A 72,089-nucleotide genomic window follows, 5' to 3' on the forward strand; every position below is an offset into this window, starting at 1 on the left:
TGATGACCTTGCACACCAAACAAATGAGAGAAGCACCAAACTCACAAAAAGATAAGATCAAATTCAAATGTGAAAAATATGTCAAAAAAACAGAAAATGCCAAAAATACAGAAACTCAAATGGGGCAAAAACCTTTTCTGTGATACCAAAGATTCTTTTTATAATCCATTTATATTTCAAATCTTTACATTCAATACGGTATAAAGTAGCAAAAATATTTTGTACCATTTTGTGTCTCTATACTATACCTTCCAACCATAAAATATTAATTGAGAATTATTGTACTGTTTGGAGTGGTATCCCAACACTAGGTATCATGTCACTTATCCTGGTATAGTTTCATAGCGTAAAATTGTAGTATCATCACAATCCTGAGCCTTACCATTACAACTCAAAATTTATGTGATGGGTTAGTCAGGACTAAGTAATAGATCACCCTCTTGCCCCATTGATTACACTTCATTGTTGTGGTGGACCAATGGATGAATGACACAGGGTGTTATTGTGCCAGTCAGGCTTTGGCCAATATTCAATGTTATCGAATATTGCGATATTTTGCGAATATATTAATATAATATATAATATATTCATATTATTTCCCGCGATAACAGATATATGGGTTCCCTTTTCCACAATCAGCCCGTTTTTCTTGAAATAGCAGGAATGAGCAAATTATACCAATGCTTGAATAGTAAGATCAAATTTCTAGGCTGTTAATAATAACAATTATTATTATAGCCTCAAAATTTGATGTAGCTTGAAGAAATAAAATAAAATAAATAAAAAAACAAAAAAAAAACCACCCCACGATAATATTGTATATCGCGATATTCTGGTGGGACAGTATTGTGATATTAAATTTGGGATATCGCCCAAGCCTAGTGCCAGTTAGTAAGAACCACTGGAGACCCAAGTCCAAGTCCAAGTCAAGGAAGCAGCTCAGAATCAGATGGCACTTCAAACTGGAAAGGTGTAGCAGTCACCTTCCACAGCTCCTGGAGAAATAAACAAGGAGGTAAGAAAATATATTAATGAAGACTGCAGTGCAGGTGTTGGGGAACTGGGTTAGATGTTGAAGTGCAGTCAGAATCGCCTACATTTTCCATGGTGTGGTTGGAGCTAAGATCATGTTAAAATATTATACAATAGAAAGTATATATGCAGGAAGAAAACAAAATACACCCGTCTTATCGGCCTAAACCACAAAGTGGGCTGCAACAGAGAAGAGCGTCCTCCTCCTTCCTCTCTAATTGAGAACCTGTAGATTAACCCTGTTTTCCCAACTTAATATATAGAGGATGTGCAGTCACATGATGCGGAATCTTTTTACCCTGCCATATTGGATGACACAAAAGCCAATGCTCTCTGTAGCTTTGAATTAGAACTGTGGTGATTTTTTGTGGATTTTTTGCGGTCTGTGTCCTGCCTGAACTAACACAATGCTCCATTATTGTGAAAAACAATTTCAAAAAGTAAGAATAAAATAAATGCTTTCTAAGAATAAAATAAAGCCACAGCTTGAAAACCTTATGAATGTTAGTATTGCGTGTTGCCAAAGCAATAGTGATCAAAACTAAGTGAGTGAATTAACATATTTTAAACTATACAGTACAGTTGGGTACAAATCAATCAAGTGAAATTTAAATGTTCTTCTTTTTGGCCATTCAGCACAGCTCGCAATTAGGTTTCAGATTTCCTAACCTGTCCCTTGTTGAAAAAAGTTTATATGCCTTCCCTCTAGTTTGCTGCAGTACAGAGTTGTGTGTAAAAGCAATACTTTAGCTCCATCTAGTGGATACAGGCAGAGGACTGTAGAAAACAACTATTAAAGTCACACTGAAATGAAAAATACATTTTTAGCTCATTATCATACCATACACCTATTTGACAATTTATGCCAAAAAATGCCAAAAAATGTATTTTGTTTTATTTTTATATCAAAATCTCAATACTTTTACTACCTGGAAAATGGAAAATCATCAGGTACATAAAAATTCCAACCATCACAGATAACTGCGTTTCTCTCCCTAACTGATATCCCATTGGTTTACACGTTTGAACGATCCCTCCCTGTGTTATGTCCCGTCCCAATATCCCTTTTCAACAGGAAATACATCACATTAAGGAAGCGAAATGCTCTCAAAATGTGGATTCATTGTGACTTCAAGTCTCAGCTGATGATTGACTGCAGTGATGATGTGCACATTCTATACTGTATATTGTGGAAAAATGAAGAAAGAAAAAATGAAGAAAGAAAAAAAGTGAGACATTTTCACAAAAAACAACTCAAAATTCACATCCAATGAATGACTGTGTGTGTGTGTGTGTGTGTGTGTGTGTGTGTGGGGGGGGGGTTAAGATTAGAAGTAGAATTAGGTTTAGGTTAGGGTAAGGGTTAAGGTTAGTTTTGGGCTGGAGAATGAATGTAGCACACACAAGGATAGAAATACGAGGATGTGTGTCTGTGTGAGTGTCTCCCTCACCAGTTGCTCTACGCGTTCGTACTGCAGGCGCTGCGGGAAAGTGGCGGGGAGCTGCTCCACTCTGAAGCGACAGCGTCCGTCCACCAGGTCCTGCAGCTGGGACAGACAGCGGCGGAAATGGTCGTAGGCCTCACAGGAGACGTCCATGTGTCGCAGGGTGAAGTTCATCCTAGTGAGACATCCAGGACATCCATCACAGCAAGAAACCTGATTATTGCTTGAGCTTGTAATAGTACAGTATGTAAATGGTTTGACTTTGAAACTTGTTTTTCCTTGGCTAGCAGGCGTTATGAGAACGTATGTCTAACACAGGGTATATGCACGTTTCAGAAAGCCAAATTTAAAACGTTGACCAACTTTTTAATGCTACCTGGAACTACCGATTTCTGAACATAGCTAAGGAAAGTTCTCAAACTATAAATGGACAGAACAAGAAAAAGGGCAAGATGAGTAGTAGTAGATGTAGTCCAACTGTGTTTAGTAAAGCAGATAGAATGCATATTATTATATGTTATTATCAGTGTTGGGGGTAAAGCGTTACAAAGTAACGCATTACAGTAATCAGATTACTTTTTTTGAGTAACTTAACGCGTTAGTTTTTCAATTTATGTAATCAGTTATTAGTAACTTTCTTAAAGTTACATTTCGCTACTTTTATTTTTCTTTCAAATGGTTAAATGTTTAGTTAGTGCAAATTAAAAAAAATTAAGGTAGGCTATTATATGCTACATATGTTATTAAAAGCAGACTGTGCAGCAGGCTGGCAGTGCAGTGGAGGCTTCTAGGTTACGACCCGCTTTCAGAATGAACACAACAATAAACTGCAGAACTTGGAAATATTCACATTACTTTGAACTGATCAAAGAGAAGGATAAGAACATCATTGCTAACTGTAAGTTTAGCTTTCACTATCTAACCTGAAGATTTGAATTTAAAGCGCTTGTGAGCGCAGTCTGCCGTTTATTTTGAGAGCAGACTGGATCAGTTGAGGCTCCGTTGATCACCGGGTGAAGTTAATTTGAAGTTTGATATTCACCGGTTGATGCGCCTTTTAACGTCAATAACTCCGTGACGATAGCATATTTTTTCTCAAATTAGGCTTTTTTATAGATAGAAACACGGAGCCAATGTTTCACAGTGTTGATCAAGTCAAAATCACCTATGGTTGTGATGCAGTGACGGCAGAAAGGCGTCCAGTCGGTCCAAGCCCCCACTGAGTATTTACTGTGGAACCAGGTAACTGAAAGCTGCCTTGATGTTTTCTTTAGACAACAGTAGTTTGTTACTTCAGGCTGTGTCCCAGACGTGATGATTAGTGATGATTTCTGTACAATAAGAGTGATGACATCAGCAGAAGACGTATTTTAAAGGCATGATTTTACGTGGGTAACGTGAAAGTACTCTAACGCGTTACTTTTAATAAAGACTAACTTAGTAACGTAACTAGTTAGGCTACTGTTTAGGGCAAGTAACAAAGTAAAGTAACTAGTTAGTTCCAAAAATAACTTTACCCAACACTGGTCATTATGCATACTAACCCTGTTCTGTATGAATCTGACTGCTTTCAGACTGAAAGCAGCACTGGAAGTCCATTAATTTCCTATAGAGCAGGGAAACTTGGCCAATCATGTGCGGACGATCCACAAATTCCAGCCGTTCAAAGCTGCCCAGTTCTCTACAACTTTTATTTGAAAGACGACAGGAACAATCGTCTCAAAAACGATGCTCGGAGAACGGTTGCATCCATTGTTGGGGTCAATGGTGAGCTTGAAATTAATTTTACTTTTCTGTTTATTATCAATTAATGCTACCTAATTAGCACTTGCCAGCAAGCTATGTTGACTTGGTAAAACAGTTAAGTAATGTTATGAAAGATACATGATTTGCCTGTTCAAAACTTTGTATGTCTTGTCTAGCTGCAGGCGTCATCCACAATCAGTCAAAATAAAGTCATTAAAGCCATTAAACTTTCATTAGAGATCTCATAGTTTTGCTGAAAAACTGTAGTTTCCAATGTCAATGCTGAAGCCTACAGTACCTGCTATGTGATGCTTTTCTCCTTACCTTTTCTCTATAGAGAGGTAGGTAACGCAGGGCTGAGAGAAGTTGCTGCTGAGTCGATACAGAGTTCGGAAAAGCCCATCTGTCAGATCATCGTCATAACAAACTGGCGGCAGACAGATAGAAATCAAATTATCAATCTGTTCTGCTTGTTTGTTAGTCTGTGTGTGTGTGTGTGTGTGTGTGTGTGTGTGTGTGCTAAAGTTGCAAGTGTTTTCACATTCAAATAATAAAAGAATAGGAAATATTCTACATTATCAATATATATGATATTGTACAGCTATTCTACAGTGACTTGGCATTATTATGGGTAGAGGTTCAATTCCTGCTGGAGCCACTCATAAAAGTGTATGTACTCACACCATAGTGTAGGGCACTTTGGACTTAAAGTAATAATCGGTGGCATTTTCATATAAATAAATGTCTGTTTTGCTACTCTCTGGGAAGTGCAGTAAAAAAAAAACACCACAGCAATGAGCGCTTCACACCAAAGATGGAGACAAAATTAAAAAAGCACAGATCCCCCGTCAATTTGATGTGTTATTTTAAGTTTTGCAAACTTAATTTCCGGCAGTGAGGCTTCTGTTCCAACACAGTAACCTACTGTCAGCGGCAATGATGAAGCTAGTGTTGTCATGCAGATCCGCCACTTCCTTCTCCGTCCAGCTAAATTCCACATCAGCATCTGCAAAAAATGGACAAACGGAAAGGAGGAGATAGAGGTCGATAGAGGCCATAGATTAGTTACTTAAACACAGTATTGCATACAGTAGAAACCACTGAATTCAGTATTTTAATGGTGTGACTAGTTTTAGGACAGACAGTAGCATGTTGGTTTCAGTGAGTGAAAAAGGAAAATAGTGTGCTGTGCATATGTGTGTGTGAGTGTGTACCTGTACAAAGGTCATGTTGGAGCCAGTCCAGCTGTCTCACTCTCACCTCACCATCTGATGGAGAGACAGACAATATTAGGCCAGATGAACCACCATGTGCTTTGCTTGGGTTTTGAGCTTCCCACATTGACGTCATTTGGCTCTCCTGAGCCATCCAACACTGCAGCTCACTCTCATCGTGCATTCACACTGCGAGCAACAAGATCACCAAGTTAAAGGATAACGCTGATGTTTTTTTAATGCATTTCTTACCATCAACAAATCCTATGAAAATAACAAAATCAGCAATGATTTTGTTTTGCTAAGAAGTCTCGTCCATGTAACCGATGCCCAGTAAAGGCATGTCCCAGCAGCCATAGAACTGCATTGTATTAAAAAAATGATTAAAAACACATCACAGAGCCATGCCGTTGCTCTGGCAGTATATTTCATCATTGTGGTGCCAGCCAACTTTTTCCTCAAACAACTTAATAAGCCGGCTGTAAACACGTTTTCCATCTCAGGAAAGTAGTTCCGTAGCACCGAAAATAGTCCCCGTCGTAATGAAGAATTTGTTCCCATTTGAATTTGATTTGGTAATAACTACAATAGCCTGACTTTTCATGGTAACAGTTAGCGATTTTTAAAATGTAAACTATGTCTTTGTGAGCTGCATTTAAAGGTTTTTAGCTTACAATTGGAACCAATGACTTCCGGGTTGAAGGCTAAAAAGGGAACGTGGGAAGTCGGAAAGTAATGGGAGTAGAGCAAACACATTGTTGATTTTGTTATTTTCATAGGATTTGTTGACAGTAAGAAATGCATTTAAAAACACCAGCGTTATCCTTTAACTGGAAGCCCATTCATTTCCTATAGAGCTGAGCGACTGGTGCAACTCCACCAACGTGTGAACGGTCAACAACACTGTCGCTGCGGATGAACTTTTCATGGTCATCGGCCGTCAAACGGCCAATCAGATTTCTGCATTTCCTAACCAATGTGATTTTGTTTCATGAACAATAGCTCCGTCTGGCAAATGTAAAATGGACAAGAAGTTGATTGCTGCCATTCAAAGTTTGAATGGCAGCAATCAACTTCTTGTCCATTTTACATTTGCCATATATATATATATATATATATATATATATATATATATATATGATAAGTCATTTGAGTTTTTCTGTTTCTTTTCAGTTAATCCTACTTCATTAGGGTTTGCTAGCTACATTAACTCATCAAGACAATGTCATGTTAACTTAGCTTTAACTTAGCTTTTAATTAACATTGCCTTTTACCCTTTACTTTATTCTGCTGTTTTATTGTCTGTTTGTCATTTTATAAGTTAGTCATTTTAATGTTATTTTAATGCAATGTAATGGTTTTAACCCATTCACTGTTTTCATTTATTTTCAATTTTTTCAGTTTTAATCAATGCATTTTATGTAACGCACTTTGAGTTACATTCTATGTATGAATGGTGCTATGAAAAATATATAAAACTGAAACTTAACTTAAACTAATGCTATGAAAGGCAATACCAAAGCAGCAAAAAATACATGATTTGCCTATTCAAAAGTTTGTAGCGACCCATCAACCAAGTTGCTTGCAGTGTGAACAGAGTCAGTGTTGACAGTGAACATCCTTTTACACTGGCTTTATTCAAGTCTAAATAGCAATGTGGCAACGTTATCTCACCTGCAGGCTCCAGCAGACATCTATTTAATGTGATGTTTCTCTGGCACATGCTTAGAAGGTCCTCCCCCACATCTGCAACACAAAAATCACCCACACCCAGAAACATTGATATTTCTACATGGAATGTCTGTTGGTTGGCTTGACTTTTAAAATTGTTCCAGTTTTTGACCTTTCCCTTCCTGAGATTAATATCTATCCAAATCCCCTGCAAAGGGCAGAACTGTAGCACAATTATTTGTTAGGTGCTCTGAATTTAGAATGGGGATTCTATACGGCTCCTCACTGCTACACTGTGGAAAGCACATTTTCACATTTTGTTTTAAAGCTTTAACTCCCTACAGGGACATATTGTTTCATAAAGTGCATCATTTCCTCCTTAACTTCACTACTGACTGTAGACGGTCAATAGTGAAGACTGCTACTATTTTCTGTAAGAGAGAAGAATTGAAATTTAATTATCACCGCCCACTACATTCAGCCACTCCTGCTTTATACACAGAGAAAGTGAGAAAGGAAGTGTGAAAATTCCTGGATCAGGCTAATTGTCACTCTAACACCCTTCAACGAGTGGGTCTGTGTTGAGTCACTACTGGGCGCACTGGGGCCCATTGAACCCAATTAAGTGTATTTTTTTTAAACGCAAATTGGAAATCTTTATGGGCTGAACAAGAACAAAGAGATAGGAAATAAGATTTTCTGTCTGTGAAGCATCCATCGAAATCTCAAGGGAATTTTCTGCAAACTTTTTGAAATGTTGCAAAAAATAAAATGTTTCCATGATGGCTTCTTGAATGTCAAACAAATAAATAAATAACGCATCCACCAGAAAAATGGAAAGGGTCTTGCAAGAAAAGGATTTTGTATTAGGCAAGTTTTTGCAGTTTAGTGTCAGCTAATGTTGGCCATATTTGATGGTTTCATCCCAACATCCATAACATATGGCTCGCACAAATTCACACATACATACTAACACCTGAGACCAACAGCAGATGACAATCATTTATCATAGTTTAAAAAAGGCATGTGTTATTTCAACAACAACAGTAAAGACAGTAGTGGACTGATAATCAAATATATATGAGCTTCTGTGGTGATATGATGCAAATTAGACTAATTACAGTGTATTTCCACTGTGTATTTTTATGACATCAGCCTGGGTTTTTCCTTCAATTTAAATTTTGCTCACTCGCTTATACCATACTAAGTTACAAGAGAGCATTTTGACACTGTTGAGCATATGTTTTACATTTTGCTGTTTATCCTCAACTAATTGTATGCTAGTTAAGCATCCAGGAAGTTTACATGGTACCACTTTATGTAGAGCAGTGTAGCAGGCAGCCAATCAGGACCCTCTTCGATACAGAGCCATTGTTTTAGTTTGATTTGATTGGCTCACAGTGAGAGAGCGTGTATGGTGGCCAGCAGGCACAAAGTTTGAGAACAGGCAAAGACAAGCTTTGTCTAGTGAATGTTTAGCCTTGCAGGTGTTTGTCCTTGTGCATATAAGCCTTGTTTTAAAGTAACTCTCTTAGAGAACTGCACCATTCCTTCTGCTGTGCACTTCTCTCCATGCTGCATGTATCATTAAAGAGAACACTGAATTGGATGATGGCGAAATAGTCATTATTTCAATAGTCACCACCATATAACAGAAACATGTGCTGACCCAGACATAATCAGCCAGGGTGTCAGACCTCTAGACGCAGACACCTGAGCACTGCCTCACATTCACCCACTCACACTTCACACATTCAATCATGTTCTCACTTTCTCTTTCTCACACACAAACCGCTATGAAGGCCATCCTACACACACCATGTTATTTACACTTTATTTACACTTGAATGCATTTTTCCTACCTCCCAGGCGGCCATTAGCCTCGACTCATTTCAGTATGGTACTTGAACCTTGCTTGAGATAGGTAATCTATCACAGTTAAAATCCCGCCCAGGTTTATTTTTGTCAGTTAGTAGTTTAGTTCAATGCCCACACTGACTTGTAAATTCTACATGTGCATGCACATGCTGGTGGGAAGCTCCGACATGCAGGACTTCAAAGCCAGCTGCCAAACAGCATTGCTTTCACGCGCTATGGTTGGAAAATCAAACACAGAAGACAAATGATAAGCAAACATGAGCATAGTGATAAGGATGATGTGGATGTGGCTTCTTCTTGCTTTAAATAAGATAGTCTGGAGATTAGTTTTTCCAATTTATCAATAGCACGTGAATGCACCATTCCTCTCTGTCGTAGTCAAAAACCCACGCAACAGATTGTACGTCACCACCAGAAAATAGTCCTGAAGAAAAGATTGTTTTATGAACTAAATTCAAATGTCTTATAAACCCGGGCACGAATGTTAGCTGGAGCAGCAGAGATTTTTAAGATAGGTTTATCACCTGAACGTTTGAATTGGAAAAAAAAAAAAAAAAAGTATGGTATACTTTGAAAAATGGCTGGTAGTAATGTAAGATATGTGCACAGTGTAGTAGATGGGCTAAAACATGCAACACACCGTTATGGTCCTGTAAAAGTTGTTTTTGTATTATATCTGTATTTGTTATTTGTATTCATATTTGTATTCGGATAACTCCAGAAGTGGGTGGAGCTTCAAGCAGAAGTGGGTATGATTTAGACTGAAACCCTTGTAATCATTGCCATTGCTATTGTTGAGATATAAAGCAATAAACTCTTGACAATGACATCAAATATAATGAAGAACAGCATCCTAGATGTTATGCAACCATAAACATAGCACAGCCATAAACGACCATAGTCATAAACAATTAACAGGTGCTGTGTATTGGTGCTGAGCTGCTTTCAATGCAGTAATGCCAGTGTTCCAGAACTAACAGCAGTACTTCCAGGTTATGTTGTGGCAGCATTTATTGAGTGTAGACTTAGTTCATCACCAGAGAGATCCCCTGGACTCCATCTCCTTTAATTAAGTTTGCCTCCATCTCAGAGCCTCTGTAGGCAAGGCACATACACAGTTACACCAACTATGTAGCTAGAGACCACTAGAGACTTAATCAAATGTGCTCTACTTTCTGTTGATACGGTATATAGCTATATGAATCTGTCACACTTATAGTGATGAGCCTGTAATTTCTTGTCACACTAAAACAGAGTTTACATATGGAATTCTTTTGATCTTTGGATACTTCAGTCAATATATATTTCCCAAAAACAAAAGAGCCAAGACTAACACTTTCTGGAGGTTCTCCACTGACAATAAAACACAACTGTAAGGCGATTTTATTAGAATATGGGAAGATTTCTTGTTCAAAACTGTTAACACTGCCATAAAATAAAGCCCACTTGAGTGAAAAAGCTTGTGAAAGTCCCATTCATTATCAGCGGATCTTGTTTGGATTCTTGCTTTGGTAAACTGTTCATGTTCATAAATATTAGTTATGTGCCCAGAAACACAGGAATAACAAATGAGTATACTGTTTTAGGGTGAGATTTTACCTTTAAATATTGACTGACTGCATGTGTAGCAAGTGAGTACAACAAGACAGTGCAACTGGGGGCACCAATTATTTAATAAGGACTAAATGTTGGCTTATTGAAGGTTGCATCTCAATAAAACTCTCAAGGTGACCATCCCCTTCTATCAATCCTTTTCTCCAACCACAATCATTACGGTTAATAATTATATCTGACCCCTCCATGTCTGTATCAAGGATGTGATTGGCACAACACAAAAGACAGGGGGAAAAAGTAAATAAATGAATGAATAAACAAATGAAAATCTTATGTTATTGGTATGTGAACAAGTGGCTTGGAGTAACCTCCACACAGCCCGGGAGGCATTATTAAATAACATGCCAAGTGAGCAGACTGAGCACCTTAAAAGAGGGAGCCTACAAAGTGCCACAGACTACCACACAGACCCATAAAGAACCATATTAAATTTTAAATACCAGATTAGTCAAATATCACTGAGCAAAATGCCCTATAAAAAGAGAGAGAGAATCCAGTACAGTGTTTCCCACAGAATTTTGGCAAACTATGCCAAACGGTGCCCCACCACGTAGATCCCCCCTTAACAGTTAATTAGGAGGGTAGATCCATTATGAATTTTGTCCTTTTGCAAGCAATGCAGTCATGACTACGTATTATAAATACAAACAAGCCTATGTTATTGATTAATGCATATATTTATGTTATGGAGTTATATTTTTCATAAAAATGAGCTCTTGCTCTATTATTGCCGTGCTACCTCTGATGTTGGTTGTTTCTCATCATCTCCTGATTTGTTTAAGTAAAGGGTGTAAACATACAGCAAAAAATAGGGTGACTACAGCTGACTACAGGATAGTGTTACATTACTTCTGACTACAGGTTAGTGTTATATGATTTCTGATTGGCTAAGCTGACTACAGGCTAGTGTTACATTACTTCTGATTGGCTGAGCTGACTACAGCTGAATATTACAGGCTAGTGTTACATGAATTCTGACTGGTGGAGCTGACCACCGGCTAGTGATACATTACTTCTAACTTGCTGAGCTGACTACAGGCTAGTGTTACACTAGTTCTGATTTGCTGAAATGACAAAAGACTCTTGGGACTTTAAGTCCTAGTGTTGCGGGAGGATCAAGCTACAGTACAATTGCAAGAACACAGAAATAGTGACGGAAATTGGCTACAGGCTGAGCTTTAGGAACAAATAACAGATAATTTTAACTTAATAATAATTTTGTTGTAAGTGAAAAATGATAGTCTTTTGAATGATGATCTAACCAAACTGCCAGTCTAAAATGACTGGCATGTGCAAGCTACCAAGGCTGTTAAATGGTATTTCCTACCACAGACCTTGATTTGTTTTTTTCCCAGTATTCTCACTAGTGTAATTCAGATTAAGGTATACTATTAGCTGACCCTAAATAACTTGTTACGAGATCAAATTTCTATTCGACGGCATCATACCTGTGCAGTAGACTGTTTTGGCTACGATCGCCATGACAATGCTGGCCAAGCCTGTTCCTGCCCCCAGCTCCAGCACTGTCGCTCCTCTGAACATGATTTGCTGAGAGAGGATGTAGTCAGCGAGTAGGAACGCTCCTCGCCACACCTGATGAGAGGAAGACAGACGCGATGCCATCTAAACATCAACCTATGCTTTAAGTGCTTTTATCTATTATTGGGTAGGAAACGACAAAAACAGGATATAAAACAGAAAGAGCGCGAGAACAAGAGACAGAGAGAAAGAGAGAGATAAGATATCAACATGAGCCATTGACTGACCTGTTTGCCGACATCCTCCAGGGGTGTGGCCATGGTGTGCTCTGTGAATAGGTGGGATACAAACGTTAAATACACTAATACATTAACACACTCAAACACGCAAACTCACTCATAGGCTTGGGCGATATCCATAATTTAATATCGTAATACTGTCCGGCCAAGATATCGCAATATACAATATTATTGCGGGGTTTTTTTGTTTTGTTTTGTATTTTTGTACCTTTTTTTTTGGGGGGGGGGGGGGGGGGGTATTAAATATTGCGGGAAATATCGCGATATTCACGAACTATTGCGATATTTCCCGCAATATTGAATAGCATGATTGAGCATGATTTTTTTAACCGATCCGTATAATGACATCATGAAAACATATGCCAAACACAGACAACAGTCAAGTTGAAACTCATCAACTGGGACAGCGGCATAGTTGCTAAACACCACAGATATCCCAAATATCCAATATCCCTCTAAACACAATTCAGGTCGTTCAAATTTTCTATTTTGTCCACCCCCTGTATTACATTTTGTTGAAAATATTTCACACAAATTAAAATTTGCATTTGTGCATCTCTTGAGCAATCAGTTATCGGTATTTACCATTGAAGCGCACCTCTTTCTGTCAGTATTTCAAATTACATTTTCACATTCCTGTTTTTACTTTTGCATAGTGTTCAGGAGAGCAAAGATAACATAAAAGCTTCTTACCGATCCTTATAATATCTTTGAAGCGCTGATTGTCTTCATTCTCCACCTCCTCCTCTTCCTCTTCTTGTACAGTCGTGGACTGGCTGAGGATGATGGGACAGACCTTGTCTCGGTCGCTAACCTCAGGGGGACTCGTCTTTGGTCTGGGGAATCACAACAATTGTTAGAAATAAGTGGAAAATATTAGTAGATAAAATTCCAACATTTTCCAACATCAACCAAAGCTGTCCTATACATTTTCCTTTGCACAACCTACTTTCTAATGCACAAAAGGTTGAACAAAAGTTTGGACACACCTGATTGAATGTACACATTTTTCATTGACTGCGTTTACACGGACTTGAGTATCCCGGTTATGATCGGGTTTTTGAAGTATCCCGTTTTTGTGTTTGCGCATGTAAACATCATATCCCGATTTCAGAAACCTGGATAAGCCCTTATCCCGGTTTTGAGAAGCCCGATTATGCTAGCTGGAGTACTCCGAAAGAAACCGGGATACTATTGCATGTATACATCTTATCCCAGTTTCTGACCGCTGCCGACTACCTGCGCAGGCGCGGCTTCAGCCAAGTGACGTAGGGAGAAAAACACAAACAATGGCGGCAACGAGAGTGTCTCACTTCTGGAGCGATGAGGAAACAGAGTTTTGTCTTTCGGTGATGAAAGAATTAAATATACTTGGCAGTTTAGATGGGAGAAAGCATCGAAATGCTGACCTATTCAAGTCTGTAGTATACAGACTACAGGACGCCGGTTTCCCAACACGTACAGTGGAGCCAGTCAGCTCACGGTGGAAAATACTAAAGAAGCATTACTACGTGGCCAAACATCAAAACAAAACAGTCAAATTAATTTAAGTTTAACAGTTACAGAGGAATATCAGATTAACGATTTCAAAATTGCCGGTTTGTGTTGTAAACATCACAGGCGCCTGCGCAAATAGCATGCAGTAATCAGTAACCGGGATACTAGTATTTATCATGTATACGGGGATATGAAAAACCAGATTTCTCTGTGTTCCATGTAAACGCCATATCCCGAATATGATCAAAGCCGGGATAAGCCTCATAACCGGGATACTCAAGTCCATGTAAACGCAGTCATTATCTTGAAGCCGTTTTGATCTAAAGGCTTCTGCTTAAATACTTGAAATCCGTTTCTTAGACAAATATAAATCATGAAGTTGATGCCTACATATGAATTTCTTTCCAAAGCCTTTACCTTTCCACCTTTCTATCGAGGCAAAGGGTATGTTATTTCATAGTTTTGATGTCTTCACTATTATTCTAAAATGTGAAAAATGTGTGAAAAATGTGGTGTGTCCAACTTTTGACTGGTAGTGTACATCATTGTATGCCAGCAGTATGTAATGTATAGTTAGTTATATTTTCACAATAATACAACTTTAACTTCATTTTATTAATTGTATACTGCTCAATAAAGAATAGAGTTGATTTGTACAAAATTATTATTACCAAACCATGTTGAAGTTTCATAGCACCCAGGTATAACAGAGTGCTGCCAATTCTGACATTTGCTCTTGAAGACAATGGCACTGCGGTAAAAACATGTAAATGGCATATTTAACTGTTGACTGAAAGAGAGAGATAAGTGTTTTCCATACCGACGTGTCACCTCAAGGTCTCCGTCCTCATCCAGGACTGGATCCACACCTCCTTCTCCTCCTTCCTCGGCCTGTGCGTCCTCCTCATTTCCCTTTTGGTCTTCCTCCTCTTCTAAACCTTTCCCTGCAGCGTTGCCATCTTGCCTCTCACCGTCCCACAAGATCTTGAATTTGGAGATGAAGACTGGAGGGACAGATACACATAGCTAGATATAAGTGAAGGGAAAAGACCCTCCAACCAACTCAAAACTTTTGGAGTTTCATTCCAGCATTACGTACAAATTTTGGTGACATCCAGTTTAATTGCTTAACACCTTGAAGTTGTCACAATTGTTTGGGACAAACTGAGGCTCTGCTAAAACACTGTAATGCACTTAATTGAGACCAATTCACAGCATATGATCCTATAATGAAACGTAGACGCTTATTGGACAAACGATAGGCAACAAATATGCTATCTAGTGTTTTTATGACACAGAATATTATTATTATTAGAGAGCTTTCTAATTGATGTGGAGTAGGCCTGGAAATTAACAAGTGTAAAGGCATTTATGCTTTATTTCACTACTTTGGTCGCAGGCTCTTATCCACCGTAAACACTTGTCCAGCTCCGTCTTGGGTTTCGGGAAATTTATAAAGCGAACACCCGCCATATACGGTTGGTCCATATAGCTACTGTCACTCCATACATACCCCCACATTTACCCCCACTACATACCCCATAACAGCAGTGTTTTATGTACACCTGATTCACAAATCAAAACACAGATCCGTGTTAAATTCAATTCAATTCAATGCACTGCTACACGGTTATCGGTTAAATAACCCCACTTAGGGTAAATACCACAAGGTAATAATGTTACCTACTGTTAATGTTTGTAGGGCAGCAGAGGACGTGGCATCAGGTTACTGTTTACAAATCCCATTACTAATACAGGCGAGTTTGGAGCAAATGGTGCAATGTTAAGTTTCACTTCCGTTTTCACACCGGGAGACTCTGTTGAACTGAGTACAATGCTGCTGGTCAAGCGCATCTCCAAAAGACAAACATGACGTGATGTGACATCAGGCGCATTAGAGATCGATTTAATTTGTCTACATTGACCAACTTTTGATTTTGTGCTTATGTATTGGAAACACTGCATCTCTTAGTCAAAGCCGCCCTCTAGAGGTCATCTTACGAAGTGACAGCTGACTGACTGACTGACCTGAATTTGCCTTTTGATGGGTGTTGTCTATCACTCTGTTACAACACAGGGTGACACATAGCTCCAGCAAGCTTGCCAATATGCAATCATACAGTGTTGTTCTCAAACAAAATCAATTCCATAACCAGACATGGTTCAAATTGCAGTTGGAAATAATTCTGTTTAAAGCTTCAGACAAGCAGACAGGTGTGGTTCAATGCATCAGGACAAGTCAGATACTGCAGTGTTCAGTATATTGTCAGGCAAGTACGTTGTCCAATATGTAGCAAACCCCACCCATGTGACACCCAAGCAGGCTAAAACAAACCATAATAGATATTTGCCAATACTATTTCGCTCATTCTGAGCAGTTGCTGTGTATCCCTACAATGAACTGTTGATGAACCAAAGACCTTTTATCTGTTGGTGAACAACAACACTTGCTTTTTTTTTTTATTCTCAGGGTGAGGCTGTTTCCTAGATCTTAACGGACCCTGATGACACAACTGCCCCGACTAGAGAAGAGAAGGGTGTGGCAGTCCATCCCTAAGTCTGTCAGGACAATCTCACTTCCTCTTCCTTTCTCTTCTGACTGACTTGCTCAATAGTAAGAGAGCCCTAGCACTTGTTAGGACAAGTGTCCATGACTGCGTTTACATGGACTTGAGTATCCCGGTTATGAGGCTTATCCCGGTTTTGATCATATTCGGGATATGGCGTTTACATGGAACACAGAGAAATCTGGTTTTTCATATCCCCGTATACATGATAAATACTAGTATCCCGGTTACTGATTACTGCATGCTATTTGCGCAGGCGCCTGTGATGTTTACAACACAAACCGGCAATTTTGAAATCGTTAATCTGATATTCCTCTGTAACTGTTAAACTTAAATTAATTTGACTGTTTTGTTTTGATGTTTGGCCACGTAGTAATGCTTCTTTAGTATTTTCCACCGTGAGCTGACTGGCTCCACTGTACGTGTTGGGAAACCGGCGTCCTGTAGTCTGTATACTACAGACTTGAATAGGTCAGCATTTCGATGCTTTCTCCCATCTAAACTGCCAAGTATATTTAATTCTTTCATCACCGAAAGACAAAACTCCGTTTCCTCATCGCTCCAGAAGTGAGACACTCTCGTTGCCGCCATTGTTTGTGTTTTTCTCCCTACGTCACTTGGCTGAAGCCGCGCCTGCGCAGGTAGTCGGCAGCGGTCAGAAACCGGGATAAGATGTATACATGCAACAGTATCCCGGTTTCTTTCAGAGTACTCCAGCTAGCATAATCGGGTTTCTCAAAACCGGGATAAGGGCTTATCCAGGTTTCTGAAATCGGGATATTATGTTCACATGTGCAAACACAAAAACGGGATACTTCAAAAACCCGATCATAACCGGGATACTCAAGTCCATGTAAACGCAGTCAATAAGGCTTTCTGTAGATTGTTGTACTATAACAAGGTATTTTATTAAGAGATAACACACTTAATTTGAAATGCAGTAATAATTTCAAAAAAATGTTGAGAGGATGTCTCTGTAAAAACAAAGTAATTCAATTAGACTTATTATATTTGCAAACCATTGCTCTGACATTGTGTTCCTGGTTCTAGGCTCCTGTGATTTTTCTCAACAATATCAACTCGTCTTTTCAAGGGGCTTGTATTTAAGCTTCCTTAACTGGTATCTCATTTTGTTTCTCTGTGAGCCTTTTATAGTATTATTTTTAATTGAATGGAACTCACTTTTTTTCTTGGCCAGCATGCCCACTGGAAAAAATAGTAATAAAATTGTCTCTTCTGCTTTGTCTCTTCTAGTCTCCTAACAGCTATGGGCTAGCAAACTAACATTACACTATTCAGTTCAATGCAATGCAGTTAAATTCAAATTTGTCAGATGCATAAAAACAGGTATAAAAAAACATAAAGGATGGATACTCCTCAGCAGTAAATGATTTTCTTAACACTGGCCCAATTTGTCACTGAAAAAACACAGCACAATACAAAGTGAAGAGAGATTCACTTAAGTGTCACACTCACATCTTATAGAGTTACTTTTCTATTTAATTTTTCACTTAATTTTTAAAGTAAAAAAAGTTTTGAAAGCAAACAATTTTGAAACTAAATTAGTGTGAAAGAGAAAAAATTGTTTTCACTTTTGGATACTTCTCCTTTGGTCTCTATGGTCTTTTCCGCAGCCATGGTATTAAACTTCAGTGTTACACGGATCACACTCAAATTTACATACATGTCATAAAACTTCTTGCGACTAAATGCCAATAAAACTGAGATGCTAGTTGTTGGCCCAAAAACCAGAGTTCCACAGTTAAAAATCTTGCCGTTACATTCGACCCAGCTCTCTCATTTGACTCTCATATTAAGGATATCACAAAGATAGCATTTTCCCACCTTCGCAATATCTCAAAAATCTGGTCCTTGCTAAATATGGCGGATGCTGAAACCCTAATACACGCTTTTGTTTCATCAAGACTCGATTACTGTAAGGTCTTATTTTCCGGCCTACCTAACTGCAGTATTAAAAGCCTGCAACTTGTGCAAAATGCTGCCGTCAGAATATTAACCAGAACTAGAAAATTTGATCACATTACTCCCATCCTGACCTCCCTTCATTGGCTCCCAATTCAAGCCAAGTCTGACTACTTTGTGCTTCTGTTAGCATATAAATCGTTACTGTTCGTTGCTGTTTTGTCCTCGTATTTTACTTTTTATATTTCTCTTTCTTTGCTGATATGGACCTATGTGTCTGAAATAAAGTTAAATTGTTACATGGGCTTGCACCGTCATGTCGTGTGTGCAGCTGCTTTTCTCTCCTCTCTCTCAGACTCCGGTGCAGTGTTTCTACCTGGCAATGAACGGGTGCTGCCCTGGCTCTGATGGTCGTCGGTGGCTACACTGTTGCCAACGGAGCAGAAAAGTGTTGCCCAGGTGGTCGCTGACGGTTCATGTCCTCGTCACGCTGGCTGCACCAAGTGATAAAGTCAGCTTGTCATAGCATTGCATTTGTCTCATTTTTATTTTATTTGCCATATACTCGTTCTTCTAATTCATCAAGTAAACAATAATAACGTAAATATAACGACCCTACACTACCTTGATTTGGTTGCGCTTCACCGCGTCATCAGAGCGTGGAAAAAAGTTGAAGCCAGCTGAACTTCAGTTTGTAGCTGCGCTCGTCCGACGCGCTGCTACATTTTACACTATGGCATTTGTAGCGTTGTGTCACCGCTTCCATTGAAAACGAATGACTTCCTGTTGCTTTGTAGCCCGTAGTCTGAACGCACCATAAGTCCCTTCCCTGATGCAGCTCCCACCTGGATGTGTATTACGACTGCAGCTCTTGTTTCTGTGGATCTAGCGCTGATCTTGGCCCCTTCTCACCGCCGCATGCTGCCTCTCTCTGCCCAGCTCTGTCTTCTTTTCTGTTTTTCTCTCTTTCTCATGATCCTATCATTGTTTTGCCCGGCACGCTCAGCCGTCCCGCTGGGGGATCCCTCTGTGCCTCGGTTTCTTCCATTCTTTTTCCCACCAAGGTTTTTTCATGGGAGTTTTTCCTTGTATGCACTGATGGTCTAAGGCTGGTGGTGCCGGGTATGTAGATTACGTAGGCTGTTATGTCTTGCTATAATCTGTTTTTGTGTGTCTTGCTCTTCCTGATGTTCGTCCTATATCATTCTGTTCTATGGTTGATTGTTGATCAGTTAGATCTAGTTAGGCTCATTCTCTGTACAGTCCTTTGAGACATGCTTGTGATGAAGGGCTATATAAATAAGCGAACTTGAATTTGAACTTTGACAGCATGCTGATATCTGTTCTTTGTAAACAGCATGTTCAGCATTTCTATGTTGACATCGGAACTTACTCATATTTCTGAACCACTGATTGTGAAAGTGCCATTGCTGACCTTTTTGTATAATTATTGTATCATCCTGACCTCAAACACACCATGGAGCAGTGGTGTTCACCCATGTGCCATCATGACCCAAGAGGAAGCAGGTGTTTATTCCAACCAAACATACCAGTTGATTTCACTAATGAGTTTCTCCTCTCTGGTTGAAGGTGTGTTAATCAGTGGTATCAGCAGGTGTTTGGTTGCATTTCCTTGGGTCATGGTACATGGTACGACCACTGCCGTCTGCCGTGGAGGATTGAAGCAAAGATTCAGTCTTTTACCCAGGAAGGACAATTGGAGAGGAGCCTCTCATTCTCGCCTGTGCACTTCTGTCAGCATTACAACAATAATCTCAACACAAATTACGCACCGTTGGTGTTGAGATCAATCTTCGCCTCGCGGCAGGGACGGGCATCATCATCATCATGTGCCATGGAGAGCTTTTCATTCCAACCAAACACTACAGCAGCTGTTTTCATTGATTAGCGCACCTTGAGGGGGGAAATAATAAGTGAAATCCACTGCTATATTGTTTGGTTGGAACAAAAACCTGCGTGGCACATGGTTGCCCGTTCCTGCTCTTTATAAATTCTACCTTTTCAGGGATAAATTCAACATACAAATAGCACTTTTAGGTTGTCTTTAGGTGCTAGGACGCACACTCTTGTCCATGGACACTGATGGCGGCCGAAATGGCTATAAGCTCCTCACAGCAGATGGCAGGAGGTTTCAATATTCAGGTAAAATGAGAGCTTCATTCCATAAAATCGCCATCACACATTTATTAAAGTTAAACTCACTGTGGAAATGTCTAAGTTGTTTGCCAATTGAAGACTTTCAGAATAGCCCTTCAAAATAGCAACAAAATCATGTATACCTCTGAAATAACAATTAATTAATCATTTCAGGTAATGTTTTTTCTCGAAATTAGTATTCTATATAGTATTTTGTAATGAAATCGTTCAATATCCTAGTTCCTCACATTCACCCTCATGCTGACAAAACACATAACCACAAGTTCCTCAGATCACTTCATAATTTTTAACATTTCTACTCTGCCTCTTGTGATTCAGTTTATGAGTTGAGAAAGAACCCTCTCAGGGCTGCTGCAGTCTGTCTCGGGCTGCTGTGTGTTGTCCTGCTGGCTGGGATCATAGGCCAGGGAGTCCACTGTGAGTCTACCTTTCTATTATCTTTGTCAAATGTTCTAGTGTTGTTTAGAAGTTACTTGAGATGAGATCATTGGTGAGATTCATTGATCCAGGACATTGTTCATCGATATTTCACCTCTTCTGCATATCGCAAAGTAGAGAGAGACCAACAGAGCAGCTACGATGCCATGACTAAAGAGAAAGACAACATACAGGAGAACCTGAAGACCACACTTAAAGACAAAAGGGAACTACAAGTCACCCAAACCCGGCTACAGAACAATAACAATTACTTCACTAGACAGAGAGACCAATTACGGACCAATAACAATATTCTGACAAAAGAAAGAAACAATCTTAAAATAAGTGAAAGCCAGTTACGGACCAGCAGCAATGCTTTAACGAAAGAGAGAGACCAGCTAAAAAAAAGTCAAGGCCAATTGCAGACTAATAACAATGCCTTGACTAAAGCCAAAGACTTGTTAAAAACAAATTACAATTCAGTGGTCAAACGGTCAAATGAGTTACAGACCAATTACAACTCACTGACCAAAGACAAGGACAATTTACACAACAGATACAACAACCTGACCAGATCAAGAGAGCAGTTGCAGATGAGTTACAACTCCTTGATTAAGGAGGTAGAGCAGTTACAGATCAGTCACAACTCCTCCACCAGTGAGAAAGACAAGTTACAGAGCAGGCACAACAACCTTACTAAAGAGACAGATAATTTACAGGCCAGATATTACATGCTTGTAAAAGAGACAGACAAGTTGCAGGCTAATTACACTGCTTTGATTCAAGAACGAGACCGGGTGCAGAACAGTTACGACAACGTAACTGCGGAGAGAGACGAGTTAAAGATGAGATACGACAACCTGACTGCAGAGAGAGACCAGTTACAGAGGGAATTTGAGAGGCTGAATGCAACGACTAGAGGTAAGCAAAAGGAAACAGAAATAAAAGAATGAATTCAGCATACTTTCATTCTGTCAAATGGTTCCTTGTCTGGGGAAAAAGCATGGTTTGGATCTGTGTAATCAACAAACAGTTAAAGAATGCCAATAGTGTAGATGTGTCCTTTTGTAATAGTTGAGAGCTCTGCTTTCAAAATTAGGGGTCCTTGATATGAAAAAGGTTGAGAATCACTGTCTAGACCAGTGATTCTCAACCTTTTTCATATCAAGGACCCCTAATTTTGTCCACATTAGAGCCACGGACCCCCATTTGATGAGAGTTTGTCCCAAATCTGAGCATATTTTTATTGCTAGATATGATTTCGTCCAGAATTCCATGACTGTCTGTATTGTAGGTAGAGAGATAACAGTGAAACTATGATCAAAACAGTCATTCTTCTACATTCTCTAATTGTGTTAACGTCTTGTAAATGAAATAATGCTGAAGTTTAAAGGTCCCATATTATGCTCTTTTTAGCTGTTTAAAACATTTCTCAGTGGTCTTTAAAACAAGGTTACGAATTCTGTTGCAAAAAAACACACAAATCCAGGCTCTGTGGAACCTCTCCATCCTCTCAGTTTCTCCCCTCATTAACTATGCGCTGTTCTGAGTGGGCGGGGCTGCTATGATAATGAGGCGCTGCTCTGATTGGCCGCCTGATCGGCTGGGTGAGGGGGGAGGGTGCAGACGCCGAAAAAACCCAAAACCAGCATGGCAGCTCCTTGTAGAAGAAAACTCCGTGACACAACATGTAAAACCGTACATGTTTGAGAAGGAATCTGTCAACTGAACAAGAGGAGGCAACTGCCGAAGTTTTACAGACACGGTTACAGCAGGATGTCTCTGAACGGTAGGTTGAAATTTCACTGTTTTTGTACTTTCTTACCGTGCGTGTGTATGTGGTTGCGTCGGCTATGTTGTCTTTCTGGATAGCCATAGCGGACAAATTTATATCCCATAAAAAGGATATCTAACGTTACCTGCCGGAGTGTCTCGCACGGTAACTGTACCGTATGGTTTGTTTGATTCATTTTGAGCCTGACGTTCACCGGTGCCAGTGGTTTGAGGCTGTCTAGTCAACACAGTAGGTGTCGGTAGCTTTTAGCTGGCTACTTGGATAGCTGCTGTAATGTTATTCCATGAAGTGTCTTACAATTGCCGTTGTACTGGCTAGCGATAGGAAAAAAATCCACACCAGACATTATGTAGTTATTACGTAAACATATGGTTATGTCCCACGCTATCTACCATTTGGACATATGACTGTCGTAATTTATGCCAGTGTTATTCATCTATAACGCTAGCTCAACAGTTTTAGAACTGTAGCTGAAATATTCAAACATTGCATCTCATGGAGGCCTGCTGGTCATTCCCCCTGTACATAACATCTTACCTCTTTTAGAGTTGACACCTTTATTGTTTATGTCGTATGTTACATTAGTTTGTACAGTACTCACATTTACTCTGCATTGTCTGTGCTAAATGATAAACATATAATATAAACGTCATTGTCAGTGTAATGTTATGAAGCTAGCAAAATTCAATAAGTTACCCTTTCTCATTCCTTAGGTTACCAGAAGAATGAATCGGCTTCAGGATCCACCTACATGCATGTTGATCATCCTGGTCTGGAGCCTGTATGTTTGAATGTGTTCTCACTACAGAATGCAATGAACATTTATAAAGCAGAGGTATAGAACAATAAGTTTCTTTTATGCATTCTGTGCATGAATTGATTTGCCAAATAATATGGCCAACATGTAACTTTGGATAATACTGTACATGACAATAAATTTGAGTAAAATATCTGTGTTGTTCTACTTTATTACACATCCATGTAGAGAAACAACTGTAGCACACCTAAAAGTCTTTTAGTGACAGGGGCATCGGACAAAAGTTACTGAAAAAGTAATATAATCCCACACACACTGTCTACACTTGCATGTAAGTGTAGACAGTGTGTGTGGGGTTATATATTTTTTTCCCTTTACACACCCATGTAAATTAAACGTGAAACCAAAAAGTAACCACAACACTTGACTGTTCATACAGAACAAAATTATTTTATTATAGAAAAGGCATAAAAAAGGCACATGTAAAAACATAACACTGCTGCAGGACCATAATGGGGTGCTGTTATGTTACAAAATCTACATCAGTGAGTGTACACGGGAGTGTTCCACTGTAGCAGTTACTGCAGTGTAGTAAAGTAGTGCAGTATCAATCACAAAAATGATTTATAATTTGATGTTTTTAGTTATCTGTTATGTATTCGTGGAAAACACCCAACTACAACCTGACCTCATGCCAGATAACCAAAACAACAAAAGAAGAGACTAAGTATTCAAATGAAATATATTGACAGTATGTGTACCCTCTTCTCAGTGTCTAGCCTACAGATCCTTTGTCAGCTAGTGCTGGGGCTTTCTAGGTCAGAGTAGTGATACCAGTGTGTGTGGTGCTGTGCATATGCTGTGAGCTCCCTGATGCTGCCAGCTACGTCGGGTTCAGACTGCCTCTTGATTGAACCGAGACACGTGGCTGCAATGACGTCCTCCTTGGCTGGCCTGTCAGACTGGGCGCACGGGTCTTCTGGGACGGGGATCATGAAAACCTGGCTCACATAAGGTGCAGGGTCCTGGAAGACGTGATCAAAGATGAGGTCCATCAACTCATCGACGTAATCTGTGGAGTAACAGAAACACAGAAATCATCAGTTCCATTACAAGAGTGTACATCACATACTAGTGTGAAGCAAATTTGCAATTTTCATTTATAGATTACTTTATACTATAGTTTATACTTTATGACATTTGTATATTTATTTAATTTTCATATTTACAAAGTTTTGTGTGTGCAATAAAAATGTGTTGGTAAACATACTGAAAGTTGGCTCAGGGGGTCGGCTAAGCAGACCCAGGGTCCTCCTCATCCTCCTCTGTTAGGTCAAGACGGGTCTCCTGGATGGTCTCTTGATAGGTGGGGAGGTCAGGCTAGGTTGTGGAGGAACAAAGGGGACAGCTGAAGAGCCAACTCTGAAATCTCTGCAATCCAAAACTACATTACCACAAACTACAGCCTCAATAATTACTATGTAGTTGATTCTAAATGTCTCCTCCACAGTCAAGGAAAATAGGACATTATAACCTCCAGAGAGGTAGTATTTCTTGTCATCGTTCAGGTTTTCTAGGTTTTCTAGGTTGCCACAACCCCAGCTGATTACAAGACTAGACTTACAAGACTAGGTGCAAAGAGAAGAACGTGAAATGTTACATCTCATCAACCATCCATTCATTTGGTGTTAGAAGTGAAATATTCATGATGACAAGCGGTTGTCTCGTGTACAGAGATGTGTCCGCAAAGTGAGCCAGAGGAGCTAACCTTAGCTAGCTAACGCTAGATTAGCTTGCTTCAACTAGCCCCTAACCTTGATTATAGTACATGTGTCCTAACGGCACCGGGTTAACGAGACGAGGTGCTCGTTTTGGCCGGCTGAGGTAGCCTACAACCGACTCTAGCTGCACATGTTTTTGCCCCTATTGCTAACTGTTGTCGTTGTGGCTAACAGGCTTCCTCGTATTCACAGGCCCGCATCAAACTCTCTCTCATCAGACTGGAGCTAAATCGCTACCCGATGCTAATCGGACTGAAATACCATGAACTACCTTATCCATTTCTCATTCTCAAGCTACGTTAACGGACACATCTCTCCAGACAAGGCAACGGATTTAGCAACAAAGCACCATAGACTGTATTAAAAAATAAACATGAAAACAATGTCGCAAACAAGCAAATGGAACATAACTTTACACACGTTAGCAAAGCGGGACATGTTGTCAAGCCTAGCTGAATGTACCCAACTGTAAATATTATCACAAAGTGGCGACACTTACCGATTGCACATTTGCTGTTGGGCCACATCCAGTTGGGATAAATCCATCTTTCAGGAGCAGTTTTGATGAAAATCCTGCTTTGTATTGACACTCGTTTACGAAGCAGTCCGAGGTAAAGCGGTTAGCACAAACATGCAAATTTGGACTAAGTTTACTGTAGTCAGAACGTTATTGTAAAAACAATATTTTTATCTTCCGATGCTGGGAGGCAATGTAGAGCTTTGTGTTCAGCCTTGAAGCCAACAACGCAACATTTAGCATGTTTTGCTCTTGCTTTTGATATCTTCTAAGCGAAGTAGCGAAGTAAAACAATGGCGGCCGAAAGCGCACAGAGGAGCAGAGGGGAGTGGGAGTGATTATCCAGCTCGGAGGTCGGCATATGCAAATTGCTACCCTTGGGACGTCACAAGGGGAGCCAAATCAAAACGGCTTGTAGAAGCACATGTTTTCCCAGGAAGGAGGCCAGGGCAACAATGCAGAGGCATTCACTTCTCACATTCTGTGGGTTGGTAGGTTGAAGGATGACTAAAGTATATGTGAATGGGCAAGGAAAAACGTGTTTTTCATAATATGGGACCTTTAACAATTCATCAATTTGCTGGGGACCCCCTGGAACCCCCTCAAGGACCCCTGGTGGTCCCCGGACCCCACGTTGAGAACCACTGGTCTAGGTTATGCTTGGATTGCAATCCTTGGATGCTGTGTTCCTTATTTCTATCCCTCATCATTACTATTCTTTCAACAAAGAAGGAACCCACTGAGCAATTTTGCGTTGGGACGTCTTAATAGTGATAAACGTTTAGGCTAAAATTCGGCTACACAGTGGTTAAAAGTGAAAGTTTAGTAGACGGCTATGACTCCATCTTTGCGGCAAAAACAAAGCATTACGTTGTACATATAGACTTCTCTAGTGCATATGTTTGATATTTACAGCTGTTTATGTGTTGTTTAAATATTTAATAATGTATTTACTGCTTGATCTAAACCTGGGCTATATGAGAGATATTGAAATCATGTCCAGTGTTCAGTGGGAAGGTGTATTACTGAGAAAGGTGGGCTGCTCTTAACACGCACAGCAAAAGTGAAAAGTCACATTTGCTGACAATGCCATTTGGTGACAAACTAATCAGTCAACCATCATTTAAAATTATTCAATTTCAATCAATTCAAATTATTTAAAAAATGGTAAAACTCCAAAAGGATGGTAGGGAGCACTGACTTGTTCTCACTATCTACTGATCAATGTATATATTACATTTACAGATAAGATCTGTCTTCCTGGCTGGAAGAAGTTTCAGGATAGCTGCTACTTCACTTCTTCACTACTTGCAATAATGTTTTCAATTTTATCTCTCTTCCCTCAAAGACATTCATTTATGGTTTGTATAGATATAACGAAGAAGTCTGGATTGGCTTGACTGACGAAGGAGTGGAAGGACACTGGAAGTGGGTGGACGGGACGTCACTGACCATAGCGTAAGAGACTGAACTCATACCTCTGCATGATTGTGAAAAAAACATAACACAAATTCACATCCTCTTTGTCTCTTTCAACCTCTGTTTCCGGGTAGAACAAATATGACTGTGAAGCGCATTAGGGAAAACAAGCACAGATCCTGTACAGACCCACGGCGCGTGTGTTCAATTCAATTCAATTCTATGTACTGAAGCACTGCAACACGTTTATCGGTTAAATGACCAAATTCCACTAACGTTACTTAAACCTGCAATAAGCCATTTCAGACCCTTTAACCAACCCTGAAACTAATGTTTGCTATGTGGAGATTTCCTTGAGACATAATGATATAAACCAATATCCACACAGGTGGATATTGGTTTATTGCTGTTGCTGTTTTCTCCTCTTTTCTAAAGCATGTTGTCAAAATCCGGACCAATACGAAGCTCCTCCCGACCCATTCAATAGCTTTTCATTTTTTTAAAACTAGCTTGTCTCCTCCCTCGCTGTTTAAAAGCGGCCCTCACCCCCTCCCATTCCTGAAATAAATTCTGGTAATGGCGGAATCGATGAAGCGAGTGAGTAAACTTGTTAAACTAGTAAACTTGCTACCTAACTACCTGTAACTACCTGTAACTTCAGCGGGAGAAAAATCTGGCAAAGCGAGATGCAGTGTTTCCCATACAGAGGCACAAAATCAAATGGTCAATGTATAGAAATTGTTCTAAATTGATCTCTAATGCACCTGATGTGCGCATCATGTCATGTCTGCCATGTGGAGATGCACAGACAGCAGACCAGCAGCATTGTACTCAATCAACAGAGTCTCCTGGTGTGAAAACAAAAGTGAAACTTAACAGTGTGTTAGTAATGGGATTTGTAAACAGTAACCTGATAACACGCAGTGATGTAAATAGGTGCGCGTCCTGCGTCTCTGACGCGTTAAAATCCGAAAGGACGCAGTAAACTCACTATCGACGCGTCCAGGGGATGCACCCTATTTTTTCCTAGAAGATGATAGGCTAATGCGATGGAAACAGATATTTCTTCTACCCGAAGTTGCTCGTTATTATTCGGGGAAAAAAAGCCATGATTGACATGTCTGTGCGTCAGCCACTATGTTTCTTCAAATCGATTCATATCATTGTGGATGGCCACAAGATAAAAATGCCCATTCTGTTTGCAACATAGGACTTTGATTTCACTAACTAGTCGTTTCATTTACTACACAAAGGTCTGCAACCTGACCCGAACCCGACGGGACCCGAGACTGTAACGCGCTTGGTCGTGTCTTAGCTTACATTAGCTTTGTGCTTGTTAGCTTTAGGGAAGTAGGCTAACGTTACTCCTGGATATAGTTTAATACATCATGCTGGATAGCATGACAGAGCGAGACGACGTCAGTATTGGGTAGACTGGGAGTAGTTGGTAGTAGCCTACTGAACCTGTTGCTGTAACTCAGTCTCAGTAAAAAAACAAGGAGCGCCACCCAGTGACTTAATCTGTTACTGCAACCAAACAATGTTCCAAAAGCATAGTAGGCATATTTGCGGCTATTACAACTGTATGTCGGGCTCGGTTGTTTTTTTTTCATGCGTGGAAAAAAGCACAATGTTTTATGCTCCTCGCTTTCTCCTGAAGCTCTGTGTCACACAGGCTGCTGGGCACACACTGCCCCCCCCCCCCCCCCCCCCCCCCCTCTCTCTCACTCTCTCTCAATTCAAAGGGGCTTTATTGGCATGGGAAACATACATTTACATTGCCAAAGCAAGTGTGAAATAAAAACAAAAAATGTACGTACAATTAAAGATATACTAGAATAAAGAAATTTGTAACCAGAGCTGTGTAACATTGCAATCAAATATATAAGTAGGAGTAGGTAAAATTAAGTCAACATACATGAATATAACCATAATTATAACCATATAACATCAAACACGAGTTTAACACTACAATTTGTCAAAAAACACAAATTTTATTGGGGACCCACTCAATTTCCCCGGGACCCACTCAAATTACCACCTGTGGGTCCCTCAGGGGACTCACTACATTGAAAACCTATTTACATCACTGAACACGTCTTCTGCTGCCCTACAAACGTTAACGGTAGGTAACGTATAGCCCACCTTGTGGTATTTAAGTAACGTTTGTGGAATTTATTAACTGATAACTTGAATTTAATTTAATTGAACTGAATTGAACTGAACACACGCGCCGTGGGCCTGCACAGGATCTGTGCTTGTTATGCACCACATGCCTGGAACAAACTTCCAGAAAATCTGAGGTCTGCCTCCACTTTAGAATCTTTTAAATCAGGGCTTAAAACTTTCTGTTCACCATGGCTTTTTAAGAAATTTAGGGCAACGCTTATCTGCACTGGAATATTTATTCTTTTATCTTAATCTTTTTTATCTTTTATATCTTTTTGCACTGTCTTTGTGATTGTAATGCACTTTTTTTTAATGCACTTTTTCTATCTTTTATTACCTATGTCTTTATTTTTCTTTTATTTATGTAAAGCATTTTGAATTGCCGATGTGTATGAAATGTGCTATATAAATAAACTTGCCTTGCCTTACTGTGACATCTTTTCCTTGGAAGTTGCCTTGCCTTACTGTGACATCTTTTCCTTGAATTTTTTTGGCTAATATCTAAGTGATATAGTTGTAAGAACAAAGCCCAACGCATCAATTGTTGATTTGGATTTTGTAAGTATCGCAAGAAGGTAAGCGGATTGTGATCCGTATAAACCACCAAGGGAGCCAGGCCTGAACAAATGTACACATCAAAATGTTGGAGGGCCCAAATTAATGCGAGAGCCTCTTTTTCAACCACTGAGTAATGGAACTGATAAGGCTTGAACTTCTTCGAGAAGAAACTGACAGCTCTATCTACTCCCTGGTCATCTGTCTGCAACAACACTGCTCCTGCCCCCACATTACTTGCATCCACTTGGAGCTTACAAGGTTGATCTAGCTTTGGGGCAGCCAACACTGGGGCACAACACAGGAGCGCTTTTATGTTGCCAAATGCTCTCTCACATTTAGAGGACCAGATGTACTTCACTTGGGCCTTCAGCAAATCAGTCAAGGGTGCCACTACCGATGCAAAGTTTTTGCAGAAGCTGCAGTAGTAACCCACCATGCCAAGAAAACGCATTAGCTCTTTCTTGGTGATGGAACGCGGGTAGTTTTTAACAGCACTGACCTTAGCCTGCACCAGGCGCACCTCACCCTGACCGACCACCTTTCCCAGGTAAGTCACTGTTGCTTTTGCAAATTCGCATTTGGCTAGATTTACAGTTAATTGTGCCCATGCCAACTTATCAAACGTATCCACTGGACATGATCATCCCAAGTAAAACTGTAAATGACCACGTCATCTAGATAAACTGCGCAACCAGCCAGCCCAGAAACCACGCGGTTCATCAGATGTTGAAATGTTGCCGGTGCGTTGCGCAGACCAAATGGCATAACTGTATAAGCATACAGTCCTGAAGGTGTAATAAATGCACACACTTCCCGAGCACGTGCAGACAGAGGAACTTGCCAGTAACCCTTAAGCAGATCAAATTTACTCACATACTTTGCAGAACCTACTTGATCCACGCAATCCTCCATTCGAGGCAATGGGTAAGAATCAGGTTTCGTAATGTTATTAACCTTACGGTAGTCTGTACAAGGCCTGTGAGTAAGATCTGGCTTCTTTACAAGAAGACACGGAGAAGCCCAACTGGAACAGCAAGGTTCAGCAATATCATTATCCAGCATATACTTAACCTCTGCATCTAGATGTTTACGTTTGTCAGCTGACACACGATAGAAACGTTGTCTAATAGGTTCTGCATCTCCAACATCAACATCGTGTTCTATGAGATGTGTACGAGAAGGAGTATCTGAAAACAAACAAGGATAACTTTTGATAAGGTTAACCAATTCCTCACGTTTGAAATCATCCAAATGGCCCACTAAAGTATGCAAGTTGCTAAGGGTTTCCAAGTTTTTCAAACGACCCTGCAACACACTGTCATCAGGTGATGCACTCCCCTCCTCCCCACACTCTGCAAGTGCATGAGAAGCCAAGGAGCACAACGCCTCCGTGTTTGCCAAAAGGGCAGGTTTAGCCTTCTGTGAGAGCTCTTCAGCCTGTGACTCACCAGATTCAGATGCCCGAGCATAGTAAGGCTTCAACAGGTTAAGATGACAGAGCCTCGTTGACCTCCTACGATTAGGAGTGGCAATTACATAGTTTAACTCGGAGACCTGACGCACAACAGTATAAGGACCCATAAACTTAGCCTGGAAAGGTGAACCAACCAGGGGTAACAGAGCCAGAACTTGATCACCCGGGCTAAACTGTCTACGCTCAGCCTGTCGATCATACAGGCGCTTCATTTTCTCTTGAGAACTCGTCAACTTCTCCTTTGCGCGTTCCCCAGCCACAAACAGCCTATGCCTGAACCCATTAACATAGCTCACCAAGTTCTGTGGTGGCTCCACCGTCTTCCATTCATCCTTCATGATAGTTAGTGTACCACGTACAGTGTGTCCAAATACAACGTCATTAGGGCTAAAACCAGTGCTCTCTTGTACCACCTCTCTGGCCGCCAACAGCAACCAGGGTAAGCCCTCCTCCCAATCACCATCCAACTCTGTACAATAAGACCTCAGCAAGGATTTCAAGGTTTGATGGAAGCGCTCCAGAGCACCAGTTGTACAGTAGGTGGCACACTTTTCTTTGTCTGTTCAGCCATGGTGGCTATCGCTGCTCATGCCAACTACCCAGTTCTTCCATTTATTCGAAACAAAACCGAAAATGTAAAACACATCACTTCCTGTGCACCAGAGGATTTTCCTGGGAAAGCCCTACCAGACACCGGGTGTTTAGAACAGCAAATGTAAAAGCTTTCATGAACTGGATATACAGTTAGGGCTGTCGCGGTGAAGGAATTTCCCCTGCGGTGATTTAGGGTGGCTCAACAGCGCGGTATGTGGTGTATGCGATAAGAAGTTGCCGGATGACGTCACATGCTATTTTGCATATCAATATATAACTTACAGTCTCCGCTCGCAGCGGAGGGAGGGGGGCTACGCTGTGTGTGGGAAGCGCTGTGATCATCAGACCTCTCTGGATGACAAGCAAGTAGAGCAAACCGGCATCAGCCATACCAATTTATTGGCAAATACTTTGGGATTCAACTAGGGCTGCAGCTATCGATTATTTTAGTAATCGAGTATTCTACCGATTATTCCATCGATTAATCGAGTAATCGGATAAGAAATACTTTTGCTTTATTAAAGAGCAATAGTAAATATACAAAAGAGAAAAGCTGTCCGCACGAAGCTGTCCATACGACACTGTGATTTACTGAAAACGAGGTGAAATAATTATTATTATTGATATTTATTACTAGGCCTAAATATCATACAAGTTCATAAGACTGGCTAATGTACATTTATTTACTATGTTGAAGGGTTGCCCTACACCTGCTGACCCTACTCACTGCAATCAAACTAAACTGAATATACCTGCTGTATTGGACTGGTGCATTTTAGGCTCCAATTGCTACTTACACCACCTGATATTTTGCTTTCTGGGGTATTTTATGCATCACTGTGAGGGGAGTAGGTGTGTGTGTGTGTGGGTGTGTGTGTGTGTGTGTGTGTGTGTGTATGTGTGTGACTATCATAATAATAACATGAATGAAGCTCAGGCTTTCACAAATTGACTGCAGCATTTTATTTTCTGTGGTTATTTTCTTGAGCAAAACTTAGCTAACTTAGGGACATCATAACTAGCCACCATATTGATTTACGTTCTTAACTAGCCATTACATATAGCCATAATTAACGTGCATTCTTTACTAGCCTTCATCTCATCCCGTTTTAATATTAAGTGCTGACTCCGCCCACCCGGCCAGTTTCGGCGTACGCCGGTAGCAATTACAAGTGGACCCTATTCTACAGTCCCTGCTCTCAGCGGAGGGAAGGAGCTACGCTGTGTGTGGGAAGCGCTGTGACCGTCAGACCTCTCTGGATTAGACAAGCAAGTAGAGAAAACCGGCATCAGCCGAACCAATTTATTGCCAAATGCTTTGGGATTCAACACATTAACATTGCTTCCCATGGTCAGAAAAAGTCGGCAGATTTGTCGCTAGTCGCTTTTGAGAAATAAAGTCGCCAGGGGGGTCTGAAAAGTCGCTAAGTCTAGCGACAAAGTCGCCGAGTTGGCAACACTGGATCCGAAACTTTGGACACTTTCTGTCGTTTTCTCTGGCCTGTCTCTTCTCTTCGCCCCTCGCTATTTTCTCTTTCTCCAGCGCGTTGTGCAACAGTAATAATCATCCGTGTGAAACACTGAGTGTGTATATAGTTATATGGATTAAACGAAGCTTCGATGCAAAGAATTTGCATCGATGATTTTTAGTAATCGAGTTACTCGAGTTTCTCGAGGAATCGTTTCAGCCCTAGATTCAACACTTTAACATTGCTTCCCATGGTCAGAAAAAGTCGCCAGATTTGTCGCTAGTCGCTTTTCAGAAATAAAGTCGCCAGGGGGTTCTGAAAAGTCGCTAAATCTAGTGACAAAGTCGCCAAGTTGGACTGCGGTTACATGAGACATTTTTTTTTCATTCTGAATGAAATCTTTCCGAAGGAAGATTGCTACGCAAGTGTTTACAAGAGCAATAAATATAACGATCGCATTAAGATGTGCGTTTACATGCTCCACAGTATGTAATCAGAATAAAAGTTTCTGACATGCGCAAAACACCGAATCCAACACTAACATGGGCTTACGTTTTTAAAAGATGGACCTGCGTCGGTTATTTCTTTACTGCTGTTCTTTCTGATGAAGCAACAGTTTTATCAAAACATACGACTCGTGTCAGAAAAACACGAGAATGAAATTTCATTCGGATCGGCCAGTTTATTCTGATTGAGGCGTTTATATGAGGCATTTTTATTTTGATTGGGCTACTATTCTGATTAAAAGGCTCCATGTAAACGCTGTTGGAGGGAAACAATACACTCTTATTGTTTTCATTATGAATTTATTTAATATTCAGTGCACACGCATTGAAGTGTAAAACAAGAAGTGCCTAGCCTCATGAAAAAAAGAAAAAACGTGAACATAGCGCGGTTGTGGCGGTTGCTTGCCATCCACCACGGTTGGCTTGTCTATAGCGCGGTATTGCAATATTGCGGTTATTGCGACAGCCCTATATACAGTAGGTAAATCACTACTGTTATACGCATTGGAGATAAAGAATAGCAAAACTGACATTTGCCACGGGTTATTACTTTAACCCTCACCCCTACATGCCAAAAATTGGTCATAAAAAGAATAAATGGCTCAAACCTAAGTTAAACTAATCCTAATCAACGGAAAATTTTGTCCTCATTCCGAAGGTCTAAAACTCAAAAGTCAAACTGGATAGAAGAACAAGTACACACACACACACACACACATAAACACACAGCCGTAAACAGAATACAAACCAGGCTGTCCTACGTGGTTGAGGCGTGTCATAAGGCGCCGTGCGTTGGGCAGTAGCAGGTGAACGTCCGACAGCACCGTGTCATGGTGAAAAGTAATCTGGTCCATGGCTGACCAGACATGACCTCAAGATGGTCTGCCTGAAGAGATTGGACACACACACACACAAGTTGACTGTAACCGACACAATGCTATAAAATACCAGCGGCCTGATGTATAATGGGCATGTAATACAAATTGATCGGCCACTAGGTAAGCTACAAGGTTTGGCAGTAAGCGTGGTTTTTGATTGACATTTCAAGGTATGACAGTGCAAGTAAAAAAAAATTACTCAAGTTAGACCACAGCCATTATAGTGACAGATAGCCTTCCAACTCGCTATCTCTACAATGGTATGCTTGTAGTCACGTGTTTGGACCGCCCTCTAATGGGCACACAGACCAGCATTGCATGGAAGTCAATGAGGCTAAACGGCTAATATGATCTATTGTATCATTACAGAGTTGTTAGCCTGGACATTGTCTTAATTTCAGTGTAAATGTATATAAAAATATAAATGGCAAGATCATTCCTTGTTTTTCCTGAGAATCCATGCTTGTACATTATACACTTGTACACTATCATTGTGGCTAATCAGTGCTCACTGGCTAAAAGGGTTCATGAATAAAAAGTAGCTGGCTCCCAAGTCCACACAAGCCATTTACGACACTTGTCAGTGTCTGTGGCTACAGTTAATTCATGAAATAAAACAAATCAGAATTAAATAAAATCATGGCTCCTGGAGACACCACTGCTATGAAAAAGTTTGCTACGACTGGAAATCACATTGATGATTTTCATCAGACGTAGCCTACATGAATTATTCATGAGGTAGACAAATGGTAGGGTTCCCATACTCCTGGGAAACCTGGACAAGTCATGGAACTTTAAAACTGTATCTTCCAGGCCTGGAGAAGTTATGAAAAATGCTAAAAGGGAGAGAAGTTTTGGAAAAGTCTAGAAATTTTATTTGTGAAGTTAATGATTTTTTTCTTGAATACTGTCAAATGTTACAGAAAGCTGTGGCTGGCCCCCATACAATCTAGACATCCCTGTTGGAGGAAACACTGTTGGATGCTGACTGTTAAAATAATATCATAATCCCTGATTTTAAAGTGAAACACAAAATAATGCTTAAAATTAGTGTAGGTGATGGCTACTTTTTAATTCAATCTCATTAAAATGCGGTCATGGAAATTTGAAAAGGGGTGGAAAAGTCATGGAAAAGTTTTGGAATAAGTTTATGGTCTTTGCTGTCTTTGGAACTCTAAAGAAACCGTTTCTGTCTGTGTAACCCATAAAAAGTCTGTGGTTAAATGATAAAGGGGCGGAAGTAACAGAAATGAATCATGCTAAATGATAAATTACCTTAATGGGAATTTTATAGAGCGAGCGATGAAATTAACAAAAATTTGAAATCATCACAGCTATTTCACCAGATCACCGAATCACTTGAAAATGTAACTCTTTATAAGACCACATGCCATTGCATCTGTGTTTTTCAATTCATATTTATTTTCATCATCTGAACTTTTATCAGTAAATTTTTTGCAATGTCCACCCTTCTGGGGCTCGCCTTAAATGATAAGCGGCAATTTTGTTGTTTAAATGACAAATAATGAATGATGGAAAGAAGTGATGAATGATAAAAAGAGCTGTTTTTAATCAAATCATCTTTGGATGTATCAAATCACGTGACAATTTATCACTACATTTTTAAATTCACAAGCATTTTCATCACATCTATTTTTATCATTTAACTTTTGTTACTCTCACCCCTCATATTGGCTTACCCTAAATTTAACATGTAGGCCACAATGATAAATCTGTGTAATATTACCTGCATAAATTGGTAATATTATCCCAATGTCACTTGATAGGCTATATTGCTGTGAGGACATTGTAGAAATAGCTGTTGACCTACATATGGTGTTGGATATCTGTGGCTAAATTTGCTAAACCAGAAATTCACCACTAAAAATATAAAAATAAATGAGTGTCATTCATTATATGCCTGGTACTATCACCCGTCAGCTCACATCCAGGTGTTCCAACGCTCTTCTTTACATTTGCACTTATTGGTTTTCACTGATTAAAAAAAAAAAAACAGAAGAAAATGTTGTTAGCTACTAAGATTACACTATTTTGCTGCACGTATTTTACTGAATTAATTTAGTCCAAACGTGTTTAAATGCACAACCTCAACAAAACTCATCGAATGAAGGAGCAGCATAACCTACCTTTTACGAATAAAAACTACCACACACCGACCGGTAGAAAACTAAATATAGACCAGATAAACTCTGTAGCTGTCAGCTGTCACTACTGTCCTGGTCAGACTGGTGCGACCTCTTAACTCGTCCGGATTACAAATGGGGAACGACGCTGCGGGTTCCTGCCTGTGGCAGCATCCAGGGGCAACATACTGTAAATTCATTCGCAATATTCAAAATGTATTTAATGTAATGTAAATCGCAAATAACTCAGTTCAACGCGCAGTTACAACTAGGTCGCTCACCCGTGTTTATTTTTTGCACTACCTGAGGTGGCTGATTTGTAATGAAATGCGGTAATAGCCGTATCATGGTCTCCAATCAGTGGTCATTATAAGGCAAACAATCATATTAACAAAATACATTTTATTTTCAGCAATGCAATTATTTGTGTTTACTTCCTCAAAGACCCTGTCATGATCGTTTAACCTGCTTCACATACATACACAGCATACAGCTGTTACAATAGGCTACGTTCAATCAGGGTCTACTCTCGAATTCGGCTTACATAGACCAAGCAGCACTTATTTCAACATAAAATTCACATGGGTTCTGCCTCAGTAGCATTATTGCCTTAATCACATTATAATCGTATTATTGGTGTGCATGTAAACGTACCCAATGTTGCTGGGATGGAGGTGGGGAGGATATTGGGGGTGCTCAAACTCCTCAGCACCCACAGAGACATATCAATTCAATTCAATTCAATTCAATTCAATGAGCTTTATTAGCATGACATACTGTATATATGTGTTGCTAAAGCATTTAAATTACAGTACATCAAACAGGAACAATAATAATGATTGACTTTATTACTTTGTAATAAAAGTAGGAAGGATAATGAATAAACAATAACAATAATAACAACAGTAAATGATTATAAGATCATAACAATATGATAGATTAAGTAAAACAGAGAGAGAAATAAAACTATGAAACAGTGTTGGCAGGGATTTTTTCTCCAAGTAGAATAGACATTTTTTCTTGGCTTTCAAGTTCATTAAAATTTAGTGTATTTTCAAAGAAAAAAAATTATTCTCTTAAATGTTCACATTATTTACAGAATATGAGGAAATGGTCTTCACTTTCAATGTCCCTTGAATCACAGTTTTGGCAGATTCTTGTTTCTCTGGGAAGCCATGTTTGTTTGTGGCATCCTGTCTATATGGTCAGCTGGTGGTCGCTCAGTCTGTACATCGTATTTTTCTTTGTTTGGGGTCTTTAATTACAGTAAGATATTCTGCATATTTGTACTCTCTATTTAATGCTTGATGGTACTTAAGCTTGTTTATTTAATTTCATTTTTCCAATAGTGAATGTATGTTTGTTGGTTGATCATTTCAATATGTCTGAATGTTGCCGGTGTGATTTTTGTGGGTGAGTTTAGACAGTGTTTTGGGGCTAACTGTTCTAGGGGGTCACTCTCTGCTGATGGTTGTATGTGAAAGCTCTGTGATGGTAGCAGTCAGGATCACTTAGCAATAAGTGGGACCAAAATTGACTAGCTCTTTTTTTCAATGGTAAGAAGAGGATATCGACCTATACTTCTGCTCTGCAGGCGAGGTTAGGGGCATTTCTGTGGATCTTAAGAACATTTATCAATGTTCCCCTTTGCAGGTTTATTACCGCCATCTACACAACATTTCTGATAAATGCCAGAAAGGCATACTTTCCTGCACCTTCAGCCCCATCCAACCAGACAGAATGCGTGGACTCCAAACAAGGTAGGCAACTAAATTCATCACCTAAACGACGCAAAGTCGTTTGTTAGTGTGAATAACACTTGCTTCATTCATCAGACCATACTACTACATCTGAACCTCACAAAAGCCAACCAACACCTGCACTACAGAAAGAAAATATCCTTACACAAAAAACTTGAACAAGAATTCCAAAAACATAGCTAGAACTTCTCTGGTGAAGAGGATCACAAAAAACTATGCTGACCACATACAAGAGGTCGAAGTCGGGCAACAGGAGAGGGGAGAATAACGTGGGAGTACTATGGGATGAGAGCAACTTGTTTTAAAAAAAAAACATAGGTTGTGTGTATTTTGTTTTTGCATTTCTAATGACAAACAATATTCCTTTAAGATATTCAATTCTATATCTTATCTTTAATATCTTTAATTCCACTGATGATGGATGATCTAGAGCTGGGGAGGCATGGCCAAGCACCAGTGAACAGAGTGCCACTATACGTCAGAGAACATCAGGAACCTGCTCACGCAGAAGAGTGAGTAATAACCCATCCTTCTATGAGACTTTTGAGGCCCATGCAGCAAGGAGGACAGATGGAGTCTGTTTGCGTCTTCCATAAATTGGAGTGATAGGGGATATGCAGAATCTCCTATGATGTGTATTCCCTCTGGCACCACGGAATAGGAATCTTGTTCCAGATGTAATCCAACTAGTGACAACCATGCATCGAGCCGAGCATTGAACCAAACACAATAAAGCATCATGCCAGCCACCAGGGTCGCCTGCTTTGACATGGCAGAAACAGCGTTAACCGTCACAGAATCCGGTGATTCTGTTTCGGTATGCCACTGGGTAGGCTACTCGCATGGCAGTTTTAAAATTGGAATATGTTCATGAACGTGTTAATTGCAAGTTTTCAGGCTATTTTCATGGCCTCATTCAAATGAATGGGAAGTAAAAATCTCAATGCTACAAACTCATCCCAGCTGCATTCAATCTTGGTGAGTAGTGTATATTATGGTTTTCATAGCGGTCAAGTGCCAAATAACCCCAAGTGGAATGTAACAAACCAACAGCTCAGAAAGTCACCAACAAACCCCATTGTTCAGTTACTGAATTACAACATTATTAATTACATTACATTAACATTATTAATTACATTATATTATTGATAGTGTCTCTGCCACCTAGATCTGCCTCCTAGCTGGGTCTATGTTTCAGACACAGATACTCATGTGATACTGTTGTGTATAATACTGCCACACTGCCTATATCTTGCGCTCTAGAGGGCCCTATTCACATGTTTAGGTCCAATCTCTAATCACTATTGAGTGGCGACAACAACAACAGCAAATAAAATATAATTATTAGAAAACATTCATCCAATCAGGGAGATTTTTGTACCAGCTTAATGCTTGATTCTAGAGCATTTTAGAGCCACTAATGTCCCTATAAAGAATGGTCTTTTGTGCACTTGCTCACTGCAATGGAACCAAGAACTCAAAAAATCAAGAACTAAATGCTTTTAGACCACTTTCAATCTAAAAACCAGCAGAAAGCAGTTCAAAGGCCATATGTATATATTTCATGACATGGTGTAATAAACAGCTGAAGTGTGTTTTCCATGAGAAGTCTTATCAACAGTACAGAAGCAAGCAACTATGCAATGAAGAACAACATGCTTTTTAAAAAGTGATCAGCTCTACTTCTGTCAGTTGCCAATCAGCCTTAAGGGCTTTTTACACGGGAGGCAACAGCTGCATGCAGACTCGCACCGCCTCTCTGCGGCACTCACCGTGTGTGGTAACCATAGAAACGGCCGCAAAGCACAGCTGTGTAGTCCAGAAGATGCTGCTATAATGACAGCTAGCTAGCTAACGCTTTGTAAGGGCAAATTAAACTTCACCCGTTGTGGGTCAAAATAAAGAAGCAAAGGTCTTCCGTGGATTCTTTATTCATACATGCATGGTTCAGTTCAATGTTCCAGACAAGTAACAAAGAAGTGACAAAGACAGGAGTGGAGAGAATTCACTTATATAGGTTAAAGTAAACAAAACCGTAAATCTCGGCACAGAGCCAAACCCACTTGGCTCAAAGACAACCCACAAGTTCGGGCTTCTTAACTATGTGTCCACCTATAATAATAATAATAAACTTTATTTGTATAGCTATAGGATCACTCAAAACCACACATGACCATATATAGTGGACATGCACACATACATGCACTGATTACATCACTATGGTATGTAGGACAAAGGGCACTCCACTATGCAAAGTATAATATTCATTAAAAAGACACAGTATACATTTTATTTCTTACAGCTTGCATATGTTTACACAGCTATATATAACTATTGAATTGTAATGTACACACCTGATACACCCACTCTTGCACCGACACTTTGGACTCTCATTAATGTCCCAGTAGCTGCTTAGAAAGCAGTCATTAAGTTTTGGGAAATCACAGACCTCAAGAATCAACTTTTCCTCCATTTTTCAAACTCAGTGACAACAGAACAAACTCTCATTTCACTAGTCAGGTGACATGGTGTCCACTGATAATCAATTGTGTGGTGAAATTCCGCATTGCGGTGTCAACAAGTTAAATACAATTGAACTCTGGCTGAGCGGGCGGGCGGGCGGGCGGGCGGGCAGGCGGGCATGTGGGCGATACGAGCATGAACGTGACTTTTTCACGAGAGTGAGCCCGCGTCCCGCTCCGCCTACCAATCTGCCCGCTCCTCTGCGTCTCCGCACCTCTCATTTAAAACGAACCAGGACCAGGCGATTGTCGCTCAACTTGGCCACAACCAAGTGCAAAATTGAGGAGGTGAGGGTTTTTATCTTCGTCTTTATTATATGGAGTTAATTTATACTCATTATGGTATATTATTGGGGGGGTCTTATTGGCCTGTTTCTGATATTGCAGGGGTTGCGACCCCCCCGACCCCCCTGTAAATTCCGCCCTTGCCTTGGTGGGTCTTTCTCACACCATCAGTGGACTTTGATGGAGGCAACAGTGAAAGTGCTGCAGCCTTTTGAGGAAGCGACACGAACAGTGTGTCAAGATGAGACATCTCTGTCCTTTGTAGTTCCATGTGTCCAGACATTGTTTTGTGTCTCCAGATAAGATATATAATGCAGACTTAGGGTCAGCTACCAGACCACCTGCTCAACTCTGGAGTCAAAATCAGATGCTTTTTCCACAGAAGTACCTGCTCCAACAACCACCTCTGGAGACTCAAGGTACCAGCACTCCTTTGTTCTCATTTAGCTGGTCTGGCTGTATGTGTGTCTATTTGTCTTTCTGTCTGTCTGTCTTTCTTTCTGTCTGTGCCATTCACTGCATTCAGGATAGAGTAGCTAACTAGAACATTGTCTACCGTAAATCCTCTAATATTGGCCCGGGCCTTTATTTACCTCAACTGCAGAGGGTACCAGGCCTTTATTGGAAGCAGGCTTATATTAGAGACAGGCCTTTATTTCTAATTCCCTCTGTTTGATAAGTATATTTGCTCATATTTTAGTACGAAGCCTCCTTGTTTTCTGATCTGCTTCTGTTGGGGTACGTTAGGTAGCCGTTTTTTTGTTACTGCAATGCATTACCGATAATTACGGTAATCGACGACGGCATGCTCCCGAGACTTCCGCCGGCCGAGCCATCTTGTGGCACTTGTACGTTACTACAAACTACAGTTACAAACAGGCACCAGGAGTTTACCGGTATCCACCGTTGTTTGCATGTAAGCTGAAGCTAACTGAAGCTAAGAATAGAATCTATACAGTTATATCATATCACCGTTGGAGGTTTCGGTGCGCCGAGGGCTAGTCTTGTTTCCTTTGTTTTTTTCCCCGGCCTGTATTTGAGGCCGGCCTTTATTTGTTCGTGTCGACCACGCCCCCGGCCATTATCGGAGACCCGGCTTTTAATTGACTACAGGCCACTATTAGAGGATTTACGGTATTTTTAGTTGAGTATGGGAATATGACTGGGATCCAGTGTAAGTTCAGCTCCCTGGATGATCTTGAGCAGGTAGGTGGTCTCTTTTGACCAATCAACTTTTAGGACTTGAACGTGAGGACATTTCACGCAAATATCTTATTCTTGACCTTTTTGATTTATTCTACTTCCAGCTCAAGCCAATTTGTGGATTTGCTGAAGCAGATGCTACAGCTGGATGCCACTGAACGGATAGCACCCAGTCAAGTTCTGCAGCATCCATTTGTCACCATGAGCCACCTCATAGACAGCTTCCACCACAGCTCCCAGTAAGTCTGTGTTAACATGCTGTGTGTATCTGTGTGCTGAAGTGGGTAGATGATGTTGATTCAGTGATTGATTGTTTTCCAGTGTGAAGTCATACTTTGAGATGATGGCCATCTGTCAGAGTCAGAGCCTGACCTTTGACAGTGGGGAGACTTGTAAATGCAAAAATTTACTTCACCCGTTGTGGGTCAAAATGAATAAGCAAGGTTCAAGAGTCTTCTGTGGATTCTTTATTCAGCCATGCATGGTTTAGTTCAGTGTTCCAAACAAGCAACAAAGAAGTGACAAAGAACGGAGTTTAAGATCCACTTATATAGGTTAAAGTAAACAAAACTATAAATCTTGGCTCATAGCCAAACCCACTTGGTTCAAAACCAAACCCACTAGTTCAGACTTTTTACTGCGTGTCCACCTATAGAATCATTTAAAACCACACATAACCAAATATAATTATCATGCATGCATTCAAGCACTGATTACATCATTGTAGTAAGCAGGACAAAAAAAAACTCCACTTTCCAGGACAAAGGAAAGCAAGAACAGAGTGTACTATCCATATAAAAAAGCACATTATACATTTTATTTCTTACATTCCTCCCTTTTGTCACAAGGTGACAACTAAGATTAAAGGTCCCATATTATGAAAAACACGTTTTTCCTTGCCCATACACATACACTTTAGTCATCCTTCAACCTAACAACCCACAGAATGTGAGAAGTGAATGCCTCTGCATTGTTGCCCTGGCCTCCTTCCTGGGAAAACATGTGCTTCTACAAGCCGTTTTGATTTGGCTCCCCTTGTGACGTCCCAAGGGTAGCAATTTGCATATGCCGACCTCCGAGCTGGATAACCACTCCCACTCCCCTCTGCTCCTCTGTGTGCTTTCGGCCGCCATTGTTTTACTTCGCTACTTCGCTTAGAAGATATCAAAAGCAAGAGCAAAACATGCTAAATGTTGCGTTGTTGGCTTCAAGGCTGAACACAAAGCTCTACATTGCCTCCCAGCATCGGAAGATAAAAATATTGTTTTTACAATAACATTCTGACTACAGTAAACTTAGTCCAAATTTGCATGTTTGTGCTAACCGCTTTACCTCGGACTGCTTCGTAAACGAGTGTCAATACAAAGCAGGATTTTCATCAAAACTGCTCCTGAAAGATGGATTTATCCCAACTGGATGTGGCCCAACAGCAAATGTGCAATCGGTAAGTGTCGCCACTTTGTGATAATATTTACAGTTGGGTACATTCAGCTAGGCTTGACAACACGTCCCGCTTTGCTAACGTGTGTAAAGTTATGTTCCATTTGCTTGTTTGCGACATTGTTTTCATGTTTATTTTTTAATACAGTCTATGGTGCTTTGTTGCTAAATCAGTTGCCTTGTCTGGAGAGATGTGTCCGCTAACGTAGCTTGAGAATGAGAAATGGATAAGGTAGTTCATGGTATTTCAGTCCGATTAGCATCGGGTAGCGATTTAGCTCCAGTCTGATGAGAGAGAGTTTGATGCGGGCCTGTGAATACGAGGAAGCCTGTTAGCCACAACGACAACAGTTAGCAATAGGGGCAAAAACATGTGCAGCTAGAGTCGGTTGTAGGCTACCTCAGCCGGCCAAAACGAGCACCTCGTCTCGTTAACCCGGTGCCGTTAGGACACATGTACTATAATCAAGGTTAGGGGCTAGTTGAAGCAAGCTAATCTAGCGTTAGCGCTAACGCTAGCTCCTCTGGCTCACTTTGCGGACACATCTCTGTACACGAGACAACCGCAACTGTAACGTGGCAAAACTCGAAAAGTACCTTGTCGATCAGGGACTCTTGTCAACATGAATATTTCACTTCTAACACCAAATGAATGGATGGTTGATGAGATGTAACATTTCACGTTCTTCTCTTTGCACCTAGTCTTGTAAATCTAGTCTTGTAATCAGCTAGGGTTGTGGCAACCTAGAAAACCTAGAAAACCTGAACGATGACAAGAAATACTACCTCTCTGGAGGTTATAATGTCCTATTTTCCTTGACTGTGGAGGAGACATTTAGAATCAACTACATAGTAATTATTGAGGCTGTAGTTTGTGGTAATGTAGTTTTGGATTGCAGAGATTTCAGAGTTGGCTCTTCAGCTGTCCCCTTTGTTCCTCCACAACCTAGCCTGACCTCCCCACCTATCAAGAGACCATCCAGGAGACCCGTCTTGACCTAACAGAGGAGGATGAGGAGGACCCTGGGTCTGCTTAGCCGACCCCCTGAGCCAACTTTCAGTATGTTTACCAACACATTTTTATTGCACACACAAAACTTTGTAAATATGAAAATTAAATAAATATACAAATGTCATAAAGTATAAACTATAGTATAAAGTAATCTATAAATGAAAATTGCAAATTTGCTTCACACTAGTATGTGATGTACACTCTTGTAATGGAACTGATTTCTGTGTTTCTGTTACTCCACAGATTACGTCGATGAGTTGATGGACCTCATCTTTGATCACGTCTTCCAGGACCCTGCACCTTATGTGAGCCAGGTTTTCATGATCCCCGTCCCAGAAGACCCGTGCGCCCAGTCTGACAGGCCAGCCAAGGAGGACGTCATTGCAGCCACGTGTCTCGGTTCAATCAAGAGGCAGTCTGAACCCGACATAGCTGGCAGCATCAGGGAGCTCACAGCATATGCACAGCACCACACACACTGGTATCACTACTCTGACCCTGCGACCTAGAAAGCCCCAGCACTAGCTGACAAAGGATCTGTAGGCTAGACACTGAGAAGAGGGTACACATACTGTCAATATATTTCATTTGAATACTTAGTCTCTTCTTTTGTTGTTTTGGTTATCTGGCATGAGGTCAGGTTGTAGTTGGGTGTTTTCCACGAATACATAACAGATAACTAAAAACATCAAATTATAAATCATTTTTGTGATTGATACTGCACTACTTTACTACACTGCAGTAACTGCTACAGTGAACACTCCCCTGTGTACACTTACAGATGTAGATTTTGTAACATAGCAGCACCCCATTATGGTCCTGCAGCAGTGTTATGTTTTTACATGTGCCTTTTTTATGCCTTTTCTATAATAAAATAATTTTATTCTGTATGAACAGTCAAGTGTTGTGGTTACTTTTTGGTTTCACGTTTAATTTACATGGGTGTGTAAAGGGAAAAAAATATATAACCCCACACACACTGTCTACACTTACATGCAAGTGTAGACAGTGTGTGTGGGATTATATTACTTTTTCAGTAACTTTTGTCCGATGCCCCTGTCACTAAAAGACTTTTAGGTGTGCTACAGTTGTTTCTCTACATGGATGTGTAATAAAGTAGAACACAGATATTTTACTCAAATTTATTGTCATGTACAGTATTATCCAAAGTCACATGTTGGCCATATTATTTGGCAAATCAATTCATGCACAGAATGCATAAAAGAAACTTATTGTTCTATACCTCTGCTTTATAAATGTTCATTGCATTCTGTAGTGAGAACACATTCAAACATACAGGCTCCAGACCAGGATGATCAACATGCATGTAGGTGGATCCTGAAGCCGATTCATTCTTCTGGTAACCTAAGGAATGAGAAAGGGTAACTTATTGAATTTTGCTAGCTTCATAAGAACATTACACTGACAATGACGTTTATATTATATGTTTATCATTTAGCACAGACAATGCAGAGTAAATGTGAGTACTGTACAAACTAATGTAACATACGACATAAACAATAAAGGTGTCAACTCTAAAAGAGGTAAGATGTTATGTACAGGGGGAATGACCAGCAGGCCTCCATGAGATGCAATGTTTGAATATTTCAGCTACAGTTCTAAAACTGTTGAGCTTTCTATCGCTAGCCAGTACAACGGCAATTGTAAGACACTTCATGGAATAACATTACAGCAGCTATCCAAGTAGCCAGCTAAAAGCTACCGACACCTACTGTGTTGACTAGACAGCCTCAAACCACTGGCACCGGTGAACGTCAGGCTCAAAATGAATCAAACAAACCATACAGTACAGTTACCTTGCGAGACACTCCGGCAGGTAACGTTAGATATCCTTTTTATGGGATATAAATTTGTCCGCTATGGCTATCCAGAAAGACAACATAGCCGACGCAACCACATACACACGCACGGTAAGAAAGTACGAAAACAGTGAAATTTCAACCTACCGTTCAGAGACATCCTGCTGTAACCGTGTCTGTAAAACTTCGGCAGTTGCCTCCTCTTGTTCAGTTGACAGATTCCTTCTCAAACATGTACGGTTTTACATGTTGTGTCACGGAGTTTTCTTCTACAAGGAGCTGCCATGCTAGTTTTGGGTTTTTTCCATGTCTGCACCCTCCCCCCTCACCCAGCCGATCAGGCGGCCAATCAGAGCAGCGCCTCATTATCATAGCAGCCCCGCCCACTCAGAACAGCGCATAGTTAATGAGGGGAGAAACTGAGAGGATGGAGAGGCTCCACAGAGCCTGGATTTGTGTGTTTTTTTGCAACAGAATTCGTAACCTTGTTTTAAAGACCACTGAGAAATGTTTTAAACAGCTAAAAAGAGCATAATATGGGACCTTTAAAATAAAATAATGCAAAACGCAGCCTATGCTATATAGTACATCACTTAAACAGTGAGGAAACATTTCTTCTAAAGTTACAAGCAAGCCATACCCAATGTAGATAAAAACAAAAAATAGCTGAAAACAACATTCCATCTCAATACATTCAATTCCCTATTCAGCATGAGATCAACAAACATGTCCTATATTGTTTCTCCATAACACAACAATACAGGGTACATCACAGGACTAATCAAATATCATTCGTTTGGTCAGAGAAGTCACAAAGCTATATTCACATTTACGTCTTTGTATTTTCAGACACAATCACTACTGAACTTTAGTGATCATCATCATCACAGTAAGGAGGAATCCACTCTTCTGGTGGAGTTCGCATTTTAACATACTGCTGAACCGCACCACCAACCACACCACCTAACCACCTATACATGAGAGCACGCATACACGTCAAAGTACAAGTACAAAAGCAAAGAACTATGCCTAACACAATTACAACTGGAATCAATAATTGTATCAACATGGCTCCCCAAGGTCCTAACCTATCAGTTAACCATACTTGGAAACTATAACCTGCTGATGCCGAGGGACCAAAAGCATCTCTGATTACTTCCAAAGCATCAGTAACACCAGTAAGATTATCTGTATTATCGGGAATCAGAGTGAAACAAACATCACCAGTAAGATTTAAGGTAGTACAAAGTCCTCCTGTCTTAGCCATAATATAATCCAATGCCATTTCATGTTTTAGTAGAGTAAGCCTATGTGATTTACTAGTCTCTTTAAGCCATTTAAACCCTGCAATAGTCTCATTAGCAAAAGCAGACATAGTATAAGTAATGTTGTCAATGTGATCGGCTAGATAAGTAACACCATAGTGTGGAAAAAGGCCTATTGCCCACTTTTCACCCAAAGATATTCTTCAATGATACGATTCTATATTATGAAACTTAGCCAAATCACGTTTATGCAAACGTTCAGCATGGTGATCAGCCTTAGAGTCAACTGGGACCATATGTAAATTAGTAATGGTCAGATTTGCAAGAAAACAACAGCCTGACCATTTTGCAGGAAGAAACAAGTAAGCTTTAGTTCCACAAATCCAATACACAAAAGGAAAAGGAAGAAAACCTCCTTCCAAAGAGTGGGAGAGCGATGTGCGTACTAAGACAGTATTATCTTCTATACGCATTGTAATTTCTAGTGAAAAATCTTTAGCAGTATATGCTTGATAACTCTTACATCTAGATATACCCAAATACGAACCTGTACTATTTTGACAAACACAACTTACTTCACGTGCAGGTAGCAACCGAGGGCGTTCAATAGGCACAATAGGATTTAAGTCTTTTGATGGGGCTGGCCACAAATTAGCACAGCACCAATCAAGGCAAGCTTCTAACCTAGGCACATTAACATCCCCTTCCCAATATTTGTGTTCCTTAACACATTCAGAATAATTCATAGACCTATTTGAACGATCCATAATAATATAAACAGCAAACAATTCACAAGGAAAAGGATGAGCTTCAAGGTCAAAAGGACGATTAGCAACATGAGTCGTCTTATATGCAGCAATAACAGATTGATTTGGATAAACTTGGTCTCTCATATACATAAGGAAATTGTACCAATGATTATTAGCAGGATTATATGGATCTGTCAAATCAGAGGTAGCATCAAATCCATACGGCTTCCAATTCAGTATAGCCCGCTTCTTTCTTTTCAATGAGGATACCGTGTCTTTCCAAATTGTCAGTCCGGCACTGTGTTCCATGTCTGCGTCTTCAATATCAGTGTGCATGTCGGTGTTGGGAGTAAGTGAGCTCGTGCGCTCTGACGACTTCCGCTCTCCAGGATCATCTGGAGGTGTGCTCCATGGTTGCACAACGAGGAGGGTGATGATTACACCCACGAAGAATGCCGCCATCTGGACTCTATGACAGGCATCTTCTCCTAAGCCCCACAGACCAGGCTTACGCCGGGGTGGAATCATCTCGAGGGAAGGATTTACACTGGGATGCGTAAATCCAGGTGTCTCTCTCAGCTATACGGACTGCAGTTGGTGTAGTCAACAACACCTGGAATGGTCCGGTCCAACGAGGTTGATGCCAGTACTTCCTTCTCAGATCCTTTACCACCACCCAGTCCCCTGGTTGGATTGTATGGAGTTGTGCTGTGATGGGTTCAGGAAGAGCAGCTTTCACCTTCGGAAAGATAACCTTCAGAACATTGTTAAGGGCACAACAATACTCCATCATATCATCATCTAGACTAACCAGAGTCAGCCTGTTCTGGGGAAAAGGTGTATTAGTCATACGCATGGGACGCCCCGTAAGTACTTCATAAGGGGAAAGTCCAGTGGTTTGATGTGGACGACCCCTCATGTACATCAGCGCAAGAGGTAAGACCTCAACCCATGTTAGCTGCGTTTCAGCTATCAACTTTGTGAGTTTTCCTTTCAAGGTCTGATTCGCTCTTTCCACTGCACCTCCACTAGCTGGATGGTAGGCACAGTGTGTCTTTAAATTTATTCGCAAACTCTCCGAAAGGCTCTGAATCACATTATTTACAAAATGAGAGCCATTGTCACTAGTCAATTTTGATGAGAGCCCCCATCTTGGAATGATTTCTCTCAGCAGAGCCTTTGCTACCGAAACAGCTGTAGCATGTCTGCAAGGAAAACATTCGATCCATTTAGAAAACATATCTATCACCACTAGGCAGTATTTATATCCCCTACATGGAGTGAGTTCTATGAAATCCATCATCAAATGTTCAAAAGGGCCCTCTGGCCTTGGATGCGCAGAGAGGGGCATGTCTGTTCCTCTACCTACATTATTTGTAGCACAAATGACACATTTCTTACAAAAATTTTCAGCAAATGTAGAAAAACCTGGCGCATACCAAAATTTATTTACAGTGTCTAACATCCCCCTTTTTGATACATGGTCAGAACCATGAGACAATTTTGCCAGGAAAGGGAATGTAGCACGTGGCAAAACAGGCAACCCATCCGGGCTAACCAAAACCCCTGAATCAAGGGGCTTGCACCCGTTCCCCGACCAGGAAGAAACTTCCTCCTTATCGGCTCCTCCCTGCACAAGAGAAACGTCATGGAAAGAGAAAAAATCATCCTGGGAAGATAGATGCATCTGCAAAGTTGGGGAGACAGGTGAAAGAGCAGCAGCTTTAGCAGCAGCGTCAGCAACAGCATTTCCCTGTGAAACTGGATCCACATTACTTGTATGAGCCTGACATTTACACACAGCAACAGAGTTCGGAAGAAGAAGGGCTGACAGAAGATTTACAATGAGAGATCTATGAGCAATAGGTTTCCCATTGGAAGCTATGAACCCATGGTTGCTCCAAAGAGCATGAAAATTATGACACACATTAAAAGCATACTAAGAATCAGTATAGACTGTGATATTCTTACCAGCACCTATAATAAAAGCACGAGTTAAGGCAAAGAGTTCTGCCGCTTGCGCAGAAAGATGTCCCGGAAGCTTAGCACTTTCAACAACATCATGTGAAGTGCAAACAGCATAAGCAACACAAGGAACACCCTCTTCCCTTTGTGCTGAACCATCTACAAAGAAAACACAGTCAGGATTAGTCAATGGTGTATCAAACAAGGCATCACGAGGTTTCGTAGCAATGTCAATCACTTGCAAACAGCAGTGGGGTTCACCATCTTCTGCTGTAGGAAGAAGTGTAGAAGGGTTAAGAACAGTACAACGCTTCAGAGTGACATGAGACATAGTGAGTAGAACATTCTGCCAATGCAGCATTTTCGCAGGAGTCAAATGAGCAGTCTTAGCCTGTAGGATAAGAGAATGAACAGCATGTGGAACATGAACAGTTAAAGGACACATAGCAACAAGATCGGCAGTTGCAAGAACAGCTTCAGTAGCTGCAGCAACAGACCTGAGGCACGAGACCATTGCTCTCTCAGTTGTAGACAGATGTTTAGAAAAATAACCAACAGGACGTTGCTTATCACCATGGGACTGAGTTAAAACAGCTGACATAAACCCATCTCGTTCAGAAACAAACAGATTAAAGGGTTTACTATGGTCAGGGAGTCCTAAACAAGGAGAACTAGAAAGAGCCAATTTCAAGTCAGTAAATGCTTTGTCAGCTTCAGTAGTCCAAGTCAGGGAGTCAGTCATGGCCAGATGTTTACCACCGAATGTGATATCATACAGAGGTTGAGATATCTTTGCATAGTCACGTATCCATGGGCAATAGCCTACAAGACCCAAAAACGACATCATTTGCTGTTTAGTTTGAGGTTTTGGTACCTCCAAAATTGCAGTAACGCATTCGGGACCGAGTTTACGACCTTCAGGTGTGACTATATGTCCTAAATACCGCACGGACTGTGAAACCAGCTGGAGTTTGGTTTTTGAGACCTTGTGTCCTTTCTCTGCTAAATAACAGAGAAGGGAGACAGTGTCTTTTTTGCAGGCCTGCTCAGAAGTAGAACACAACAAAAGATCATCCACATACTGTATCAATGTACTACCACAAGGAGCCTCCCAGCCTGAGAGGTTCTCAGCTACAGCCAAAGCAAACAAAGTGGGGCTGCTTGAGAAACCCTGAGGCATACGAGTCCATGTGTAGCGTTTACCATTGAAAGTGAAAGCAAACCAGAACTGGGAGTCAGGATGCACAGGAATGCTGAAAAAAGCATTAGCCAGATCAATCACAGTAAACCAACAAGAATTAGATGGGACTTGAGACATCAGAGTTACCACATTTGGTACTGTGGGCGCTGGGTGTTGTACAGCGTCATTTACAGCTCTCAAATCCTGAACAGGTCTCCAACCACCATTAGGCTTCCTAATGGGCAGAAGAGGGGTATTACAAGGAGAGTGAGGACATTCCACAATGGCACCCTGTTTCTGTAATGACTCAATAACAGGAGCAATTCCCTCCACAGCCTCTAGGCTGAGGGGATATTGCCTCTTACATGGTCTGAAAGAGGATTTAGGTTCTACCACTATAGGTGTTGCAGTTTTCATACAACCACAATCAAATCTGCTACTAGCCCATAGTATAGGCGGAACCATAGAGATCATAGTCTCCTCTTCAGTTGTTAAAGGCATATGAACAAAAGAAGTGGTATCTGGTTCTTGATTAAAAAGAACATCCTCCTCTACATGCTCTGTCAAATCCCAAAAATAACCCTCATGTGTTGTCATAGTGAAAACACCTAGCGTCTTAGAGGAAAGAATGATGCCTTCCGGACTGCAGTACATATTTATTCCCAAAGCACACATTAGATCACGGCCTAACAAATTCACTGGACAAAAATCTGTCAACAAGAAAGGATGATCTCCTATGTAATCACCATGAGTGACAGAAAGTGGTTCAGAAATCGGTTCTAACACCGGGACTCCTAATGAGCCAACTGTTTTAAGAAATTTTGTCGATTTAGGCGCATTTGGGAGTAATTTGGACTGCACAACAGAAACATCAGGACCAGAATCAACCAAAAAGGGCACTACTACATTTCCTACTTTCAAACTTAATTTAGCTGCTTTCTGTTTCTGTGGGTCTAATTTAGTATACTGACCATAAGTTATAATAGGGCCAGTGTCTGCCTGTCCATCTGAACTATCTTGTTGATCTATCTGACCTGTCCCCGCTGTCTCCTATTGGTTAGCTGGCTGAAATCCTGGAGCATTCACAGATAGGCTTGAGGGGGGGTGCATGTGGCCAGGATCCATCAGGTGCATTTTCCTGTCTTTGTATGCTATACCTGTGTTCTGATGAACAATCACGAGCCATATGACCATACCCCCCACAGTTGAAACACCTTAGACGTTGCTGGTTGTAAAACTGTGTGGGTGGCTGTCTTCCATAGCCTCTTCCTCCACGTCCTCGTCCTCTTCCTCGTCCTCTGCGCATTTCATTGCCCCAAGTTCCCGTCTGTTGATAAAACATTAACTGTGCAGATTGGATTTTCTTACTGTGTCTTTGCTTGATGTCAGTCTGGTTCCTTTCAGCATGAAGGACATGAGCCCAGACTTCGCTGAGAGGTTTGGTTTCCCAGGCGATGCACGTGGCCACGGTTTGGCTCTTCAGCATTGGATGAAGGCCTTGTATCAACGCATTCTTCAGCAGACTATTATAGGCATCATTATCCTGGTCAACTCCTGAATGGGCAGCAAACACAGATTCCATTCTAGCACGATAATCAGTAGCAGACTCACCATCATTTTGCTTGGTCCTGTAGATGTCGGGCCAACTGGTACGTAAGGGATATGCTGTTTTCACAGCAGCATAGAGCTCATCCATCTGATCTCTGTAGCTGTGACTGCCTGGATCATGATTTGTGTCCCAACTGGCTGGCTTGATGTTCGGCCATCTCAACAGAAAACACCTGCGACATACTGCTTCCACCTCTGCCAATGTAGGATTATACATTATCAACAACTGTTGCATTGCGATCACCCATTTCTCACCTCCAGTTTTATTGGGGTCCGGCAATTCTGTGGCAACTTCCTTCAGTTCATCAGGTTGCCATGGCCTGTAGACCATGACATGCGACTGCCAAAGACCTTTTCTATCATCTGGCTGTGGATTCGGATATATCATCATGGGCATCTGATTCACTGTCTCTGTCTGTAGGTTCGCTGCCATACTACGAGTCTGTGGGCGGTGTGTAACAGGAGTACCAGAGGTGAAACCTAAATTTGAAGGAGGAGTTAAAAACCCCAATGAAGCCTCCTTCTCCTTGAGCTCAGACCCTCCCACAGTTTGTAGTGTTGGATAAACATTAGATGGTTGAGGTGGAGCCTGAGATGTAGGAGGGGCTGAAACTGCCTTCTTCAGAGCCGCCCCCTCATCTTCATCATCCTCTTCGTCACTCTCGTCATCACGCATTCCTGAAGGTGGAGCTATGCGAGAAAGAGCATAGGGGGGAGGCAGATCCCTCTCTCTGTCCCTAATTTTCTTCATCTTTTTCTTTCTTCTAACCCTTCCTTCTGTTTCCTTACATATCTCTGCTGTTCCTTTTGAGAGCATTATATTAGCTACGGACTTTACTGCCTTAGCTTCTGCTTCTCGCTCCCAGTTTTGGAAAGCATGCCAATTTACCTTCTTTTTTCTCTTCTCACTCAATCTCATCTTTTCCTTCTCTTCTTTTTCTTCCAACATAACCCTACATCTGGTTAAACAATTTACACTCAAAGTACCTCTCATGGGGAAAATACCTTCAGTAACATAGTGCCAGAGCGGAACCTCATCAACCACACTTTTACCCCATTTGTCTGCCATCACTTTTACAGGACCTACTAAGGGGTCTGTAAGTGGCTCCAATTTGTCCAATGTATTTCCCATCTTTCCCATCGTTGTGGTTGCCTTCTCTATTTTTTTTTCTTCACACAATTAAATCCCCCTCAACAATAACTATTTAAAAAACTAATAATCCCTATATTACAATCAATAATTAGTGTCTACAGTTCACAAATTATAAAATACTCCTTCCCAACATACACTCTTAATTCCTATACCTTGACCACACGTTGTATAACTCCATTCACACAATGCCAATGGAATGTAGCATGATATCAGCCAGGTAGTTTGTACGACACTTTCGTTCAGAGCAACATACCCCTTGTGTGGATAAATACCCACAGGACACTGATATCACCACTTCATTCCCATCCTCTCACAGTACATCACAAACAATATCTCCCCCTAAAAACTTGTTTTTTCTTTTTTTTTCATTTTTTTTTCACTTAGGATCCCTTTCTACCCCCTGGGCTATGTACCTTTTTACCCCCTGGGCTATGTCCCTTTTTACCCCCTGGGCTATGTCCCTGACTATCTTCCTTATCTAATAACGGCAACCTCCCCGAGGCCTAACTATCCTCCCTGAGCTAACATTTTACGCCCTCCTGAACTACCTAGGGTTCTTTTTTTTTTCTTTTCCTCTCTCTCTACAACTATGAAAATACCTCCCTGAGGAAAAATGTTTTACTCCCTCCCCGAGGAAGAGAAAAAAAATTCACAGAAACTCACCACTTGCTCTCTTAAAACGGATGGACGACCCACTGAACACCGCCCTCGCTGATTTCAGGCGGGATCCAGGCCCCCCCTTTTTCTGGAGCGGAATTCTCCCTGAGTCTCCTGGAGACTCCTGTGCACAGTTGAACCCTCAGTCAGTCTCAGACGGCGCTCAGTGATGTGTCCATCACATCCTCGTCGCCAAACTGTAAATGCAAAAATTTACTTCACCCGTTGAATGAATGAATAAGCAAGGTTCAAGAGTCTTCTGTGGATTCTTTATTCAGCCATGCATCGTTCAATTCAGTGTTCCAAACAAGCACCAAAGAAGTGACAAAGAACGGAGTTTAGGATCCACTTATATAGGTTAAAGTAAACAAAACTATAAATCTTGGCTCATAGCCAAACCCACTTGGTTCAAAACCAAACCCACTAGTTCGGACTTTTTACTGCGTGTCCACCTATAGAATCATTTAAAACCACACATAACCATATATAGTTATCATGCATGCATTCAAGCACTGATTACATCATTGTAGTAAGCAGGACAAAAAACACTCCACTTTCCAGGACAAAGGAAAGCAAGAACAGAGTGTACTATCCATATAAAAAAGAACATTATACATTTTATTTCTTACAGGCTGTGGCTCAATCTACCCAGCAGCCATCCCTGGACCAGCAGGCCTTCTCTGGCACCTCCAGTCCAGCCCAGCACAGTGTCTTCCTCCAGGTTCACCCTGCTGAGCCGAGGAGCCAGGAGCATCCACTCCTCCATAACATCATTTCATATCTCTCCACCATAATCAAGGAGAAGAGGAGAACACTGAAGCCACGGTTGCTCAGCAATCCTGTAGAGGTTCTGTCCAACAGAGGCATGGCCCAGGTCAGGTCTCGGAAGAAAAGGAAGAGGGTCAGTGTTGAAGCTGGAGAGAGTGGCAACAGGTAAGTGTTGTATCTCCCTGTATTGATTAGATCTGTTTAGACAGTTTATACGGTTGAGTTTCAAGAGATTCAAAAAACTTTTGATCTTAGCAGGAGGTCAGACAACCCCACCCCAGAAAAAAAGAGAAGGAAGAAGCTTGGATGTGGTGAAGACAGAGGACAACATACAACATTGGGGTCACTATTTCTCCTGGCTTAAACCATATCTCTCCAGCAGACATCAATTCATCTCCATCAACAACTGCAAATCCCCCACTGCCCCAGTCACTCATGGTGTCCCCCAGGGCTCAGTACTTGGTCCCCTGCTTTTCATCCTCTACATCCTACCACTTGGACAGATCCTCCGCCAGCATGGCCTCCAGTTTCACTGCTATGCAGACAACACTCAGCTCTACCTCTCCACCAAGACCATTACTGTAGCCACCCATTCCACCCTCACCACCTGCCTCACAGATGTCAAAGCATGGATGCAAAAGAACTTTCTTAAACTCAACTGCAACAAATCTGAAATCCTCATCATCGGCCCAAACTCCTTCACCTGCTCCACCCAGGATTTCTCACTTAACATCGATGGCTCCATTGTCACCCCCTCCACTCACATCCGCAACCTTGGAATCATCCTCGACCCCACCCTCTCATTCCTCCCTCACGTAAACCAGATCACAAAAACAGCCTTTTTCCACCTAAGGAACATTGCCAGTGTCTGACCCTCTCTATCCTTCTCCCCTGCTGAAACACTGATACATGCATCCATAACATCCAGGCTCGATTACTGCAACAGCATCTTATATGGTTCATCAAACAATATCCTCAATAAACTCCAATACGTTCAAAACTCTGCGGCCCGCATGCGCACCTCCACCCACCGCACTGACCACATCACCCCTATCCTCCATGACCTCCACTGGCTCCCGATCAAATACAGGATACATCAAAATACTACTCACCACCTTCAAAACCATCAACAACCTAGTCCCCCCCTACCTCTCTGACCTCCTCCACCAGCACACCCCTACCCGTCGCCTCAGGTCCGCAGACGCTAACCTACTCCAAACCATCAGGACAAAGCACCGGACCTGGGGCGACAGGGCCTTCGCTGCAGCCGCCACCCTCCCTCTGGAACGCCCTCCCCAGCCACATCCGAAAGGCCAACACTTTGTCATCCTTCAAAAAAGCCCTCAAAACCCACCTTTTCACTCTTGCTTTTGACCTCTAACCTACCCCTCCCCTCTCCCCCTTTCCTCCCTCTCATTTCACAGCTCACATTTTTATATTTCCCTTCTTTTTCTCATCTATTTTATATACGTCTCTAATAAAATTGTTTTATCCTGTTTGTAAAGTGTCTTTGAGTACTGAGAAAAGCGCTATAGAAATGTAATGTATTATTATTATTATTATTATTATTATTATAATTATTATTCTGTAGGCCCCTGTAACATAAATTATGTAACCCAGGTGCTCATGTTGGTCTTACCCCTTATCACCACGACCCAATACTGATACATGAACATCACCTCTCCACTACTCCTTCCTGTAGCACCAACAGCTGGATCATCCCTCTCCTGTGAGCAGCTGGGGTCCAAGTCCTGTAAAAATAACTTCCATATGTTTCGTATTCAAGACTGCAAATATGATATATCTTTTTGATGAGCACTTACCTCATCAAAATGAGTGTCAGTCGAGAGGGTCTCATCACAGTTGGAGTGATCTGCTGGTTCACTCTCTGGGGGAGGCAGGAGGGTGAGAGAATGACCTGTCACTGTGGGGGTGGGGGCAAATTGAATTAGCCTATGTGACATTCCGAAAAGGGTTTCATGAAGGATGAAACGCACCTACCACTAATAAAGGAGCTGCTGCATCCAGCCACTGGCTCAGAGCAAGTGCCCCCAGGGATGCTCACCACCAATGGTCTGTGAGCATTGTGCTGCAGCACAAGCTCCTCAGCAGGGGTGAAGGATGGGGTTGCTGGTCCCCCCCAGTCTTCTTCACCTCAGCCTTTTTCTTGTTGGCTACATTTGGATAGTTTTGAAGGGTTAACCACTTACTTGGACATATGGTTGACAGTGTAGAATTACAATGAAGAGGCTGCCTGTTTGCAGTATGTTTGATTTTGTCCTGCTGCCAGGTCCTTTTCTTGCCACTGCCAGATGCTCTGGGAAGTCATTACAAATAACATACTTTAAAATTGATTATTTTATTATCAGACAGCACAAGATTTCAAATATTAGGGGATTACAACCACTTTACAAAATTATCTGATTTAAATTAGCCACACCCTTTCGTGAATAAAAATCTGCTAACGCATTTAATTTATCTGCTATTCTCTGCCAGGCTTCCTCCCCCAATGTAGCCACTCGGCAGTGTTGGATTTAGATGTGAGGACTGCTTTTTCAGCTTCATAACCCTCAATGAGGAGTTCCTGCCCTGTGGCAATGAAAAAACGTGCCCTCTTTTTCCATGTTTTGTTTTTTTTTTAAATCCAAAACCACAAAACATAGTAAAAGCTATCAAAAGGAAACATTATGAGAATTAGAAGAATATTGCTTTTGGCAATTTCAATATGTTTCTTGATCCTGCAAAGGTAGCCTCACCTTGTGTCCATATAAGGAATGAAAGTTGAAAGTTGTTTACAAGCCACAACCAGCAAAATCCTGTGTGGAAAAATGTGACAATAATTTCATTAAAAGGGCATGATCATGATTTTAGTGATATTGTATTTTAAATGAATTATTATTAAGCTACGTTGATCAATGAATATTGATTAAAAAGCACACTGCCCAGAGATGTCAAGGACCCACCTGCACAACCATCATCTGGGTCAATCAATCCTTGGCGCCATGGGGTTGATCAGTGACTACAGCAATTACATCACTGTGCTTTTGACAAAATGACTGCAATTATAATCACACAGACATTATGCACTTGGGATAACAGGGTTCCAGAGGGGCTGCAGTGAGTCAGAGCTGGCTGCAATCACCCTGTCGTCTGTTTGATGCTTGTGGCAGTGATAAAATTCATTTTGAGGACACTAAGCTATACACAGAAATGAAATACAAGTTTTCATTTAACACTAGAAAGGCCATTGGATTTTGGGTAAATATAATTATCTATTATTTTTAGTAATGTTTTTTATGTGTATTATTTTTGAATATAGTTTGTTTTATGCATTACACAAATGCATGTGTGTGTGTGTGTGTGTGTGTGCGTGTGTGTGTGTGTGTGTGCGCGCGCATATAGATATTGTACTGCTTCATTGTATGTGTATTTATTTTGTATAGATTTGGATTTTAGAAAATAAGTGTTGTTTGATATTTTTAATATGATTGCCCATTGCCCACTGTCCCTGTTAAATAAACTAATAAATAAATAAAATTTCCTTGCATGATGTAGAAAAACTAACATCACTGGTTTGTACAGAAAGTGGTGGAGATATTTCAATTCTAAAGTGGAAAAGACCTGTATTTACATCATTATTTAGATCAAATCTTGACTACAGCCATTGTTTTCGACACACAAAGGATACATGCACGATAATAAATTTTGTCTCATGCACCCTACAACAATGAATAGGATTTCAAAAACCTTAAACCACAGCAATGCAAATAATGTAACAAGTGAAAAAAAGTTCAAATATAAAGTCCAATATATTGAAAGTGTAGAGAATCAGTATGAATGTGTGTGTGTGTGTGTGTGTGTGTGTGTGTGTGTCAAAGCTCAGTCCAAAAAAAAATAAAAAATGTATTTCAATCCAAAAAACTCATATGACCATTCCAGGTTTTCCATTTAGCTCAGTTCATAGAAAAAGAAAAGGAAGTAATCCTCTTAATAATTAAGTTCAGTTCAATAATTAGTTGTACAACGCAGTTCAAAAAAATGTATTAAAAAATTAAGTGCAATAAATCACAATAAATCAATTAATAATAATAATAATAATAATAATAATAATACAATAAATCACACAAAAAAGAACAAACAAAAAACAAAAGTTCAGCTACTCATGGTACTGGAGTTTTCCCCTTTAGGTAAAAGTCAGTCAATCGGTCTGTTGGTCAGTCAGTATCCATCATGGGTTTTCCAAACTGGACAATTTCTAAGCCACCACAGTTGAGATCCGGTACAGAGTTGTGCTGGCAACCTCCATGTGTGTTATATGGACTAAGAAACTTCACCTGGGTTTCAACTGGCATGAGGGTGAGTAGATTATGACAGAATTTTCATTTTTGGCTAACTATTCCTTTAAGGTGGTTCACATTGTTGAACCCCCCACGGTCACCCTGACCTTTACTGATGTGGACAGCTCCATCGCAAGTGCAACAGACAGCTCCATTCAGCCTTTCAACAACAGTTGCTCGTCTGAATCCCAAGATACAGTGATCATTTCATCATCTGAACATGTGACACAGCATTCACAGTGTTGGCCTGCTGAATTTCTAATACCTCGCTCTGGCTATGACACAGTGTGCTTGCATCAGGTAATGAAGCTTTCAAGAGGGATGGAATTCTACTCAGCTTTACTGCAATCCTTCCAGACATCCTTGAGAAATTTGCTGAAAGCATATTTCAGTATGTTGCCTATCCTACATGTGTGCAGTTATCCCATGTTGCAGAGGCATTGATTCAAAAGAACAGGGCATCTCATATCTTTGTATGCTGACGATATCTTGTTGTATCTTCATGACCCTGAGTTAACATTATCCATGAACAGCTCTGGCTTGATCTGTGAAGACATCCAAGAATGAGACAATCCCACTTGGACATCACGTCAGCAGACCCATGAAGAAGCGACACTTCTGATAACATTCTATGGGCAGGAAGTTTTAGAATCAACAGTTAAAGTGAGCCGGAGAGCCATAGCTATTGAAGAGGGACACAAAACACCAGTCACATTTTCATCTGCTGCTTACAAAACAAAGCACAACAACCAGTCAAGCTATGTCGAGGTTAGAGAGGAAGAAAAAGCATTTGGTGAGATCCAGTACTTTCTAGCCCACACACATTCAGACAAGGAATACGTGTTTGCGTGTCTACACATCTATCCACCAGCACAGATTGACCAAGAAGTGCTGATGTACTACTGCAAGCAGGAGACTGCAAGAGTGGACTTGGTCCTGGTGGATTTGGCAGTGATGTCCAAACCCCTCTTTGTAGCATTTTAGAATGATACAATTTACTTTCAGTGTTGCAGTTACAGAGAAGCCCCAGTGGTTGAAGTCTCACATTATGCCTTCCTAAGGGCATGATTCAGATGACCAAGCAGCATTATGCCCCTAACTGCGTACTCATATGTGCTGGCTCAGTGTACATCATATTGCAGTGTTTCACATTTTAGTGTATGATGTAGGGATGTCACGAGAAGCGATACTTCGGCCAAAATTCTGAAAACGTGACGGTACTTGTTTTTCTACAGTACCGTAGGTACCGTAAATGTCGTAGGTACTGGAGATGTGATTCTTCCGTTCATTACTATTAGCCTTTCAGACTTCTGCCATTGGGTTGCCTCCCCGCCCGGTTAGCTGTCTTTAAAAATAACTGCCTAAATGTGTAAGCAGGATTTATTTCGGTCTTCAATCAATAACAGAAATTAGTTCATGTGTATAAATATACAAATTCATATACACACATACATAGACACATAAAAAAGAGGCAGATACTCAAATATCGCAGTTGAAAACAACACAATAACACAACTTAAAGATTTCTGCAGTTCGAAAAAGGTGTAGGCTGAAGCTACAGCTTATAATGCCTACCCTTTTAACAACACATCCAAACACCCAAATCCACTCAAATAAGGTTTAAGTAAACAATAGAAAATGAGAGGCCATGTAATATAGTATAGAACATTGTTTATGATTTTGGAATAAGTATATATTTAAAAAAACCCTCAAAATTTTAATGATTCATAACATCATCAACAACATAATATTCTTTTTGTTACCTCTGCCATCAAAGATGGATGGAGGTTATGTTTTTGCCTCTGCTTGTTTTTTTGTCTGTTAGCAAGGTAACTAAAAACTAATGGAGGAATTTGGATGAAACTTCATGGAGGGACTGGTAATGAGTGAAGGATGAGCTGATTAAATTTTGGAGTATTTAGGTCAAGGTCATCCAAAGGTCAAAATTCACATTTTGACCAATATCTCCAGAATGAAGCATTGTAGAAAGATGCAGCGAGGTGCGTTATGTTGATGTGGGGGATTGTGCAGTGTGGTGGAGGTTGCTGTCTCTGACTGTTTTTACTTGGCTTGCTCTCAACCCTCTCACTGTCTTGCCTAAAACTCTGGCCGACACGCCAGTGAGTTGCACTTGAACTGGAATCAGAAAAGCATTATGACTCAGATTTCAGTTAACATTCGCAAACAACTTGCTAGTAGCAAGTGTTTTATTTGGGCTAGTATTCATTGTTACGCAGTACTGGCACTTCTAATTTTTACACTTATGTTATGCTAATATGAGTCAATACCCGCACCAACATGCAAATCGCAAATAAGGGGAGTATTGGCACTTTTTTCACTTAAACCACTGCTTACTACTTACTAACAATATTTTGTTACCTTTCTGACTCTGACCTGGGCGTCTTCCTGGAGAAAGCTGTTATGTTCTGCATTATTTTTAACCTGATAGAAAACAACGGAAAATCTGTCTGTGTTCTACTACCTAGCCAACTGTGTATCCGCAGACACCACTTAAAGACTAAAATGTTTTAGATATATTTTATTTATTTAAAACTCAGTTTCTTTTAGGCGGTCAGAAAAAAACAAACACTTAGGGGACCCACCTTATAGAGTTACATAGGCAAGAAAAACCATGAATAAGCTGGAGCTCCTCCATGTTATGTTCACACTCTAACCAGTACCTACAAATATCTAATTCTAACAGAAAATCATAAAAGTTAAGTTCTTTCATTTGCTCAGTGGTACCAATGTATTTCATTGTTTTGTAGACTTGCTTGCTTCCACCGCTAGATAGCAAAACAGTGATCTCGATTTCTGCATGAATCTGTGCATCATGCTGCAGTTCTTTTAAGATTTGAAATGAGACATGCTTTTTTTCACAGCTTGTGAGGCGAGCTCCCTAAACATAGAAAGTAGGCTGCTGATATGTTGTATGTGTTTTTCATGAATACCCCCACAATAGCATGATGGACTTTGGCTTGAAAATTGTTATTTGCATTTATGTTACTCCTACTTATATTTTTTATTACAATTGCATTTTCAGAAAAGCAAATTCATCTGAGGAGATTCCTGTTGAAGAAATTTTGTCTGAGATTGCTGCAAAGATCAACACCAACAGTACATGCAGGTTTAACATAAACCGTGCATCTGTATTGGATGGAGCTATCCGGGGGTTTAAACGATCGACTTACAACCCCTACCACAGGATGTCTGTGAAGTTTTCAGATGACAAAGGAAGCGATGACAAAGTGAAGAAGCTGTGGACCTTGATGGGCCTAGAAGGGAATTTCTCCGTCTGGTAATGGGAGCCCTTGTACAGTCAGAAATGTTTGAAGGAAGGGAGGGAAGCCTCAACTTGGCACTAGATTCAACAGGTATGTTTTCAAATACATGCAAATGAGCACTTATTGACACCAAATGGAATAAATAAGCAGTCTTAATTGGAAAACACTGTATTGTGTAATATTGGAGTCGTAGTAATTTTTGGTGTACATTGCATAACTTCCGAATGTTATACACACTTGAACTTCCCTATTTTTGGCATGGATGTTGCAGTCTGGGATGTTATTTACATGGTGATACTCCTGACTATTCAGTTAGGTTCCCTGTGGGTATTAATGTCACCAGAAAAACTTTCTTTTTTTTCACATCTGGCCTCATCAAAGATCAACCAGTTGTTTTGTCACAACTGGGCCTCATCAAAAATCAAGCAATCACCTAGAATCATAAATTTGCATCAGCCCACCCCTGCTTTGGCAGGCTTGTGGGGCAGCAGCCATTGTTAATGCCAGGAAAGATGGAAGGGCCACTAATACTACAAGCCATTTACCAGCCAGTGGCTCATTAATACTTAATGATTAATAATGAATGCATGTCTTCGAAATGGCTTGTTAAATTCTAGTTACAAGATGAGCCATGTAAAAAAGTAACTTAAATTATTTCCTCACATTTTTTTTTTTCCTTTGAATGTCATATTTGTGTTTTTTAGACCACAGTTCAAACAGTTAAACAGTAAGTGAACACCCAACTGTTAATGGTGTACCATTAACAGCTTAAAATTATCATTTACCTGAACATCCGTCAGCACAGACAGCACAAACCCCAGTCAAGTGGACAAAGGCCAAAGGTTTTATTCATGTTTGGTGCAAATTCACATGGTTTAAAAAATGGAAGCAGCACTCTGTATAAAAGTATCTTCTGTGTTAGGGCCAAAAATCACCCAAGAACTAATTGAAATTCAAACTAAGAAGACTCGTTATGTGCTAGACGTGTGGAAAAAATGTGGAGATGCTGCAAATTACATAGTCTGTCTCACTCTTAATACAGAAAATATTAACAAAAACCTTACAAAAATGAAAAGAATGTTGTTTGCTTCTGCTGTGACAAGTAGTGCCAGCTAGTATTACTCATCATGTGACGTTTCTCACTTCCTTTTGGGGAACAACTGTGTGTCTATAAGTGTCCAACTGTACGTAGGAAGGTGGGCAGTTCATTACCCTGCTTTTCACCATTAGATGTCAGGCATCACACCTATTTGGATTTGGGATTTAGTTGCTTTTTAATGTGATTTTGCAGAAACACCTCTGATGACAGTAATGTTTAAGGTCTCAGATTGTCAATGTATCCAGTGTTTTGTGTGGGTGCAAGCTGTTGAGTACATGCACTAATGTATTCTTTTGCTTTATTTTCTTTTTCCAGCTATTAGAGAAGACAGATACTTTATTGCTGGGAGGGCTGTTGCTGTTTGCCTGGTTCATGGTGGACCTCCACCAAATTTCCTGTCCAAAACCCTGTTTGACAGCATAGTGGAAGGGCCAGATAGGTGCAAACCTGTTTTGGAGGACATAGCGGATTTTGAGCTTCATGAAAAATTTAAAAAGGTTAGTTTGACTGTAATGTCTCCATTTTCGGTTTAAATCACTTTTATTTATCTTGTTTTGATAGTAAATTCAGGAACATTGTGATTTTGAATAATTTCACTTGATTATTTTGCTGTCTCAGTCATGCAGCATAATATCATTCCCTCAATAGTCTATGGATGCATATTAATGTTTTTGCATTATTTTAATTATTTTAAGATCAAATAGTTGTTTACAACCAAAGCCTGTGAAATTGTCAGTGTTTTTCATTTTTCTATCGTAGCTGATGGCATTACTAGCAATTACTTGGAAATGGTTGCCTGGTGGTGCAGCCACGGAAGTGCACATAGTCACAAAGACCTTATTCACTTAATGCTTTTGTAATGTCTTGACTGGTTTAAATTTTGTCTGTGCATAGTAGTTAGATGACTAACACAGCAGGATAACTTGTGGGTTTTTGAGTCAATCCCTGGCACCGACATAAGCACCAATAACTTGTATATGGAGTGAAAGGGAGAGAACATTGGGTGAGAGGGATGAGATGAAAATGTGAAAATAAACTTCTTCCTCCGGAAAGATCTCAGCATCTTCATACTTGCAACCGCCTAATTAACTCCTTTAACCACCTCTTTCAGGTTTCAGAGTCAGAAACTCTGGAAGAGCTCATCCATGCAACAGAACCACTGAACCAACTACCTTGCTAATGCTGGATGTCTGAGGCAACTGAAAAGCATTGACGACAGAGAGCGGCTTGTGGAAGATGCTCTAATTTTTCAGGTGGTCAACAGAGTCCGTGCACCATTTGAAAGGTTTGTTGTAAATTACTATATTATATAAATGAAATTCAAGTAATAATTCAAGTGATAATGTCACTGTCAATGCCTGCTTGACTTGGATGTGCACTTTTTGCTCAGTGATTGCTCATAAGTGTTTTTATTTCCAACAGGACATATTTTACGATTAGGAAAGCAAAGGTTGTATACATATCTCATTTCTTTTTTTGGTGAATTTTAGGTTTTTGAGATGCTATATTGTCCTTCATCACATGCCCTTATCCCTTGTTTTATGAAGTCTAACCCTTTGTGGGGAATCACTTTCCAAAATCAGTGTAGTGGCGTTTCATGATATTTCTTTTAATAATTACAGTACTACATTTTGTTTTAAGAATTCTATTCCTCAGTTCTGTGCAAATGTCTATATGGACATTTTTGAATTTCTTTAACAAGCCACACTATCACCTTGGCACGATGTTATTTCTTTGGGGTTGTTGGAGATACAATATGTAATGGTTGGGAGAGACATGGATTATAACAAGAGCTGTATTGTCTGTGTAGATTCATCTCAGTCATCCAGGCAGCAAAATGTCCAAACACAGTATAAAGACAGCCTTGTTCTTAGCCTAGTGTAGAAAACGTTTTGCAACACCTCAGCGACAATCATTCTGAGGAGCCTTTTGGCTCCTTGGGAATGTGATTCCGTGCCCCCTTTTCCCTTGACTGTGCTGAGGGGTCGTATCTCACATGATGTCAGACAAGTGACGTTGCACCATCAGCAGCTTGCAATTTGCAACACTGCTATAACATCACTATCACTGCATATCTCCAACATGGCCCTCGACACAGTCCTGGGAAGGTGGGATACAACCTTGTGACAGTGTAACTGCTTGTGTTTCCCCACCTGACCTCAGAACTGAGAAGCCATTCAGATGAACCACAAATGTTTTCAACACCATAAGAATAGGTTCTTTACATTGTTTTTAAACTTTGTTTGGACAGGATTATAGCCGTGTGCATTTTTGGAAAACCTATTCATTGAAGCACAATTCTGGTTCTCAGGTTCCGAGAAGGACTGAAAACACTTGGCATTCTTGAGAAGATACAGCAGTATCCAGAATCATTTTGTCCTGTACTCTGTTATCAACCAGCTCAATTTACAGCAGACAGGTTGGATGACTTGTTTCATATTCGCTGGTCAGCGGCAGGAAGCAACAAGCGAGCACATGAGAACCGGATGGTTGCTTTTTGGAGGGACTACTTACAGGATGCTGAAGGTAAACATGGAGAAATGTATTCGCTATGGCAAATGTAGGAAAACAGGGGGCCCACACATTATTCTTAGTGTAAAAAATTACTTATCAATTATATACTGAACAAAAATATAAACGCAACACTTTTGTTTTTGCTCCCATTTTTCATGAGTTGAAATAAAAGATCTAAGACTTTTTCTATGCACACAAAAGGCTTATTTCTCTCAAATTTTGTTCACAAATTTGTTTAAATCCGTGTTAGTGAGCACTTCTCCTTTGCCAAGATAATCCATCCACCTGACAGGTGTGGCATATCAAGATGCTGACTAAACAGCATGATTATTGCACAGGTGTGCCTTGGGCTGGTCACAATAAAAGGCCACTCTAAAACTCTTCTACTAAAACTCATCTACAACTCTACAGTGGTTTTATGAGTAACATGGACTTTGCTATTCAAAACACCCAAGGGTTTGGCATGGAGTAGCTGGAATTAACTGAAAATGTTGATTGTAGGCTACTTGATACGGACTTCCACCAAACACACACTATCAAAGCATACTCTTGCCATTACTCTTATTTGGCCATACAGAATATTGTCATTGAGAAGAGAATTTTTTCATACCTCGAAGAAGCAGAAGGTTAATAGTCATACACAGTGTTAGTCTGATTAAGACAAACTTGCACCATCACAAAACTTTTACATCACCAAACATCAAAACTTTTATTTGTGACTACAAATTGGGAGTTCATTTGATACAGGGAATGCAAAAAAATATTGCTCCTCAAAGTGACACTGCAATTCCTAATAGTTCCACAAGTCATTTTTGGGCTGCTGGCAGGGCCTAAATGGCCAACCTTAAGCATGTCCAACATGCACCAAGCCAGTGGGGCACCAGTGGCAGAGGCCCAGTTCTAGTTATAGGTTATATTTTAAAATGCACTTAAGCTGTTCAGATAATCAGCAATGTTATTGTATTAATGTTCCTATAACTTTAAAATGGAATATATTTTAAAAAATGTAATTTGTACTGTATTGTGTATACATTTACATGTGTATTTCACTCAACTACAGCACTGTTCAGCTTTTTTGGTAATTTGCTTTTCTGTTCTGAGGCAGATGCAACGGCACATTTGTTCTGTTTCTACATAAATGTGTCACATCTGAACTGACAGGTTTCATTTAGCTCAATGCATTGAATTTAAACCTGAAGCAATGTTATTAAATATAATCTGTGTGACCATTTCTTGTGTTATTGAGTCAGACTAAATTCACAAGGTGAAGTAAATGAGTGAAAAGCAATAGTCTCTAGTCCATATTAATGTCAATAGATTGGTTATTGCTCTTGAAGCATTTTGGACAGTGAAGGTGCCATTTATTGGTGTATTCACTTGGCTTGCTAATGCATACTGATCCAGCTCAAATATGATCATAAAACTAATTAGCTTACTTTGAAAGAAATTTTTGATTTCTAGTAGCATTTTAATTTGACTTTGAGTTTGACAGTATAAAATCAAAAGGTGAATTCTGTGTCAAGGGACAGTGATGGAGGTGGTGTATGTGGGGACACAGGTATGTGTAGCTCAAAGTGAAGAAAGAATCTAAACCTGCTATTTTGGGATCCAGGATGCTGACATCAAATTAAATGTTTATAGGCATGGAGCTGGCACTTCGTTTGTGTATAACATACTAAAACTGGTTTAGGCCAGGGTGAAAGAACCATCTAAAAGTCCATGTCTTTGATAGTGTAATGAGTGGCCCAAGATGGTTTACCCCATTAAAATCTTGCCTGAAAAAACTGCCATTTGTGACATCCATTTTGAGGATGAAAAATCAATTGGGACAGGCTAAATAATGTTAGGGGATGGTGACAGGGTTTAAAGTTAGCAGCAACCATGCTTGATTTCAGACACAGAGCTGTCTAATTTCCTAAAATACTTAGCAAAATACGAGCAAACTCTGTCATCTGTTTCTTCCAGTTTGCAGACTGGCCTGTCAGCCATTGGTTTACAAATTGGTTACGTCACAGTGGCATTCATTTCCAACTGAAACAAATTATTCCATCTTTTGTTTACAAACGAGGTAGACAGCAATTCAGACAGCAATTTATTGAGATACATTTTGCTCACCAAGGCAAAATTGGGACCCATAACGTATTTCAAGACTTTACTGGAATGGTCTAGAGCTCAACTACATTGATGCACTTTTATCACATTTGTCCTTTCTCATTTTGTATCTTGTACATTTGTTTATTGTATTTTAATTACCTTTTGACATCTGTATTTGAATATGTTCATTTTTTATTCAAGCTTCTTCAAAAAAAAGAGTTCTAAGAAAGAGTTCCTATTATAAAACTCTTAAATTAACCCAGTAAACTTGATGATACTCATGAAGTTCCATTTACATAAATGTGCTAAATGTGTCTGAATGTTGTAGCCAAATATCCTTTTTAACTTGAACCATAGCTCATTTGTCTCCATCAAAGTACATCGCAATGAAAAAAACTAGTCTACAAATTGAAAAAACATAAATACATATAGCTCAACTACATACATTTGAGATGTGTCAGCTCTTTCTACTCTACTTTTTTACATTAGAAAACTGTGGCAGGTTTCTCACGCCATGTTGTAAAAACAAATTTTTGTATAGCCTATAAAGCTTTCGCACACCATTACTTGATACTCAAACCGATTGGTTGTCAGTGTGGTGTTCATTTGGTGGTGCCATATTTCTATCAAAATGTCTTCAAGCAATAACTTTCTAGACTGCATTTTGTAGTAGTCATTATGGAGTCTAACAGCCTAAACAGTGGCTTCTACCATGTCTATAACCTAAATCTCTACACCTGTTCCCGTCTCCCCTTCAGGTTACACCATTATAACCCACTTCTCTTTAATTTCTCGAACTAAAATGTGCTGTCTACTTTGTACAAAATTTACAAGGGACAAAAATAACTCAATCCCATGATTTCCATCATCCATTAATGGATCAACAAAGTGCACTGCAAAAACTCAAAATCTTACCAAGTATATTTGTCTAATATAGTCAAAATATCTCATTACACTTAATATAAGACACAATCACCTAACAAGTAACATTTCAGTGAGATATATATTTATATATTTTAGACAATGCATCTTGAATATCTTGTTAAGTGAGAGAGTCTTGAAAACATCTTGTTTTGAGTCATATCTCAGATGAAACAAGCTTTTTTGACATGTCATAAGGTTTTTAAGCTGCTGTGTTATTTGTAAAAGATGGATCATCTTGTTTCAAGAAATAGACTTACTTGATTTAAGAAAATAAATCTGCTTTATTGAACCTTTATTGGTTAGTTTGTTTGTGTTATTGTGTGACTTTGGTGTTTTAAAGGGTTAGTTCAGATCCGAACTAAGTCACACAATAACACAAACAAACTAACCGATCGAGGCAGTAGTAGACCAGAAACTCCCGTGTTCTGCGAGGTAAAATTACTGTTTTTGTCAATGGAGTCTGGTGGCTTTGAAGAGAGTGATATAACGGTTGTTTCTGGTTAAACAAAAAGGATCTTACTCTTTAACAAAAAGGTCTATCTCTGTAGGGATCCTTTCCATAATGTTGTCAGACGCTTAGAATAACAATCTGAGCCTGTCAGTGGCAAAAACAAGCACTTTTAGTGGACGTACATTGATCAGGTGCAGTTGCCCTCAAAGATTAACGTTACATTGCAGTCATTGCAGCCCGTTTCGCGGGCTTGTCTAAAAATAATGACTTATCGTTCGAGTGACGATGCTTGAACCCTCTTCAATCTCTGAAGAATGTTCCTGCGTTGCACCGACCTCAGCCGCAGGGCTATTCACATTAGTTTGGTTGTTTGTGGCTGTCCTTTCACATGTTCCTGGTGAGCCATGGCGAGTCGATCCTTCCTCCTCGGCCCCTTCGACTTGGAGAAGATGATGCACGTGCGTTCGCTTTATGTGATAGTAATAGGAGTTATACACCCTGTACTCATTTGGACAGCCATCAATGCCACACACCACGCGAAAGTCAGGGCTGCGACTGTGCATAGAGTTAATGTGACTCAATAGTTTTTTCAAAATTTTCAGTCAATGCCACAAAAATGTAGCATATGAAACAACGCCAAATCATCTTGGAAGAGCAAGGTTCCTACCAGGTAAGGTTTCGACCGACTGCAGCAAGCAACACGTTACACCCAGCTAAGCTACTGTAAATGAGTTCATAACTTTTAAATGTGGGGGTAAGCGGTGTAAGTTCTCTTTTAGTTATCTTGTATTTACAGAATAATTCAACTGCAGTGCACATAATGTAGTGAACAAAACACAATTGTTGCATACATATATATTATAAATCCCTCATAAATTAAGAAACTACCCATACAAAAATCTGATATATGGCCATATATGAACGTATATATTAAATAGTGGGACATATAACTTTACATATATGGACATATTTGAGATT

General features: G+C 40.4%; 2 protein-coding genes and 1 pseudogene across 4 annotated transcripts; 2 read left to right on the forward strand and 1 right to left on the reverse strand.

Moving 5' to 3' along the window:
* Positions 1 to 886: 886 nt before the first annotated feature.
* mettl22 (methyltransferase 22, Kin17 lysine) lies at positions 887 to 37,128 on the reverse strand. Its single transcript, XM_071907525.2, has 12 exons — positions 37,025 to 37,128; positions 34,748 to 34,885; positions 14,696 to 14,879; positions 13,072 to 13,214; positions 12,367 to 12,407; positions 12,049 to 12,193; positions 7,112 to 7,183; positions 5,438 to 5,491; positions 5,149 to 5,229; positions 4,548 to 4,650; positions 2,484 to 2,652; positions 887 to 995 (listed from the first exon to the last, which is right to left on the reverse strand). The coding sequence occupies exons 2-12, from the start codon at positions 34,851 to 34,853 to the stop codon at positions 927 to 929; spliced, it is 1,167 nt and encodes a 388-aa protein (XP_071763626.1). The 5' UTR covers positions 34,854 to 34,885; positions 37,025 to 37,128; the 3' UTR covers positions 887 to 926.
* On the forward strand, positions 20,006 to 27,272 carry LOC139918222 (uncharacterized; annotated as a pseudogene). The gene is made up of 5 exons (XR_013505003.1): positions 20,006 to 20,015; positions 20,442 to 20,528; positions 20,862 to 20,959; positions 21,086 to 21,881; positions 27,056 to 27,272. The product of XR_013505003.1 is annotated as an uncharacterized LOC139918222 (transcript).
* A 7,060-nt stretch (positions 37,129 to 44,188) lies between the features above and the next one.
* Positions 44,189 to 45,961, forward strand: LOC144539533 (uncharacterized). 2 transcript variants are annotated; one of them, XM_078284946.1, is made up of 2 exons: positions 44,189 to 44,235; positions 45,487 to 45,961. In XM_078284946.1, exons 1-2 carry the CDS (start codon positions 44,208 to 44,210, stop codon positions 45,750 to 45,752), a joined length of 294 nt encoding a protein of 97 aa, XP_078141072.1. In that variant the 5' UTR covers positions 44,189 to 44,207; the 3' UTR covers positions 45,753 to 45,961. The 2 variants fall into 2 exon arrangements, with proteins under 2 accessions (XP_078141072.1, XP_078141071.1); XM_078284945.1 differs by lacking the exon at positions 44,189 to 44,235 and adding an exon at positions 45,062 to 45,291.
* The last annotated feature ends 26,128 nt before the right edge of the window (positions 45,962 to 72,089 follow it).

The sequence above is a fragment of the Centroberyx gerrardi genome, chromosome 7 (assembly GCF_048128805.1).
Source record: "Centroberyx gerrardi isolate f3 chromosome 7, fCenGer3.hap1.cur.20231027, whole genome shotgun sequence".
Taxonomy (NCBI): Eukaryota; Metazoa; Chordata; class Actinopteri; order Beryciformes; family Berycidae; genus Centroberyx; species Centroberyx gerrardi.

Bases quoted from the DNA above. Each gene is read 5' to 3' on its own strand.
- mettl22 (XM_071907525.2), bottom strand. From the start codon at position 34,853: ATGGACCAGATTACTTTTCACCATGACACGGTGCTGTCGGACGTTCAC. The intron at 7,184-12,048 runs GTATGATGCCGT...TTTGTGTTGCAG, and splicing joins CAAAACAGTCTACTGCACAG to ATGTGGGGGAGGACCTTCTA. The intron at 996-2,483 runs GTGAGGGAGACA...TTATTTCTCCAG, and splicing joins ACGAACGCGTAGAGCAACTG to GAGCTGTGGAAGGTGACTGC.
- LOC144539533 (XM_078284945.1), top strand. From the start codon at position 45,243: ATGAGGAGGACCCTGGGTCTGCTTAGCCGACCCCCTGAGCCAACTTTC. The intron at 45,292-45,486 runs GTATGTTTACCA...GTTACTCCACAG, and splicing joins ACCCCCTGAGCCAACTTTCA to ATTACGTCGATGAGTTGATG.